Source organism: Cryptomeria japonica, chromosome 7 (genome assembly GCF_030272615.1).
Source record: "Cryptomeria japonica chromosome 7, Sugi_1.0, whole genome shotgun sequence".
Classification (NCBI taxonomy): Eukaryota; Viridiplantae; Streptophyta; class Pinopsida; order Cupressales; family Cupressaceae; genus Cryptomeria; species Cryptomeria japonica.
In genome coordinates this window covers 183,612,430-183,684,518 of record NC_081411.1, presented here as the reverse complement: position 1 = coordinate 183,684,518, position 72,089 = coordinate 183,612,430, and the positions used below count along the sequence as shown (strand labels likewise).

Sequence of the window (72,089 nt, the reverse complement as noted above, 5' to 3'; positions counted from 1 at the left end):
GTTGAATCCTCTCCAAATCTTCAAGCCTAGCCTTCCTTGATCCTTCCTTGCAAGCTTGGAAAAATTTCTTCAATACAAACTTAACTATAATCCAAATGAAAATTATGACTACTAAAAAAACAAACTATTTGAGAAAACTTTCTTCAAAGAATAACCAACCCCCTCTTTTGAAAACTTGTATACAATATATAGAAAAAAACCCTTAACTCCACTATCTAGAGGAACTAATTGAAAATGATATTCTTTTTCCAATATTGGATCCATGAAAAATTGATTACTATCCTAGTGCGGGGGGGGGTGTTACATGCAAGGGGATTAAAGAATGAAGATTCCTCTAGAAGCTTCTAATTTCTCCTACAACATGTGGGTCCATTATCTATCCTTTTATAATATTTATTCAACCATATTCAATAGCTCAACCAAAAAGATATAATAGAAATTGTATCAAACCAAAAGTGATAAAGGAGGGTTGTGACATCCTCCCCCCCTTAAATTGTGCATCATCTCGATGCACTTAATGAATGTATCCAAACAGAGTCTATAGTTCATGATTAGTTTAAAACAAAAAAGGAAACAACTGTTGCATTTCCCTAGTATCTTCCCACATGGCATTCTTTTCATCATACTGATTCCATTGTACTTTGCATTGATCAACATCTCTGTTGCGCAATTGGCACTGGCGCCTCTCCAAGATTCTGAATGGCTCTATCATTATTCCTCCCATTTCCTGGAGCTGTAAAGAATCCCAATTGAAAATATGTTTCTCATCAGGTACATACTTTTTAAGAAGAGATACATGGAAGACATCATGGATTCAGCTCAACTGGGGAGGTAAGGCCAACCGGTATGCAACTGGATTAATCCTCTCTAATATCTCAAAAGGCCCAACATAACGAGGTGCAAGCTTAGTCTTTTTCCCAAACCTTATGGAACTCTTGTGTGGCCTAACCCTTAGGAAGACTTTCTCTCCCACCTCAGACTCCCTTGGTGTCCTATTCTTGTCTGCATAACTTTTTTGCCTATCTGAGGCTTCCTTCAATCTTTGCCTAATTTCCTTAGTTTTCCTTTCCATTTCCTTCCATTTCCTTCAACATATTTGGTCCAACAATTACTCTATCTTCAAGACTATCCCAACTCAAAGGTGTTCGACATGGCCTACCATACAATGCTTTGAAAGGTGCCATTCCCAAAGATGTTTGATATGTATTATTGTAAGCAAACTCTACCAGAGGTAATCTTCCCATTTCTTCTGTTGGTCCATGCAGTACATGCGAAGTAGATCTTCCAAAATCTGATTTGTCCTCTCTGTTTGACTATCAGTTTCAGGATGGTATGCAGTACTAAAATTTAGTTGAGTTCCCAGAGCTAATTGAAGAGTTGTCCAAAACCTTGAAGTGAATCTAGCATCTCTATCTAATATGATTTTCTGTGGCATTCCATGCAACCTAAATATTTCCTTAACAAAGCGCCTTGCCAAGGTAGGTGCATCATCCATCAGATTCCCTGGTATAAAGTGTGCCACCTTGGTGAGTTTATCAATTACCACCACAACCCTTGCACAAAATCCATGCTAATAACTTGCCACTTATGTTGAGGTACATCATGTAATTGTAATAATATAGTTGGATGTCTATGCTCTGCCTTTACTCTTTGACACTCCAGACATTTAGCCACATATTTGACTATGTCATTCTTCATCCCTTGCCAAAAGTATAGCTTCTTTAGATCTGCATAAAGTTTGTTAACCCTCGGGTGCCCTGAGTAAGGGGTATTATGAGCCTCCGACAAGACTACTTTCCTTAAGTCTCCTAAATTAGGAACATAGATTCTATTATTGTATCTGAGCAACCCATCTTCATCTAATGTATACCCTTCAACCTTAGGATTGGTTGGATCGTATTCTAAAGTCAATTTGACTTGCTCATACCATGGGTCATATCCCTGCTCATCCATTACTTGCCTTTTGAAAGAAGTTTTGAATGTTGCTATAGTCATCAAGTGTCTCCTCCTACTTAAAGCATTTGCCACCCTATTTTCCTTCCACTTAATATATTCAATTTCAAAATCATATTCACTTAGAAACTCTAACCACCTTCTTTGTCTATCATTTAAGTGGGATTGGGTAAAGATGTACTTTAGTCCTTGGTTATCTGACTTTAACTCAAAGGGCTTCCCTAGTAGGAAGTGTCTCCATTTCTGTAGGGTATGCACAATCGTTGCTAACTCTAAGTCATGAGGTGCATAATTAACTTCATGAGTCTTCAGCTTCCTGGATTCGTACGCTACTACCCCTTCATCTTGGACAAGTACTCCTCCTAAACCTTCAATAGAAGCGTCAGTTATGACTGTGAAGTATCCATTCGGATCTGGTACCTTTAGAATGGGTGCTGAAGTTAGTTTCCCCTTCAAAATTTGAAATGACTTATCACTTTGCTCCGTCCACACAAACCTTTTACTCTTCCTCTGTAATGAGGTGATGGGGTTTGCTATCTTAGAGAATCCTTCCACAAACCTCCTATAGTACCCTACTAGTCCCATAAAGCTTCTTACCTTTGAAACGTTTTTAGGGATCGACCATTCTACTATTGCCTTTATCTTATTTGGATCAACCGCTATTCCTTCCTTTGATATTATATGCCCAAGGTAGTAAATCCTTTCCTTGAAGAAGGCGCATTTAGATAGTTTCCCATATAACTTATGTTCCCTCAACCTTTGCAAAACCATTTGTAGTTGTACTAAATGTTCCTCCTCATTCCTAGAGTAAATCAATATGTCATCTAGAAATACTAAAATAAATTTATCCAAGTAGTCATGGAGTACATTATTCATTAGGTTCGTAAATGCAGCTGGGGCATTGGTTACACCAAAAGGAACTACTGTGAATTCATAATGCCCATATCTAGTCCCGAAAGTTGTCTTCGGAATGTCCTCCTCCTTAATTCTGAGTTGATGATATCCTGATTGGAGGTCTATCTTCAAGAAAACTACTGCTCCTTTCATTTGGTCAAAAAGATTCTCTATTCAAGGTAAGGGATACCTATTATTTATTGTGACCTTGTTCAACATCCTCTAGTCGATGGATAGTCTTAAGGCTCCATCCTTCTTCTTCACGAATAAGATTGGTGCTCCCCATGGTGATACACTTGGCCTTATTAATCCCTTAGCTAAGATTTCCTCTAATTGCATTTTGATCTCTTGTAATTTAGTTGTATTCATTCAGTAAGGCGCCCTTGATACTGGTTCAGCTCTCGATAGTAAGTTGATAGAAAAGTCAAACTTCCTTTTAGGGGGTAAGTCGGGTAATTCTTCTGGAAATACATCCTTGAATTCTTGTAAGAAAGGGGTATTTTCAAAGGTTGGGGTATTTTCCTCTTCTCCTTCATCAATTTCAACCATATAGATTAGGCCTCATCTTCTTCTTTCCTTCTTTAATTGCATGGCTGATATGGTTTCTATATTAATGGGGTTAAACTTTCCTTGGATTTTGACCCTTTTCCCCCCATCATCCAAACATTCAGCAACTTTGTTATAGCAATCTACATTAGCTTGATGATCCGTTAACCAACTCATTCCAATAATTACATCATATAACCCTAGGGGTGCCACATAGAGATCTACCCTTGTTTCAAACTCAGGAAATTGTACCCTTGTCCTCAGCAAACACTTAGTTACTTCCCTAGTTGCCTTATCCCCATATTGAACTGTCCATGATGACTCCATTTGATTAAATTTTAATGCATATGTGCTTACTAATTCAGGTGAGATGAAACATTCAGATGACCCAGTGTCAATTAGAATTGAAATCAGTTGTTCAAATAGTGTACCTGTAGTTTCCACGGGAACATTCTGGAATCTTGCTCTTCGGTTCCTAACTACTGCATGAATCCTTTGTTGGGGCCCTTGTTGTGGTTGATTGGCCCTAATCTGGCCTTGCATCCTGGGACATTCTCTAGCAAAATGGTTTCCCCCACACATAAAACATCCACCTGGAGGACCCCTCCTGCCTTGATTCCTAAGGGGATCATTCCTTGTTTCATTGGCCCCGGGTGGATAAGTTATCCTATTCTGCTGGTCATTCCTATTATAGTTTCCCCTGTTATTATTATTATTATTTTCATTCCTCTGATATTGATTAGGGGGTGGCCTTCTTTTAGAAGAATTATTCCTTTTTTTGTTGAAGTTAGTGTTCCCGTTGAATTCCTGGTTCCTTTTAAAAGAGTGGTTCCCATTATAGTTATGCCTTGCTGTTGTTAGGGATTGAATCTTTCTCTCCTGCCTTAAGGACTTTTCAAGTACTTCATTCATGTTTTTGGGTCCATGCATGTCAACCTCTGCCCCTATGTTGGTATTTAGTCCCAAAATGAACTTCCTCGCTTGACCTTCTTCATCTTTCTGGTACATAGGTGTTACCGCATCATTTATTCTTCATGGCGAGAGTGGGTCATCTTTTCCTTCTTATGTTGGAGTCCTAGTTCATGCCATATCACCTTGGTTCAAGTCCTTAATGTGGCCTCAAATCCTTTTTCTAGTCATTTAAGTCAAGTTCAGACAATTCATTGTACTCCTTGAACACGTCAAACCATTCTGAACTAGGTTCAAGATGTTCATTTAGGTTCAATAGGTTCCAAGGTGTTCAGAAAAGGTTTTTCATATTAACGTTTTCTCTAAGTTTTTGCAGCAGCTCTTTAATAAAGTTTTTCCTGTTTGGTGATATAACATTTGTGTTGAACTTGTTGAACTGAGTTCAAAGGGTTCAAATATGTTCAACATGTTCAGCATGGCAAAATGGTCAGCAGTTTGATGCGACGTACATCTTGAACTACTTGAACACTCAAGAAGTTGGTTCAAGATGTTCATACGGGTTCAATGTTGGTGGGTCCCGTGGTTTCTAATGTTTTGAGAAGTGCATTTATTGCTAAATATGGAGAGGCAGAACCATATTGTAAAGTGATGTCATTCTTTGGTTTTTTCGAAGTAAGTGAACGTTTTGGGAACTGGACTGGCAGTTTCTTAAAGTATGCCGCCATGCATTTAATGCATGCGTGCGGGGGTCTAATCTATCAATTTGCCACGTTCGGAATGAAATTACGAAATCATTGCATTTAATGTGTCTGCATCATACCTTTCTCAATAAGGTATGAAAATCATTTGTGTTCTGCATTTGCTACTTGCTGCTGGATTTTTGTTTATATTATCCTTGGATAGGAGTCTTTCTCGTTGCTAGCCATCCTCCAATTATACAACTGTGAAGGTGAGTCTTTCCTTATTTTCTCCAGTGTTTTCCCTTGCATTTTCTCTCATACAGAAGGTTTCACTGCAATCAAATTTAGGTTTCTTATTTTTGAAATCATGAAGTCCACCCTGCACTTGTTTGGAAACGTTTTTAGCTTGGCATCCATAGAAGCCATAGTTAGTGATACTAACTTAAAGGGTGAGAACCTTGAAGATTTGAAAGAAAGGGTGTTCAAGGGTGTTGATAAGTCTTTTTGTATAGAGATTTTGAGTAGTGGACTTTTAGAAGCTGCAGCCTTTCCTCCAGCAATTCCTTGTCCGGAGTTGGTTCGGGAGTGTATTGCCAGATATGACCCTGTATATGAAACTATTAAAAGGGATAATGGTGAAACCCTTCTTGCCATTAATCGTGAGGTGATTGCTTCAGTGTTCAAGATATCGGATTACCAGTTTTCTAATTTCTCCCCTACCCAATCAATTAGTGAGTTCAATGTAGATAGAGCCGGACACAGGAATAATGTGGCGAAGTTCTAGTTGAAGGTCCCTCAGAGAGGTGGTTCTAGACTACCTAAAAATCCTAACAAGAACCACATGTTGCCACATATCCATGATGTGATGCTTCTGTTGCATCGAGCCAGAGGTTCTGCCGAAGCTTATAGCTTTGATGATTGGATATATTGCTATGTACAATTAGTTCTGGAAGGAAAATAATATATTTGGATTGGGCGGAGTTAATTATTGATTCGATGACAGAGCAGTTGAGTCTAGCCAAGCAATTTCAACAAAACTTCTTCATGTCCTCGTATCTTTTGTATTGTCTGGCCCGTGTTAAAGAGTTAACGGGTATACCCAAGCAGCCCACTAAGGAAGATGTTCTAGTGTATGAGTTTTATCCGATGCTGCAAAAAGACAATGCCCTAAAAGATTTCAGAAGGGTACACAATGCATTCCTGGGCGATATGTGTCATGAACTGAAGGGTACAAAGGCCAAACGGATTTTAGATGACGCACAGTCCTTGATTAAGAAGTTCGGAAGCTTTTACATAGAGTTCCCACACTTTTGCTATATACGAGTAGGAGGCTTTGAAGAGGAACCCTTCAAGCTTCCGCATTTTTGTTCTAATTGTTTTGTCCTAGCAGAAATATGCAGACAACTGACTTTCGTGGTCAAGAAGGCACAACCTAAGGACAAGTGGGAAGGTCATTTTCCAATACAATTGGGAGTGTTATCCTGTAAATCAATGTCTGATGCACTAAGTATAGGAGCAGACCTTAGAAATTTTAATTTCTCTCTGTATGTTGAAAGAAAAGGGTTTGACAATAAAGGATTTTCTCGGAGCCTTGGCTTAATGCCTTATCTTCCCATGCCACAGTTAGAAGATTTATGGGAGGATTGTTCAGATGAACTTGAAGTCTTCAAAAGAGAAAACATGAGATTGGTGTTGGAATAGGTTATTTCTTTGCAAATAAGGTTAGATATTAAAGGGCTTGAAGAAGATTATCTTGAACTGTTTGAACTAGGGTATTTAGCCCATGCAGAGACTGAAATGCCCCCAATTAATTGGGATGAGGAGGAAAATGATGACATACAATTGAGAACCGAATGAGTTCTGGACAGAACCGTGGCATGGGTGGTTAAAAAGAAAGCAATGAAGCCAGGCGCCAAGTCCCTTTCTACGAGAAGTATGTCTTCACCAAAACGTCCTTCTAACAGTGCTCCTGTTCATGTAGGTAAGGAAATCAAGTTGGCTTAGCCTAGACGCAGATCTAGCCCAACTTTGGATTTCATTACCCCTCGACATACTCGATCACGCAGTGTCGCCCAAAGGAGGATGGAACAGGTCAAGGATATGGGAGTAAAAGATGTCGTGCTTGAAGCTTAGATCTTTGAAATTGAAGATTTGGATGGTAAAGTTGCTTGTGCTCTAGACTCCCAAATGGTGATTGTGGCTATGACGCCACCCCCAAAAATGATTGAAGGAACTTCTCATTCTGCTGTGACTCCTAAATGGTTAACAACCTCAGTGAACAAGAAAAGGAGTTTTCTTCCTGTGACCATTCCAATACAGGAGATGGTTGCCAAGTACTCTGAGAAGAATCCAAAGCCAAAGAGGTTCAAGACCACCGCTCACCTGAACAATGACAAGGAAACTGGTAAATGGACGATGGAAATTGCCTCTTACAAACCGAAAGATGAGAACAAAGAGGTCGGTTCTGATGATTTTGAAATCACAAAATTAGAGTTGGGAAAGATGAGCAAGGATACAGATAACCATTTTTTCCAAGTGTCAGCGAAGAAAATGCTTACCCGGTTAGAGAAGGATGGATGGGAGAAAAGAGAACTTAAAAGACACATAAGTGTTTTGGCTCAGTTCATCGATAGCATCGGTTGCCTTGGAGCAATTCCAAAATCCCATGCCACTAAGAATTTTGACCCAACTTCTCCGAAAAACAAGAAGTTGATGAACCAAGTTCAACGGGCTAAGAGCATCGCTGAAGCGGTTGAAAAGTGGATTGAAAAAGTAATCAAAGATGGTGAAAAATACATTACCGACTCCCGAAAGTTGTGTGATGAAGTACAGAGCCTGATTTCTGAAATCCAAAACTAGCTTGTGCCGTGGGAGAAAGAGGAGCACAAATGGCAAAATGTCCTACCTCTGTTTACCAAAATCGAAGAGTATGGAACTACCAGATTTCTGACAGAACATTCAATTAAGCTGGTAGCTAATGAATGCCAACTTTTTGTGCTAAAGAAAACTATCATGTGGCGGGTGCTCACCTTTCAATCAGCAATTACGGATGCAAAAACCTCCGTCTATGAACTCCAGGATTTGCAGAGCAGTATAGTCAAGGATAATAAAGTGGTTAATCCCGATCATGACTGGGAGCTAGGAATCTGCAAGTCAAGCACACAGGAAGCAGTCAAGTCTTTCCGGTTGAACATGGAGAAGATCAGAGTTAGGAGTAGTTTCATGCCAGAGGATATAACCAAAGTGGCTAGGATTGAATCTATGGTTTTCATTGGGAATGATCAACTACCAAAGCACTCAGAGAAGATGGTGCAACACAAGTGGAATAAAGAAGTGGCAAAAGCGAAACTCAATGCGATGAAAGTCCCAAGCCAATCAATGATCCAGGAACTCACAGCTGCTCATGACGCTCGCGAAGACGGAGAAGAGGATGATGATGAAATATGACATAATGCATCCACTATTGGCTAGTTTTCTTTATTTTTAAAACATTTTTCATAGTTATGCAAAAACTTCGGGACAACCATCCCAAAATACTTTCTGTTGGTTTCGTAATTGTTTTATCGGGGAGTGGTCGAGTTTTCAGGGAGACCTCCCCCATTTAGACTATAAATTAAGTAAATCAGATGGTAGAGGGGTTAGATTTTAGTAATTGATTTTGGAAAATTTCGACTGAGTGTTTGTTTTGATATTTTCTTTTCTTAATCAAAGGAAGAATCAGATGGTTGAGATCTGGGGTGGAAAAAGATTGGCAGTTGTATCATTGTGTCTTTGATTACATAAAGATATATATATGAAATCTGATCATATTGTTTTTGGGGAGAACAAAGATCTGTGTATTTTGAATCTGAATAGATAACATGTCTTTGCATATGTTCATCCGATCAAGTAACAGTATTTGATCATTTCATTGCAGTCTTTCATTTTTCCTCTGATGTTCTTTCCTTTGAATGTATTGTTTACTCTGGAAAAGATTCATGTTTGCGGGTGGATTTATTTCCCTTGAATCTGTTTGTCTTTATTTGGAAGAAGTATATTGAACTTTGTTTCAGTTGCTGTAGTTACATATTTTGAAAATTAAGAAAATAGTTTTCATTATTTATAGATATGAGGAAAGTTATAGCCTTTCATCCAAGAATGAAATAGGCGACCTTATACACTTTCTGGTTAAAAGCTTTTCATTTAGATATAAGTAAAAACAAAAACGCCATTTTGTGAAAAACCTAGATAGGGAGCTGTACCTAGGCAAAAATTCAGAGGGAAGTGATTCAAATAAACACTTACCCAACTGTTCAGTGAATCATTTGTTCTTAGAAGAAGGTAATAGAGTTAAAAATTAATCATTTAAAAACAAAGAGCAAATCTGTTCACTAACAATAGGTATGTACTTAAGCAATTTGGTGAACTTATCCTAATATTGTTGGACTGATAGGGGTCCTTGTCGTAGATTATGGAATTTTGTCACCTTCTCATCAAAGAACAATTGAGGGAGCCACCTTTTACGGAAGTGGTGAACAAATTGATCCCATGTGATCGTATCCCTACTATACCCATTTTTCTCATTGGTGTTGGTCCACCAACTAGCTACCTCCTCTGTGAGTTGATAGGAACCCCATAAGGCCTTGGTTGTTTTGCTAAAATCTCTTAGTTCAAAATACTTTTCCATTTCATTTAACGAATTTTCAGCTCCTTCACCAATTTGCCTCCCATCGAACTTAGGGGGGTGATTTTCTTCAAATCCTTAGAGAGTTCCAATATGTTATTTTCTTTTCTATTGTGCCTCATATTCCCTTGATTGCTATCAGGGTTTCCATTTTTAGTTCCACTTCGATTTTTAATGTCATTCTGTCTTTCCCTAAGGTCCTGCATTGATTGCTCCAAGAAGTTGATTTTATCCCTTTGTTTAGTTAGTAGGTTGATTATAGCCTCGACCCCATCTTCATTATGTTGATTCCCTTCATGGTCTTCCTCATGGTTTTCTTCATCAACCTTCACTTTGACTAGAAAAAAAGAGACCTCACTTTGACTAGAAAAAAACACAGTCAAACAGAAAAATTGGAAAAAATTACCAACATGACGAGGTCCGGCTCGGAACCTGCGTTCCGACGCCTATTCGTTTTCAAAAAAAATGACTCTGTTTGCCCAAGTTATGGCCAAAAAAAAAAACCTCTCTTTTTGGGCATAAAAAGGGTAAAAAAAATAAATAAAATAATATTATTTTTTTTTGACGAAAATTTTCTGACGCATTTGCAGGTACAACCGTACGGATTTTTGTGCCTCGTAAGGGGTGCCAATGAAAAAATCATGGCCCAAATGCACTTGTCACCGCAATAGGTCGAATTATATATCAAAATGAATGGAAACACCCTTCAAAAGCCAACGGTGAGGTTTGTTTTGGCCCAAACTGCTCTGAATTTTTTTTAATGATTTTTGATGAATTTCTCGAAATTCGTGCCAAAAAAGGCAAAACCAAAGAAAAAATTTCAGAACCCAAATTTGTCAAAATTTGACAAATTTTATATGGAAATGGGGGTTTTGGGGTGTTTTGAGCTCAATAGTGAAGTCCATTTGAGCCCAAAAAGATTAGAAACAAAACATCTACCCCAGATCCAATAAAAAAACTCTGAAAAAACTTGAAACCCTCCTCCAAAAAATCTTCTGAAAAATCAGGAACAAGTAGCAGCAGATGTAGGCTCTGATACCATGTTAAATTTTCTGCAAAGCAAAAATACAGATCTAGCTAGGAAAGAGAAAACAAAATTTGTAAGAGAAATCAGAATAAAGAACAAAGAAAAAGAAACTCTTCACTAATTACATTATGCCAAAACATGATTTTATACAAATCATGAACCAATGCATGAACCTTGATCATGCAGAAATCATTGGAATGCACAGAAGAGGCAAAATGAGTTTCTTTAACAACTTCAAATAGGCGTTGGAAAGCTGGTTCCAAGCCGGACCTCGTGATGTTGGATTTTTTTTCCAATTTTTCTGTTTGACTGTGTTTTTTTCAGTCAAAGTGGGGTCTCTTTTTTGTACTCCGAGAGCCATAAAATGAGCATTCGAACTTTGTTTTTCAAAAACTTTATATCGTTGGAAAGCTTGTTCTGTGCAATTTCCAGCCATGTGAGTTTTCTTTCCAGATTCTGCTCCAGGAATATTTCATTCAATTTTTTGCTTTTCAGCACTCTGATGGATATCTTGGTTGTTTCAAGTCCTAGGATCTCTTCTCTGAATAGGATGTCTCAGTTTTGGTTCTTCTTTCTATTTCCAGTCTTCTTATCATTGTAGCTTCATTTATGCAAATGCATTGAGATAAAGTACCATCATGAATTGTTTACTTGGGATCTTGCACATCTTGTGCCTTATTGTACATGCACTACTTATAAAGTGCCATGAGGGGGTTGATGTTTGTATTTTTTTTGCCATCTACCTTTGTCCAGTGAGTGTTCCTTCCATGACATTTGCCTCATGATGTGTGTCAAGTGAGTGTTCCTTCCATGACACTATGTACTTTCTCTCCACCTTCAATGTTCCTGGTTCTTCGTCATGAAGTTCTTGTTGGCCGTTCTTTTCAGTGTACATGTCCCTCTCTCTTTTTAGCATCATGGGGAGGTTTGTCATGTTGGTTCTAATGCTTCCTTGGTTCGATTAATCAACTCTTCAGGCTTTGGTGTCTCATGTCATCTGTATCTTTGAGTTCAGTTGTTTGCCTTTGTTTGTCATCTGATTCGAGTAGTGTCATTTGAGGGCACTCATACAGATTACAATCTTCTCTACCTAGTCATGTTCTATTTCAGTGGAGGTTCTTCATATCAACAGTTACTCTTCAACAGTGTTTGCAGCTATTTCTTGCTTTAGTGGTGTTCTTCTTGCTTTTCCATCTCTTTTTGGAGTAGAGTTTTTTTTCCCACGTGGTTTTCTCTATTTCTCCAGTTCATAGAGATTTGGTTGTGATTGGGTACCTCATCAGGCCTTGTTGCTAGGACCCAAATTTGCCTTCATACTTGGGATCTTTGTCCTCTTCCTCTTCCTCTTCCTCTAGCCATTCTAGGGTTTTACCTGAAAATTAAATTATGTAGTTAGTTCTTGATTTAAGATTTTATAATTTAATCTCTACCATTGCAAGACATTCCCTTAGTTGTGTAAATTGAAGTGAGCACAAGGCCTAGATTTGAACCTTTGCTCTGATACCACATGCAATAACCCACTTTACTTAACCCAACAAAATTTGACCACTTTTTTTTTTGTTTAATTTAATCATTGTATTTGATTCAATCGCATACTCTGGGCATCCATCCATTTGGATTGGGCATTCATCCATCCGGGATGAGCATCTAACCCCATCGGGTTAGGCATCTGTCCATACAGAACAAAAGGTTTCATCTATCCAATACGAGATAGGCATCTACCCATACAGGGTAGGCATATATCCAATTGGGATAGGAGGTGCTTTGGCCAGAGACCTAGACTCATCGGGACCATTCGGGTCCTGAGTCACTGAGTCACTCACTAAGTACTACACTCCTCTAATAGGAGTGCACCGAGGTCGCCGTCTTTAGGAGAAAACAAAATAACATAGTGTAAGCTTGAATTCCGCCTCGAGATTTGGCTTAAAGCCTCGGGAAGTCAAGCGAATCCATACGGGATTCCTTCCGAGTATGCATTGAATTACTTTTTCTTTATTTTACACTTATCTTTCAAATTAGGATTCTTCTCAATCCTTCTTCTTACCAAAACCTAGACCCATCCACGAACACCTGAGTACTAGGGACAACTCCGTCCCTAGACTGCCTACATACCTGTTTCGGCACGAGATCAAGGCGTAAAGTATGTAGTTCTATTTTCTATTCATGGTTTGATGTAAACTGTTTGGTGGGTACGCAACCCTTTCTAGGGTCAATGTCTCAGACAGTTTCTTTGTGGTTGCTACCCACGGTGGTAGCACTTAAGCAAAGGCTCAAGATGACCTATTGCTTATGGCCTAAAATAACTAGATCCTAATACCTATCATAAGCGTTACCCTTGACCCAATTGCCAATTGTGAACAACTCTTCGAGATTAAATCAATTTCATAAAAGCATTTCACTCAATCAACCCTAAAGGGGGTTTACTATGGTTTAACTCAGCGGATGTAAAATCATTTAAGGATTATCTTATTAGATTATCAATCCAAGTGGGATTACCCGCCCCTTGGATTTTAACTTCCAAGTGCCCCTTATTACTCCCCAACGATTTATAGGGACGATGCCACAAATGTCATTGATGCAGCTTTATTAGGCGTTAAGTGCAATAGTTCAACACGATGACATTACCTGTAAGCGTGACCTAGAGGCACCGTAAATACCAAACATTGCTAGGTTTTGGTTTTTCAACTTCCTTTTTTTAGTTTTCTAACTAAGAAGCTATGAAAAACATCATGCTTGAAACAATTATGAAATGAATGTACATAATTAGACATTGCAAAGTTTAATTAATTGAAATAACTACTTCGATGGCATTCATGTACCACTTGATAAAAATACCATCCTTCTACAACTAAACTATTTAATATTGAAATATAACTTGCATGATAATGACAATTATGAACTCACATATTGATAATTAAAACGTGTAACTTGCATGAAGATGATGAAAATGTAACTCGCTCATCAATAAATGCAATTAATGTATAAGTAATTCGCATGAAGCAGGGATAGTGTAAGTTACATGCAAGGTTAAGCAATGTTTTATTTCCACCATGAGAATAATCACTTATAGAGTCACTGGTTCAAAAATAGTAATCAATTTAGACATTAGACAAATTTTGGACTAATCATAATGATATGAATTTAATTGTTTTTAATGAATCTAAAATGCCAACTAAGTGACCCAATAAATCTTAAATAGATTGAAAAATTCTAATAAAAAAAAATAAAATTGGATATAATTTAATTTACAATTAAAATTTTACTAAAGGTAAATTAATTATAAATTTGCTAAGGATGATTTAATTATAAATTTACCTACGTTCAATTTTTATTAAACTAAAATTTAGATAAAAAAAAAGTTAACAAAAATCCAAATTTGCCATGGATTTAAATTTTTTGTAGTGGCTTTTTAAAACCAAGTGGGAGTGGGGGTCATCATCACTACGGACCTGCGGGTATAGGTCCGCAGTGATGAGGGGACAGCTGTGGTCCCCTCCACTCCCTCTGCGGCCATTGTTGTAACAGTGACCGCAGGGGGTAGTGGAGGGTACCACTCCCCGACGGTGTAATAACTTCCCCCCTGCGTTGACCGATGTTTTACGCAAAAATATATTTTTTGAAAAAAAACCACTGTGTATTAATTTATATTTTTTTTTTGCATAAGTTTAATATATATATATATATATATTTTGTAGTGGCTTTTTAAAACCAAGTGGGAGTGGAAGCCATCACCACTACGGACTTGCGGGTACCGGTCTGCAGTGATGAGGGGACAGCCGTGGTCCCCTCCACTCCCTCTGCGGCCATTGTTGTAACAGTGACCGCAGGGGGTAGTGGAGGGTACCACTCCCCGACGGTGTAATAACCTCCCCCCTTGCGTTGACCGGTGTTTTACGCAAAAATATATTTTTTGAAAAAAAACCACTGTGTATTAATTTATATATATATTTTGCATAAGTTTTATATATATATATATATATATATATATATATATATATATATATATATATATATATATATATATATATACAGTTTATTTAATAATCTAAGAGGGGTATATATATAACAATGTTATTATATAAAAAAAAAATAAGAATCTATTCACAGGCATGGAAGATAATAGAGGAAATTTTTTTAGATGATCTCATAGGAGAAATTTTTTGATGAGATTTCCAGGAAATTGATATTCACGTAGAGAGATTTCTGCAAATAAATAAATAACAAGATAATATTTTCCACAAGGATTTTATACAACAATATTGAGAAGAAATCATATTTGATATACTATTTCACATAGCGAGATTTCTAAATACAAATGATTATATGCATAGAGAAAGAAATTATTTACAGAGATAAAAGAATCTAAGTTTTTCAAAAAAAGAAATAGAGATGTTGAAAAGCGTGATTTATTTTCTTCTTTTTTTTATTCAAGATCTTCTCTAGATTTCAAAAAAGGCAGAAAAAGTAGAATCTGATTTTTTTTTTCTTTTAAATAGATTAACAAATAAAAAAAAGAAATTTGCATTTGCATTTTAAAAAGAAAAGAACCCTTTATCAATACATTTCTTTAATGAGAAATAGATTTTCCTTTCAAATTAATCTATCTAACAACTAAGAAATGATTTCCTTCAGAATGTTATATTCAACTAAAAGAATCTAAGAGGAGATATTTCTTTTGAAAATATAAAAATTTACATAAGGAATTAACAAATGCAAAAAGGGAGGAAACCTGGAGAAGCTTTTTGATGCTGAATCCTCTCCAAATCTTCAAGCCTACCCTTCCTTGATCCTTCCTTGCAAGTTTGGAATTATTTCTTCAAAACAAACTTAATTATACTCCAAATGAAAAATATGACTACTAAAAAAGCAAACTATTTGAGAAAACTTTCTTCAAAGAATAACCAACCCCCTCTTTTGAAAACTTGTATATAATATATAGAAAAAAACCCTTAACTGCACTATCTAGATGAATTAATTGAAAATGAAATTCTTTTTCCAATATTGGATCCATGCAAAATTGATTACTATCCTAGTTGAAGGGGGGTGGAGGGGGGAGGTGTTTACATGCAAGGGGATTAAAGAATGAAGATTCCTCTAGAAGCTTCTAATTTCTCCAACAACAAGTGCCATAATGGGAAAAAAATAAAATAGAATTAAATAATACCTTTTACATTATATTCTCCAAGTGTGTATGTGGGTCCATTATCTATCCTTTTATAATATTTATTCAACCATATTCAATAGCTCAACCAAAAAGATATAATAGAAATTGTATCAAACCAAAAGTGATAAAGGAGGGTTGTGACAGATGCATTATCTCACCGGGATGATCAAGCAGACAAAGACAATAATTTTTGATAGTACAAAGTTTTTGCAGAGTCTTAACTTGGTTTTGGCGGATATTTTTCAGATTGTACATAATCGGCTACAAGTATCTAAGTAATTTTTGAATTTTTGATACTTTTGACATCCTTTTTCATTGATGTCAAAGGGGGAGTGGTATAATGAGAAAAATGTACAAAGTAAGGCATGGTGACAAGTGAACAAAAGGATATCATTTGCTCAAGGGGAGCACTTTCAGTTTTGGATTTCACAGTTTTGATTTTTCTCATGAGTGTTTCCATCAATGCCAAAGGGGGAGATTGTTGGCATTATATACTCAGATGAGAATGGTAGATGTTGTCATTGATGGCAACTAGGTTCAACTAAGTGGCAACTAAGTTCAACATGGTTCACAGGTTATACCGGCAAAAGACTTCACATATCGGTACCGACATATACAACAAGTTTTATTCACACCGACATCCAGTTTACATCAGTAACAGATCATACCAGCATCCAAAGACGACTTGGCAACAATATTGTTTATATAATGTAAATTGTAATTGTATAACTGACATGATGTATTGTAAAGACTCGTATATGTATGAGATCTTGTAGGTCATTTTGTGAGTAGTTGTATGTGAAGTAGGTAATGAAATGTATGTATGATACCAGATAATTGTATATGCACTTTGATGTATTTATTTTAAGAGCGAATAAGAAGCAGAGCAGAGCAAAGACTATTTACTGACAAGGTTTTGGCAACAGAGCTTAAACCGATACTAAATCCAGCATTGCATATTCTATTTTGAAGCAATACATTGTTATTGGATGTAACTATCCAATTGTGTACTCAGTGAGACTCCATTTTGTGTTGAGCAGTGAGCTCTAGGCAGTTGGCCTTCCTGTATGTGCAGGCCCCTATTGTACTAGGTAATATTTATTCATATTGACTAGTGAGTAAATATTGTGGGTCACAAATCCCACCGAGGTTTTTCCCTTACCAGGTTTCCTCGCTAAAATATCTGTGTTATGGTGTGCATTGATGCTGATTCTTTTGTTTCTCTTTACTACATTATTATTTGCTTACCTTTTATATTAATTTCAGTTATAAAGTTGCAAATAAGTTTAAATCTTTCATCTATAGGTCAGACACTGATTCACACCCCCCCCCCCCCCCCTCTCAGTGTCTTTGGGGTTAACCAAATGTCTAACAAGGCTAAATGAGAACATAGATTCTTGACTGCGCCAAACTTTTCATAAAATTGCAAGTCGAACGTTTACAAGTATGTTTTCCAATCAAAATATTAATCTTAAATTTTGTTTAAGTTCCTAATTATTTTTCATACATAACTCAATGTCAAAGTTATGATATACACAACTTTACATACTTAACCATTAAAATCTATTTTCAAGAATATCTATCCTTTTGGTTGAAAATCTTAGACAATTACCAATAGTCAATTATAGACCACCATATGAAAGCAAATGAAGAGCTAATCTATGATGGGAAGAATTCAAAATTGTTGTTACTTTAGATCATATTTTGGGCAAGATGGAGAAAATAGTGACCAACAATATTTTTGTCAACTTTTAACAAACATAAGAGATGCAAAACCTGCATTAGATGATTGGATGTTGCTAATGACACGATCTGATACAGTGATAGATACACTAGGCGACCAGTAATTTGATAATGGTGTTCATTTATTTTCAACATATGATAATGTTCACTACCATAACAAAAATTTACACACATTGCAAAATCCAGTAGCATGCACCATTGCATCAAGATTTGGAGCTGTCAATGCCATTTAAGGAGGAACAAATGATGATTCGATAAAGAATTATTATTATGTAACAATGTTAGGGTTATGTTAGCATGTAACCTATGGATAGAAGTATGACTTGTAAATGGAGCTTCAAGAAATATTCAAAAAAATATATATACACTTGGAAGTGCACCACCACAACCATCAACGAATGTATTCATACAATTTGGCAACTACTCATGAATACCATTTGATCTTCACCATCCATTTGTAGTTCCAATTACAACATTTCAATATATACAAAAAATATATATATACACCTGGAAGTGCACCACCACAACCACCAATGTATTTATTGGTACAATTTGGCAACTACTCATGAATACCATTCGATCGTCACCATCAATTTGTGTTTGGCTTGGGCACTAACAATACACAAATCTCAAGGGTTTAACACTTGACAATGTCAATGTTGATATAGGACCAATAGAAAGAACACTACTTACATTTGTAGCAACCTCTCGTGTGAAGTGTCTACAAGGACTATGAATTATGTCACCATTCACATATGATAGATATAAAAAATGAAAAAGGGAAAACATGTTGTAAGCAAAAAGAAGAAAAGAAGAAGACAAGTTGAAAACCTTGAAAAATAATTAATGTCAGAAAAAATATTTATCAATTTAATACATTTTATGATTTGTTTAAATAGTACTAGACTATTGTGAATTCTATTTTATATAATTATCATTACAAACATTACAAATTTTAATGAAAATTTCATAATATGATTACATATTATTTAGGGGTATCTTGAAACGTAGACGTGCTCGGTTAAGATATGCACATGAGAGAAAAAAACAATATCATAAGAACAGTAATCAGAGTCTTAGTTGCAAAGGACACACCAAGAAATCCCCTTGGTTAGGTAGAGGGAATTACATGCCCTTTGGTAGCAGTGACCCTGGCGACTCTGACGTTTATAGCCCTATTTCCACTCCTCTAACTTGGTCATCTGAATTATATGTGCAAGAACTATTAAATGCCAAAAGGAGGTTGGAGGCTTTGGAGGCTAAAGAACAACAAAAAGAGATTAAAATACAGGTGTTGACAGCAGCTTATAAGTCCCTAGCAGACAACAATAAAGCATTAAAAGAACAAATTTCATTTCTGTAGGATGCATTTGCTGTTGGGAAATCTGAGTGGCAAAACATGAAGGATGGATGGCAAAATGTGAAAGATGAATGGCGAATTTTAAAGGTTTCAGTAGTAGCACATAGTGAGGGGCTTAATGCCAAGGCATTCCATGGTGGGATGGAGGAATCTTTGGATCAAACGCACCTAAATAAGAAGGCAGAAAGCATAGAAGGTAAAAGCAGTTTCTCAAAAGTTACCAAAACTTGGGCAACATCAGCAAAGAGACTACAAACATGGGTAAGGAAAAAAAATTTCGGGTAGACAAAACACAAGATAAAGAGCTCAAAGAAAGGCAAAGAAGAGCAACAAATGTAATCATCAAGGGAGTGAGGGACTATGGGAAAAATGAACACACTCTTGACCTTGCAAGAGACTTCTTAAGAGATATGCTACTTTGGCAAGGGCAAATCACTAAATCTTGGAGAGTTGGCAAATTATGTGATGAGAAAAATAGGCCTATAAAGGTTATCTTACCAAGTGTTCGCGACAAGCAAAATTTGTTAAGTAAGAAGCAACCTCTAAAGGGTACTCATTTTTTCTTGGATGAAGATCTAACTATGAGACAACTAGAAGAAAGAAGGGCTGAAATGGCAAAGATTAGGGCAGCTAGAGACGAAGGAAAAAGAGCATGGTTGTTCAATGGCAAAGTAGTAATTGCATATTTTGGTCCCCAAAATAGGACAGAGCAACAAGAGAGTAGCAAAACAACAACAACAAATGGAGCTGGGTACCTTGCAACAAAAACCTTTCAGCCACATAAAGATGAAGACTTAGCACCGAGTCTTGCATCCCAAGGCAAATAGCAATCAAGATCTACCCAGGCCTCTTTGAGTCTAGTTTGTTTGAATTGTAGAGGCTACCCTTGGAGACGTGGGCCTGGGTTAGGGCCTATTGTGGAAGGTAGAGATGTTATTTGTCTTGTTGAGACTCATGAACACGAAGGTTGTAAAACTCCCACGTTTGAAGGTTATTCAAAAATGACAGTGTAGAACAAAGCAGCTAGCAATGGCAAGGGTTATGGTGGGATCTTGGTGTTAGTGAAAGAAAAAGAAGGGCGTCTCATTCAGCTTGAAAAAGAGGACTCTAATAAACAGTTTTTATGGTTTAAGATCTCAGAAAATTACAATTTTATTAGGATTGCAGCATGTTATTTTGCTCCGCAGGTCTCCAAAACTTACAAGAAATGTGGTCTTGACAGCAAAGACCCCTTTGCTGCCCTAAAAAATGATATTGATGTGTTCTCTCAGCTTGGCGAGGTCCTCCTTATGGGGGATTTCAATGCTAGAACTACAAGTGAACAGGCTTGCATCTTTAGCTGTAAAGATGATTGTAATCCTATTTGGTTCCTAGAAGAAGAAAATCATCAATGGGAGAGAGTGTCAGAAGACACCAAAGATTGCAACCAATTTGGGGAAGAGTTTCTTACTCTCTGTGGCATGTTTGACTTAATTATTTGTAATGGTTTAATTAGATGGACAAATTCCAACAATTTCACTTGCAACACTTACAATGAGGCGAGTGTGGTTGACTACGTTGTTTGTTCACATAGCTTATGTGAAAAAATCAAAGATATGGTTATTGGTGAACATTTATGGGACCTCAAATCAGATCACAAACCGATCTATTTAAGTATTGTTTGGGCAGAAAAGAGGTATTATGTGGAAAAAAATCAATCTTCCCTACAACAACATTCAAAGGGCAAAATTCTTTTGACGCAAGAAAATGCTTGTATCTTCCAGGCTGCTTTGGAGAGACTTCTTAAATGGGAGAAAAAGACATTTCATGATCTCAACAGTCATAAGTTAACAAATCTGATCTAGGTGGCCCTCTCAAAATGCAAAAGAACAAAAAACAAAAAATCTAAGACAAATTGTTTCCCGGTGAATGCTTGGTTTGATGAGGAATGCAAAATGGCTAGAAGAGGTTTAAGAAAGTCAAATAATAAAGAGACTCACATCAAAGCTTACAAACAGATTTTAAAGAATAAAAAAGCTGATTTTATGTGTATTAGGAGGGAAGAGTTAATTTTTCTTAGCAAATATAATCCCAAAATTTTTTGGAAAGAGTTGCAATAAAAAAAGAAACAGATTGACAATAGTATCACAGCCACTCAATGGTTTGATTATGCTAGGCAACTTTATGAACATGATTTGGAGGTGGCTCCCCCACCCTTGGTCAACATTTCTACTAATCTTTTGACCTTGTAAGAAATTGAATTGGGTATTAAGAAATTGGGTGTTGGTAAAGCTAAAGACTTAGGTGAACTTCAAGCAGAGTTTCTCAAGTGGGGCATGAAAGTCCTTGCCCCTCATATTGCAAAAATATTCAATAACATCATTCCTCATGGGTTTCCTAAAGATTGGACTACAAGTCTTGCTATACCTCTTTTCAAAAGTGGAGATGTTAATAACCCCTCCAACGATAGGACTATAATGATCAATCCTTTGTTTGCTAAGTTATTTGGCAGCATGATAGAAAATAGAATCAGGAAGTGGGCAGAAGAAAATCATAAATGTGCAAAAGGCCAAGCTGGTTTCAGACCTAAACATTCCACAGTTGATCATGGTATTACTTTGAGACACATCATCGAAAAAACTTGGGAGAAAAAGGAAGATGTCTTCTGTTGCTTTGTTGATTTCAAAAAAGCTTTTGACATAGTCCCACGTGACAAATTGTGGCACAAAATGGAAGAGCTTGGTATCCCGGCTCATCTTAGGGCTGCTGTTCATAGGCTTTATGAGGAGGTTAAAGTGAAAATCAGAACTCCTGATGGCATGATGGCATTTCAACTAGTTTTAGGAGTGATATTGGTGTCAAACAAGGGTGTCCTCTTTCACCTACCTTGTTTGGCTTATACATTGACAAACTTGAAGAATGGTTAAACATGCAAAATGGTGATGGTATTCAATTGGGTGAATTTGTGATAAGGCTGCTCCTTTATGCTGATGACCTCATTTTGCTTGCTAATTCCGCCCTTGGTTTGCAAGAGCACTTATTTGCCCTTGAGCGCTTTTGCAATATTGTGGGAATGCAAGTTAATATCAGCAAGATGAAAATCATGGTTTTCTCAAGTAGAAGGAAACAAGAGCAACATAAGTTTTACTTTGAAGGTAGCATTCTTGAAGAAGTTGCAGATTACAAATTCCTTGGAATTGATTTCAATAAGAGTCTTAGTTGGGAAGGTTGCAGGAAGAAGAGAACTCTAGGCGGCTGGAAGGCACTCTATGCACTTCAAAATAGATGCAGAGAGGCTGAGCTTTGGGATTGGAAAACCATCCAAACACTTTTTAGGATTTTGGTGTTGCCGGTTATTCTACATGGTTGTGAAGTTTGGGCCAGCAGTACCTTAGATTCTCAATGGAAGCAAATTGAGAGAATTAAAAAACGTTTGATCACAAGCAAGTTCAAAATTAAAAGCACGGTCCCATATGATATCATGTTAAGTGAAACGAGTGCTGCCCCTATTGAGGCAGCTACTATGGTGCGTCTCATTAGCTATTTAAAAAGAACTGAGCAAATGGGAGAAGATAGATGGCCTAAGGTTGTTGTCAATGACACTTTGTGCAAAAGGAAGAAGACGTGGATGAAACAAAACATCAAATGGTTGAAAAAATGGGATATTTATTTGAACTCATGCCCCACAAACAACAAGGAGATAAAGGTCTTCGTTATGGAAAAGTTTTACAAGAAAAATTGGAGTATTGGGTTAGGAAGGAAGAAACAATACTATATTAATGAGTTCAACCCCAATTATGATCATCTTCAAAAGGTCTATATAGGGGCTAATATATCATGGAAGGCTAAAATTCTAATCGCACAACTTAGAACCAACTCTCACCAACTTCGGTGTGAGACCGGGCGGTGGAAAAGGCCAAAAGAGATTTGGGAAGAAAAAGTTTGCCCGTTTTGCTTTAGCGGGAGTGTGGAAACTGAAAAACATTTTATCTTGGAGTGTGAAGCACTTAAAGTCAGCCGGGAGAAGTTTGCCAATTTCCTAACTGCCAGCATATGGTATAACCTATTCAGCAAGGAGCATATCGTGAAGATGGGTGCTCTCATCATCAGCCTGAATAAGTAGAGATCAGACCTTAAAAAAAAAAACTGATTCAGCTTGATCAGATTGTCCCATAGACTATTCTTAGCCTCGTGGACGTTAAAATTCTTTCTTTCTTTCTTTTAGTTAAGAATATTATCATAACAAGTTTACAATATATTATTATAATTTATAATAAATAATAATTAAAATTTAATACACATTTTAAAAAGCATATCTTTTTGACATACTTTACACATACATCTCAAACATATAGGTATGGTACCTAATGTTCTTGCATTTACCACTCAACTGAACGGCAAGCCACTTTGGTGACTCGGGAGCATTTTTAAATTAATGCGAGTCATACTTTTGCCGGCCCTCGCTAATCTTCTCTCTACCGTTCCTGCAACAATACACGTCATACAAAAGAACCCGATGATAATTCAATCACATTTTTAAAACATTGCTCTCCATAGAACGAAATACATAAGTAATTAAATTCAATTATATATGTTTTTTAACTCTCAGTTAATCTCATAATGTCCAATGGGTCAAAGATATCCAACATAAAGCCCATCGACTCAGCAATGGATATTATTCAATAGTTGCACTATGAAAAACTATATGGATCAAGATTTTGTGTAATATTTTCAGCTCGAAACAAGGAATTCTGAAGCAAAGATTGGATCCTTCATTTCTGGAGCTTCCCTCCATTGAAAGAAACTAGAGAATATATATACTCGAGAACCGTCAGGTGTGTGGTTTTAGTTTTAATAATTTTTTGCATTGTTTCATAAATATTGAGCAATAATCACTTGGGCAGCTTCCTTTTCTATTGATCGCCAGTTGGGTTTCAAAAATTGACAAATCTCTATGTGGGCAGCATCCGCTTTAGAAATCCCGTGTTGGGTTGCAAAGATATAGTGGCACACATCCATTTAGGCACAATCAATTTTAGTAATACTCAATCGGGTTTCAGATTCTAGTTAGGGTTTGGCATATATTGAAAGAGACCGGCCTAGATTCATGCTCTGATGTAACTGCGACGTGCATATTGTTGGGATGTGAAGCCCAACGGTCACATGATCATTCAACTTGCCCAAACTATTCATTTCACATCTGAATGTGATTGTATAAATGATCGAGTGCAGTTATGTATGTATTGGTATTGAGAGTTGATTAATAGAAGTTATTCCCTGCTTTGAATGTGGATGTAGGCATATAAGCATACTTTATTACTATAAGCACCTGGAGTGATTACATTAAGCTTTGAAAGCCATCTGGATCTGCGGACGGTTTGAACACGACAGAGTTTGCCACCCCTGTTTGTAATCTGAAGTTAGTTTTATTTTATTTTTCCTTTCTTGATTTTAATTTTGGGTTTTCCATCTTTGGAAGAAATGCTGTTATGGCTGTTATGGCTGTTATTCAGCTTAAGGAGTTATGCTGCGGTTGTTACTGTGTGGCAATTGAACTTTGAATGATTTACTTGTACATCCGCACTAAAAATCCAAATTGGGATATTCAGTCAGGCACTTCGTTTCATTTGAGGTTTTTGTAGCCTTGCTTTAATGGTAATTTACGATTTTTTTTTGTAGAACATCCAATGGTAAGGAAATAAACTTGAATCTTTTTACTTGTAAATGTAAATCCATAACTGAAGACAGGTAGTGGATAGTTGTCAAACAGTTAGTTGTTTTGGCCTTTGATGGCCATAACCATATATTCTTACAGCTGCGTATGCGCCAATGCCAATGGTGAATGTGCATTCAGCCTCCAGCAATCAATATGGCCACAATCTAGGGAAGAGTCTGGCTTACAGTTTTGTACACTTTCAGCTACCCTTTGATTGGATCGATTGTATGCTACTGGCCCTAATGTCGGTCTGGAATGCCTGCAATTCTTGCTCATAATTTTTGCAGAAGCCATGCTGTGATTAGGGGTTTGCATATACAACAGCTAATGCCGTCCCCATGCCATGGAGATTCGTCTCTTAATTCATCAAACTTTAACTCTTATATCTTACAATGACCAAATACAAACTAGAATGTGGAGGAACTTTCTAGCATGCGATGAACACTGATCCCTTCAGGCAGGCGATTCTGGTGACCTGGGGATATGACTCAATCACAGGAGAAATTACCCCAGCCTTGTGAACACTAAAATCCTAATTTTTTCACCTCTGCATGCATGGCAGGAGGGTTTGCCATGTCTGATTGAGAAACTATTGTCTAATGAGTGTGCATAGATTGTTGGTTTACCTCTAAAGGATCCTTGCCCATCTTAAACTTCGTTGGTTTTGAATCTTTATTGTGCTCTATCTTTGTTTTGTCAAATTGAGATTTGGATATCCAAAAATTTGATTTGCGTTTGGAGTAAATTTTTATATGGATGGAAGTTGCATAGTGAGAACTTAAAGTTGGGACAGGTTATTGCTGTTCTGCAATTGCATTTGGTAAATCTAATATATCAATGTAGATTTTCTGTTAATAAATGAAAGTCAGAATTGGTATGAAACTTTGTCTTTCCCTTTGCACGTGTGTATGCTTAAAAGTTTGTGATTGCTTAATGTGTGCATGTAATGTTACTCTTTGGATGTGTTTATAGTTCTTTTTATTGGTTACACGCTTTGTGTGTGTGTGAAAGTTAGAATTGGTATGAAACTTTATTCTTCTCTTTGGGTGTGTGTATATTTTGTCTTGTGATTCCTTACCCTTTGTGTATGTAACTTTATCTTTGGGTGTGTATGCATGCTGTTTGTGGTTGCTTGCTCTATGTATGTGTTGGGGCGGCTAAGCATTTGTGTGTGTGGGTCGCACAAACACATGCGTCTAGTTTGTGTGTTTATTTGTTTGTGTCTGTTTCGTTTGTGTGTGCAGTGGGTGTATTTGGGTGTGGATGTGTGCTTGTGTCTCTGTTTCTGTATGTTTCTAACATTCTTATGTTTGCTTCATTTTTAATAATAGATTTGGTTATTTGAAATTTTGAAGGTATTTACATTATTATTGGTGCTTGCAGATGCGAACGGTAATATTCTCTTTTTGAAATAGGATTTAATAATAAAATTAAAATATAAAAAAATAATAAAATATAATATAATTAAAAGTTAATTAAGTTTAATGAAAGGTCAAGAGGCATGTAATGATAGTTGGGACTCCCTCAATTACGAGATATAAAAGGGAGAATAGCTCTTTGAAAGGGGAGAGGGAGGAAGGAAGAAAGAATGGAGCATAGGAATTAAGGAAGGATTAATTGAAGAAGACAGGAATAGGAAGAAAATAAGTGAATTTTCAAGGGCAGAAATGATGAAGGGTTGTACTCCTTCAAAGGGGTGCTAATTGTGAAAGGTTGTGACACTTTCAAAGGGAAGAAATTATGAATGGTTGTAATTGTGAAAGGTTATGACTTTTGTGGTAATTGTGAAAGGTTGTGATCCTTGCAAGGGAAGACATGATGAAGAGGCCTGACTTTCATTTGGGGAGGACATCCAAGAGAAATCAATTTGGAAAATTATTTATCATTCTCAAAAGACAGCAATGGAGGGTGAGACAGCAATGGAGGGTGGTGACTCAATTGTTATGAAAGGTGGTGACCCTTTCACCAATAAATTATAAAGGAGAAATCATTCCAAGCATTCAAGGATCACTTATCAATCAGCACTCATGAATCCACAAAAGCAATCTACAATTATCAAATCAAGCAAACAATCAATCAAAAATTATTCTATCAAATCAGCATTCCTTTAATCAACCATCATTCACCAATATATCAAACCAGCATTCATTACATCATCACCCACCAATCACTTAAATCATTACTCACCAATACCTCAAATCATACAAGCAAAGGAATTCATTTAATCAATTGATTGTTCATACAAATATCAATCATTCAACAACAATCCAGGAAGATTCAAGATCAAATGATCAAGAAGATAAGCAGAAAAAGAATTAAGATCAGAACTGAGTAAGAGCAGAATTTTTTTATGTTATAGTAGCAATCAGATCAAAGATATATCTATGAATATGATAGAATTATAGGCATATTTATGCAACAGAAATGTTGGCAGCACTTAATGATCTTTGCATGGAATCTACATGTTTCCATTTATTATATATGATGAGGGATTCATTATTTGGAATTTAAAGATACAAATTGCAAAACAGGAAGGGCTATCAACCTTTTGAGTTCATGAGAGGTGAAGACCGACCCATCTTTCATCAAGCATGCCACCCCGAGATGGAGCACTCGTGGGCTGGGAGGTGTGTGTGTGCTCCCAAGCTTGGTGGGGGAGGTAGTCTCATGCTCTTATCAAGCATGCCACCCATCAGGGGTTACACCTCATGGCTGGGAGGCTAATTAGTGGAGGAGGATGGAGCGCCCCAAGGTGAACTGAGGGATAGAAGGATGGCCCACCTTCCATGCTCTTGCAGTACAAGGGCAATTAACCTTGAGATTGTGGTTTGCAAATGGTCAACACATTCTTGATGAGGTATCCACATTGGAATGGCTAATGCCTTATTAGATCTTAATATGGGAATGTTGTATGACTTTATGATGTATACTGATGATTAGTATGATATATATGATATTATGGCTTATGATTTAATGTCAATTTCCTTTAACTAATATTGTTTGGAGGATATAGACCAGGTTTTCTCTTATAGGTATTTTCTTATAGGCATTTCAATCAGTATTTGTATTCTTAAATGATCTATATCTTTTACTCTAATTAGAATTGTGTTTTTAGGGAAAAATACAGTAATACTCCCATAAGGGACATTACAATAGGTACCAGAGCTTTGATCCTGCCAGCAATGCAGTGTAGAAAAAAATAAAAAAATACTCTCATGTTAAGCATTTAATGTGATCAGGTTTGACTACAAAGTTATCCATCAATGCTCTCTCTTGCATGTTTGATGGCACGAAACTAACTCATAGCTCTAGCTTCTCTTCACTAAGATTAACCATGATCATCATTATCCTCTTCAAGAGCTTCACCATTTTTTTCACCAAATGGCTGTTACGAGATGAAGAACCACATAACACAGCCGTCTATAACTTATGTAAAGATCAACATTGTCTTCATAAGCATCAAATATGGAAGCATACCAAGTAAGGAGTCACATTCTTGATGTTCAAATCGAACACTCATATGCACATTGTCAGCATCATTATCATCATCACAGATGAACCCATTCGGGTGTATGTAACTGCAGATATGATCATCACTTCTACACAGCTGTCACAAGTTGTAAATCATCCTTCTCATTTTCCTTGGACATTTATCATCAACATGGGCACTAAGAGCAGCACCCATACAAACCATCATGCAGATCCTTTAAAACTGCAGAGCATGGAATTTAAATGAGATCTTAAAAGATGTCAAAGAATCCTATCCAAGGATTATGATATGTTGCTACTGTTGTTGAGAATTCGAGTCATTTCAACATGCTTGTTCAAAGATTCACAAACCCTAGACTTTGTTATCAAGAAGAGACAATAAGTGCACAAAGAGGTGACTAGCAGTCCTAGAAGGTTTTAAACAAACCCTGGGATAGTCAGTGACAAACAGTGTTCCACGGGGACGCGTCCCCCCCCTTTTTGGCCACATCTCCCTGTTGTCGGGTAATTAAGCAATAAGACATTTAATGTAATTAGAGTTAATGACGGCAGTTAACCCGTCGGTTGTCGACAGTTGACACCGGGTAACTGACCGGTCACCTTTATATATTAGCGAGTCCTTGGTCATGGGGAGAGGGTTGGTATGGTCATTGTCATTGTACTGACATTATTATGAATCAATGAAGATCTGAGTTTCTTTATATTCTATCATGTTGTATTCTGTCATGTCTATTATTTCTGCAATGCATTGAATTACACTTATTTGGCAAAACATTTGGCGTCGTTGCCTAGACAAACTCGGGAAAAGGAGCGGATGGTGTACGGACACGATGGGCCTACCCGCGAGCGAGATTAACCCTGAGGTAGACGACGCACGAACAGAGCTCTACGACGGAGAAGATACTACAACGAGGGAATTTTCAATCCTGCTTTAGGTGGCCATCAAAACCTATGTCCGAAGAGAGGCCACGGAGGCGGAAGTTCCAACAAGTGCCGTGTGGACCGCATTGGAAGTTAGCCCTGTGGTGAATCAGTTGATGAACCACCTCCCCCGATTGCTCGCACAGGCTTCACTCGCACAGCGAGCTCGCCTGGAGGAAATTGCTTGCGAAGAACGATGCCAATAGATCCTCCTACAGTATGAAGAAAACAACCGTTGTTGGGAAGCGCAACAGGATGGCATGCGATGGGACACTTGAACCTTGAGCCGTATGGGGCGGAATAAAGAACACTCATTGTAATAATTATGTCATATTGTTGACATAGACTTGTATCCCACAGGGTGAATGAATAAAAGTGCTCTACTTTTTATATGTCGTTGTTATATATAAAGCCGTACGGGAATTAATGCACAATACATTGAATAAAGACAAAAATAAGCAAGAGTATATAGATGAATGTGCAGTAGCCCAACGTGCCTTGATCCTTGAACAGCAAGCAGAAAGGCGACGAAGGTATAAGCGAAGGGAGGAGGAACGCTCTGAAGGGGACGGTGAGGCCGACGGCCACCCACGGAGTCGGGAGGAGTTACTTGCGGAAACCCGCCACAGGATAGAGTGTACTAAAACTTAGTTGAGGGACTTGAGGGACTTGTCATGCACACCAGAGGCTAGGAAAACTCCACGGAGTGGGGAGGAGGCAAGGGAGGGAGAAGACACCGGGGCTGCCAGGAGTGTCGGAGGGACACCGGTGCACGACGGTCAAGCACCTCTTACAGGATCTAACCCATCCGGAGTAGGACAACAACCACTAGTAGTAAAAAGACAAGGCATGGCGCAAAAACAAAAACTTCCAAAGTTCCATGGGGACGGGAAAGAAGACCCTGTTCGCCACTGTCGCACTTGTGAAACAATTTGGGGAGCGAATGGTGTTACCGATCAGGACGAGTGGGTAACACAGTTTCCCTCAACCCTAAGGGGCGTGGCCATCGAATGGTTCTTCGATACGGAGAAGGCTAAAATTAGCACATGGCTTGACTTAAAGAAGGAATTTCAAGCGGAGTTTCGTCTCCTAAGAGACGATAATGAGATCGTAGCCAAAATTTACAGCACGAAACAGAGGAAGAATGAGACGGTTCGAACCTACAGCCGGCGGCTCAAAGAGCTGCTAGGAAAAATGGAGAACCAGCCCGCAGACGGATTGAAAAAACGGTGGTTCGTGGAAGGTTTGAAGACATCTCTTAGACGGAAAATGAAGATCGTACCTCCCTCTTCATATATCGATGCCTATAATAGGGCAATGGATTTAGAAAGCGAGTAGACGACGTCCAAGAAAAAGAAAAAGAAATCCTCGTCAGACGACGATTCCTCTTCTGACAAAAGCAGTAGCAGTGATGACGAGTCTAATCGGAAGGTACGGGCTCTCCAGAAAGATATGGAGTGAATGATGAGAGAGATGAAGGCGACCAAAGGAAGCACAAGCAGAGCCGACGAAGGGGATTTATGGTGCACGGACTGCCGCAGCGATGGACACACCAAGGGGTCTTGTTCGAAGAAAGCATTTTGTGATATTTGTCAGATTGCCAGACACCTTACCAAGGAGTGTCTGTACAATATGAGGACCCATAACCAACAGGTTCTCTTTACGGAACCGTCTCCGACACGTCCCAGCCTGCGATCAACAACGCGTCGTTTGGCGGCTATCGGAACAACAGGTGAGGAGGAAGAGGCAATAATAATAATACTAATAATAGAAGCCGAATCCAATACGACGCTAAAGGGCGGCCGATGATACAATGCCGGGCTTGCAACCAATTGGGGGCATTTTGCCAGGGACTGTACGGCGGAGGAAGTGCCACAAAAACTTTGCAAGTGGTGTGGTCCGAGGGACCATGACGATGGCAACTGTCCGAAATCTGGAGTGAATTTGTTGAATGTAGAAACGGAGGATGTGCTCGCCACAACAAGATCCAAGACAAAAGCGGTCACTTACCTAGATCCTCGTACGGAAAAACGAAAGGCATTGGAGGCACGAGCGGAACTGGAGAAGGAGATGTCGACGAACAAGGACGCACACGGGCTTGCAGGTACTTCTCGCTCTGAAGCAGAAACAAATATTATAAACCAACTGCTACAGGTCGAGATACCTGTCAAAATGAAGGATCTCCTGGAAAGTATGCCACACTTGTGGACGACACTTCTGCAATCCGTACTGATAACCCCAGTCGGCCGACCAATACATGGAAGGGACAACCTTGGCGAGACGGCGACAGACCCATTAGCCCTGACGATCAACAATGGTAGACACCCAGCAGTGGTGGAAATGGGTATACTGGGCACCATCTTGATCGACACCATTGTCGACGGCGGGTCGGGAGTAAATGTCTTGCCAGAGGAAACATGGAAAAAATTGGGCAAAAAATTGGGCAAACCTACTCTCTGGCTATCCACCTTTAATTTATTGGGAGCAGACCAACACGGCATCAAGCTGCTTGGCACACTCATGGCACAGCCAGTGACGATCGGAACACAGCCGTTCGTCTTGAACTTTGTGGTCATCCCATTGAAGAAGAAGGGATATGATGCCATCCTTGGCAGAGGCTGGCTGGTGGCGGCAAAAGCAAACCACAATTGGAAAAAGAACACCTTGTCCATGGAAAAGGCCGGCAAAAGATATACCATTGACCTCAAAACCCAACTGGTCAGTGAAGAGTTGGCATCAGAGTCAAGAGTCCGATGGGGACGACGGTACGGACGAAGGGAAGGATGGCAAGGAACCAGATGATGAAGGCATCTTAGGAATTCAAGCCTGTTCTGAGGACGAGATGGATTCTTTGAGAGGGCTCTTCCATTGGCAAATGGAAGACTATGAATTATTGTATGGGTGCAATGTGCTGGAGATCGAAGAAGAACCTGACGAGAACGAGTTCCCGCCAGAGTATGGACAATACAAGGAAGGGGATGCCCCTGTGGATGATGCACCAGCGCACCAGTTCGACAAGAGTAAGCCCATAAGGTACGAGGAATCCACACTTAAAATTACAAACCTCGGAAAAACTTCAGAACAGAAAAATATTTTGGTCGGCGACGACTGGAATCTGGTCTTGAAGACGGCGGTGTTCAAAATTTTCACAGAGTACAAGGATGTGTTCGCCTGGACGTATAAAGACCTCAAAGGGGTACCACAAGAACTTTGTGTACATCGGATCCCTCTGGTTCCTGGAGCCGTGCCTGTACGGAAGCGGCCATACAAGATGAACAAAAATTATGCCGCTAGGTTAAATGACGAAATTGATCGCATGCTCGAAGCAGGAATCATCTTCAAGGTCCAGACCAGCAAATGGGTATCACCCATTGTGATATCCTTGAAAAAGGAGGCCGATCAGATAAGAATCTGTGTAGACTTCAGGGGTTTGAATGCTGTCACAATTAAAGATCCATTCCCCATACCATTCATAGACACCATCCTCGAGGAAGTAGCGGGCCATGAAATTTATTCATTTATGGATGGATTCTCCGGATATAATCAAATTTCCATTGCAAAGGACAAATTGAAGACCACCTTTGTCGTAGAAGATGGCGTCTATGCATACAACGGGATGCCATTCGGGTTGTGCAATGCACCAACTACCTCCCAACGGATAATCCTCCATATTTTCGACAAAATGTCCGTAGGAAACTTCAAAGCATTCTTGGACGACTGGTCCATTTATAGCACGGAAGAGGCACATCTCGCCGCACTTGGCGAATGCATGGAAAGATGCCGACGAGCCGGCCTCGCCCTAAATCCCAAGAAATGCAGATTTATGGTGCCTCGAGGCAAGTTACTAGGGCACATCATCTGCAAGGCCGGACTGAAGACTGACCCTGACAAGGTACGGGTCATTGTGGAGATGGAGGCGCCCGACGATGTCACTGGCGTCAAGTCATTTCTTGGACACATTGGGTATTATAGGCGGTTTATTAAGAACTTTGCCCAAGTATCATACCCACTTGATATGCTGACACGAAGGGGGGAGCCGTACATCTGGGGGACGGCCCAAGAAGAGGCTTTCCAGGAGTTAAAGTCACGGTTGGTAGGTGCGCCAATCCTGACATATCTAGACTGGGACAAAGAGTTCCATGTACATGTCGACGCATCCAACTTTGCCATAGGGGCCACACTGGCGCAGGTTGGCAGCCACGGGTTGGACCACCCAGTGTATCTTGCAAGCCGACTCTTGTCAAAAGCAGAGAAGAATTACAGCACGACGGAGAGAGAAGCCCTCAGGATGGTATACTCTGTCTAGAAATTCCGACATTACCTATTGGTGACACCATTCACATTTTATGTGGATCACCAGGCGTTGATGTACCTGGTGAAAAAGCCAATCATCTAGGGGCGGATTAGCCGATGGTTGTTGCTGTTACAAGAATTTACATTCAACATCATTGTCAGACCTGGCAAGAGCCATGTCATCGCGACCAGCTATCACGGATCAAGTCTGGAGAGTCGACCGAAGGTGAAGGATTTTCTGGACGCCCATCTCTTCCGCATTGCCATCCTTCCTGCCTGGTACACGTGTGGGCGAATACTTGTCAACTTCAAAATTTCCTAAGGAAATGTTGTCAAGCGAAAGACGAAAACTTATACTAAGAAGCAGAACGTTCCAACTTATAAATGGCCTTCTCTACAAGATGGGACCTAACCAGATCCTACAACAACGCGTCTTGGAAGAGGAAATCCTAGGAGTCCTGAGAGAAGCACATGAAGGGGTCGCAGGAGGACACATGGGACCGGACACGACGGCAAGGAAAGTCTTACTAGCAGGCTTATGGTGGCCGACAGTGCATAATGACGCTAGAGAATGGGTGACAAGTTGTGATACATGTCAATGCGCTGGACGATCGTTAAAGAGGGATTTTATGCCACTCAACCCTTCGAATGCTCAAGAGCTGTTTGAAAGATGGGGGTTAGACTTCATTGGTCCGTTGAAACCAAGCTTGGCTCGACGATGTAGATACATTGTCGTGGCGACTGAATACTTGACCAAATGGGTCGAAGCGAGGGCCTTGGCAGACAACTCCGCTGTTAGTACGGCGAGATTCATTTATGAATAGATTATCACCCAGTACGGAATACCTATATAGTTGACAAGTGATAGAGGAGGGCACTTCGTAAACCACATTATCCGGCTGTTGACAACCGAATTCAAAATTTTCCATTCTCTATCAAGTCCGTACTATCCGTGGGCAAACGGCTAGGCTGAGGCGACCAACAAAATCATGGTGTCAGTAATTTATAAGTCCTGCGGGTTTGAGAAGGAAGACTAGGAAGAGCGTCTACCGTCGGTACTTTGGGCGTACCGAACAACTTACAAGGTAACCACTGGGCAGACACCATTCCAATTAATGTACGGCCAGGAGGCTGTGGTGCCAGTGGAATTCATGGTGCCAAGTCTCAGAATTGCCATTGACAATAGGTTAGGCGACATGGAAAGCCTCCGGGAGAGACTATATGCCCTGAATAAGTTGGATGAAAGACGGACAATGGCACAGTGGGCAAAGGATACAACTCAGCAACGATGGAAAGCCTAGCACGACAAACATTTAAGAAGGATGCAGTTCACCTCGGGGCAATTGGTATTGAAGTTTAATGGTCGAAATGAAATTAAGCCAGGCAAGTTCAGGGTAAAATGGCTAGGTCCCTTTAAGATTCGCGAAGTTGGCGCGAACGGAGCCATCAAGCTGTGGACGATGGATGGGATGGAGGTGCCTGATGCTGTAAATGGCTCCAAGTTGAAAATCTATCACCAACGGAGGCAAGAGACGAGGTCCGCCCAGGTGGACAGGTAAGTGCTGTCGTATGGAAATGATCGTATGGTAGGTCCGTACGACCCCGTACGGTGCCGTAGGAAAAAAAAAACGGAAAATTAAAAAATTAAAAAAATAAAATAAAATAACATAAAAAATATATATAAATGCAGTCGTATGGAAATAACAGCACAGTGGGTTCGTACGACCGTACGACACGATTTTTTTAAAATAAAAAAAATCCGTACGGTCGTATGGAAAAGGCAGTACGGCCATACAGAATTGAGTAAAAAAAGAAAAAAAAGAAAAAGAAAAAAGGGACGTACAGAAAAAAGTTAAAGTTTTTTTTTTTGTCATTAAGTGTTTTATATGGCATGAATACTCAGGAAATTGCCAAGTTAGAAAATTGTCGGGTTATAAAGATGTCTGTATGGGCAAATCAGCTACTTGCTAGTTAGAAAATTGTCGTGTGATAGCCGTACAATTAAATCAGCCATACCACATTAGCAAGGCAAATCCGTACAAAACGAAAGACAGTTAAGGCTCGAAACAGTTACAAATCGAACCCCAGACAAGGAATTTTTATTTTATTTTGATTAATGGCGATTGAACCTAGGGGATTGAAAAAGCTAGACTGGAGGAAGAAATTGCAAGAAAGAGAAGAGCAAACCAAGAAGGAAGCCAGAAAGAAACCTGCTGTAGCAATGGGCGACCAAGACAAGGGCAAAGCAATTGCACAGGATGCAGGAAAGGGAAGAGTTACGCAGGTCACCGCAAATACAATTCTATTCGAGGGTTTGGCTAGAACGGTGTGCAGGCAATGGTGGGAAAATGCCACGAGCCTGTCAGATATTGAGGTAAAAATTGAATTAACAAAAGCTAGGGTCCATGATGCTATTCAGATGCCCATTTTTAATATTAAGGAATTCGAACCCTGCCTACGACAAATGATTAAAACATATGATCCTGAACTTCACACATCATCATATAATTTCCAGCACACTGACACCATTGTTTCATTTAACTCTGATGATTTTGAGGGAGTATTTGGCATTCCTGACAAGGGTAAAAAGATTGACAAAAAGGTAACAAAGTTGTCCGAGGAAAGAAGAACCCAGCTATTAAAAGAAATGTGTAGGGACAACTTGACTACAGAAGAATGGAGTCGCATCCTGGATCCGAAGGGAAGAGGTCTGAAGAAGACATTTTTAAAATCTGGCATCTGGCAATGTTTACTTGACGTAGTATAGAGCAGGTTGACTGGCGCCAGCAGAGCGTCGGACGCGGCAGTACTTATGATCGCATTGATGGCAGGACTCAGAAAGGGCACGATGTATGATTGGGCCAGTCTACTGTCAGATAGAGCTCATGACTATATGATGCTGAAACATAAAGTATTTTATATGTCACATCACGCTATCAGATTATTTTTAGATTCCGTGCGGGTACAGGTGCCACCACACCGTAGAGGATGGCAACCGCGGGATAGCATCGACTCCCTTAAGCCAGCGATATTTTATTGGTCAGAGCTGGATATTTTGACTACCGCTGAGGGACAGACTAGCAGGAAGAGGAGGAGATAGGTCCACGTAGTGGTGTTGGCCAGTGACACGGATTCAGGACGACATGGCACTAGTGAGGAGGAAAGTGAGGGGTTGGATGATTCAGAGTAAGATAGCACCTTCAGGCTTTCATAGACCGAGCAACCAGTACTGCCGCAGGAGACCCCCGCCACTCAGACAGTATCGTTGGCAAGTGTATCGAGGGGGCATCGTGGAATGCCTGGAGGGGGAGCTGGCAGGACCGGCCAGGTGGTATTTACTCCAGCATTCCTGACCGTCGGAGGAGAGGGAGGACCATTGGCATCATTTGGAGTCATTGTGGGTACCATCTCTACCATCCCCATACCTGGGTTTGGTCAGATGCATCCTCGGCCTCCACCAGTCTAGCCATCGCCAGTCATAGCCAAGATGACGACACCGGTGAGTGCACCAGTACGCATGCCCGTCATCCTGACGGAACCTAGGACAGAGGAGGCCTAGAGGACGGTCGAGGAGAGGCCGGCGGGGGACGATGTTGATTCATGGCTAGACAGATGCGGCTCTACCTTCATCCCCATGCAAACAAGCACCACCCACACCTTCCTACCCTTGTATTCCTTCACCTCCAGGGGTTATCGACTGGGACAGTGGCACTAGAAAGCAGGGCGAAAGAAAGACACCGCTGGTGGAGGAGAGGGCGGTATCACCGCAGCAGCAGCATCAGGTTGGACGGATTGGAGAGGGGAGACCTACTGCCATGGTGCAGTTCTTAGCCAGGATGGAGGAGGTGGTTTAGTTACTGGTTGCCTCGATAGTAGAGGAGTCTGTCGGACAGCTCACTTTGCGGAGACTCCTTGCGTTTGCTACATCTGGAGTAGCAGTGGCATTTCAGCAGTGTTTTGAGAAGCATGGATGGCCGATGCTTGATCTTCCAGAGATGCGAGCAGAGTGGCAGAGCCAGGAGGTGGCCGGAGGGAGTCAGACACAGTCTGTGGTCAGACGGATTGAGCAGGCTGTACGAGATAGGTATCTCGAGCTTCGAGAGACTCAGCTTAGGGCGGATAGGGCTCAGGAGGAGTTGGCCACTCGCATCCTTGCATTGGAGACAGAGTTAGAGCAGTAGCGCACCCATGCTAGGAGTACAGATGAGATCCTTGCCACCGTGAGAGGAGAATTGAGTGCCGTGAAGGCAGAGTTGGCAGTGCAGTCAAATGAGAGAGCCTCGACAGAATTGAGAGTTGCTACCCTGGTAGCCGAGTTGGAGGTGAAGCATCAGGAATTGATGGAGGCAGTGTTTCGAGTGAGGAGTTCCCGAGAGCAACAGTTGCAGGCTGAGCAGGACCTCCGATACCGGACCGACCAGGTGGTACAGCTTCGGGATTAGTTGGCAGTAGTAGCCCCAGCCCCTCCACCATCAGGGACGCCTCCCTTACCCCCTCAGTAGTCTGTGTGTAGTTGTTATTTTGTGGGGTTCGTAGTTGTTATCTGTTGTAGGCATATCATTCCCATTTTGTTGTCTGTCGTCCGGAGACGACATTTCTTTTTGGGGGGGATGATGTTGTCGGGTAATTAAGCAATAAGACATTTAATGTAATTAGAGTTAATGACGACAGTTAACCCATCGGTTGTCGACAGTTGACATCGGGTAACTGATCGGTCACCTTTATATATTAGTGAGTCCTTGGTCATGGGGAGAGGGTTAGTATGGTCATTGTCATTGTACTGACATTATTATGAATCAATGAAGATTTGAGTTTCTTTATATTCTGTCATGTCTATTATTTCTGCAATGCATTGAATTACACTTATTTGGCAAAACACTCCCCATAAGAAATGTCTCGGGGACGGGGGGACGGGGACGCGACGTCCCCCGCCATCCCGCCACTGCCACCCAAGCGTTGCCGGGACGTCTCCGCATCGCCCAGGGAGATGTCTCCCAAGAGACGTCTGGGCGTCTCCTTGGGAGACGTCTAGGCGTCTCCCCGTCCCTCGATAGACGTGCAGACGTCTCTTGAGGGATGGGGAGACGCCCAGACGTCTCCCAATAGAAGTAGGGAAAATTTAACCTCCGAGTTTGACTAGGCTCGACGTCTATCGAGGGACGGGGAGACGCCCAGACGTCTCCCAATAGAAGTAGGGAAAATTTAACCTCCGAGTCTGATTAGGCTCCATATAACAACACAATTAGCATTGAAGAAATCTTGGTATTGACGTCTCTCGAGGGACGGGGAGACGCCCAGACGTCTCCCGATAGAAGTAGGGAAAATTTAACCTCCGCGTCTAATTAGGCTCCATATAACAACACAATTAGCATTGAAGAAATCTTGGTATTTAGATTTAGTATTTCAAATTCCCTATAGTCTCATTTGAAATGTAATTCTTATACTGTAATACTGTCATACATCTTTTCAAAACTAGTTTTTCAAGTACTATATGTATATGTATAACCATATCAGCACCACCCCCCCGCCGCCGTCCCCCTGCCGTCCTTAAACTTAGGCCCTTGGTCCTCCGTCCTGGAAACGTGTCCCCCCGTCCCCAATGCCCATGGAACACTGCTGACAAATAAAAGAGAGGATACAGACATATGAATGTTGAAAGGGGAAGAAATGAAAATTAAAGGTCCCCATGCAGAAGACAAGCTTAAAGAGAAATGATAATTAGAGGCAATAATGGACAATGGAGTGATCCATGAGATTTATGGAGAGAAAGAAAGACCAAAAATCTACCCAAAGGGAATGACGGTGAACAAGGATAAATAACAGAGGTTGCTGACTATCAGCGCAAGTGGTGGATGACAAGAATTAAAGTAGTCATAAGGATGTTCTACGTAGTCACAAAAGTGTTGTAAGTGCTCTAGAGACCTAAAGTAATAGTGGATGAGTGAAACACTAAACAATCTTGAAGACAAAAGACTGTGACAGGTATAGGAAACGTTGAAAAATCAAATGTACAATAAACAGAAGTTAAATAAACAAGAGGACAGCGGACAGAGATCCTTGACATACCCAATTTTGAAGGACGAGTTCATTTTTGTGTGTTACTGTGATGTGAATGAAAGATAGCAGCCTGTTATGAGTATTAAGATAGTCATCTCCTAAATTATGAAAAGTCAAGGCCATATTGATATAATCTATGGGAGAAACAAGTGTTGTGGAGTCCGAGTATAAAAAAAACTGCTGTTGCATCTGCACTTTCAGGGTATCAAGAAGCTATTCAATGCAGAAATCTAAAATATTTGTCTAAGGTTGTTGAAGAAGCATATAATGGAGTGGATTGTGGCCATAGTAGGCTTTTGGTGCTGTTTTAGTCTGTAATGATGAAATTGTTGCAAGCTGAAATGTAAGGATCCAATTGTACTTGCCGAAGTTACAGTTATAAGAAGACCATACATTCAAGGTAAATTCTTGGTCACAGAGGACAGGACCCTGCATGCTGAGGTACAATGCACAGTTATTTGAAAACAAATCAGAATCGAGAATGAGTTTTGTTATATCTAGTTCCGGATAATTAAGTTGAAGACAACTTTGTATCAAGTAGAGAACAAGAAACTGTTAGACACTTCCCAACTTATGTCTACAGTGAAAAGCCATGCATATAGGAAGATTGTCCACTAAGGCAAAGACAATCCAGAAAGTACATCACATTTAAGGTCATAGACTGTGTGTCATGCTTCCAATTTTCATCTTAAAATGTCAAAATCTCTCCCTTTGCTTTGACTTCAAGAGATATCCGTAACAACAGCAAATAATTGGGACAGCCAAATCGGTTCTTTGCGAATACAAGTGATGCCAAAAGAGATATTGATTTTCAGATTGATGACATTTTGTTCTTCCTCTCTAAGGATGAGAGAAAACTTATGGACCTCGCCAGTTTCCAACTCTTGGTTTTACTATTAAGAGCTATTGGGAAGTATACTTTCACAAACCCAAAGCATACTAAACAATAAATTGTACTCCCACTTTAGATGATGGTGTCAAACTTATGACAAAAAGACTCTATTGACTGTGTGGAAAATATTTTAGCAATTCTGCAAGTCATCGTAGTATAGAGTTGAATATAACCAAGATATTGAAAGAAACATCATTAGTGCAGAACCTTTAATTCACAAGTTATATCAGAGTAACGCAGTAGAAGCTAATTACAAGGAGGAAGTAAGGATTGCAAATCTCTAAAGGTTTATTTAAGATCCTTCATATTGACAAAGAATTCAGTTCAGAAGATTAAAACTGACATTGCTTGAGGACAAGCAATCTTGGATGGGGTGGACTGTAATGTCCCCTTTCTGAAATAGGATTTAATAATAAATAATAATAATAAAATTAAAATATAAAAAAAATATAAAAATATAATATAATATAATTAAAAGCTAATTATATTTAATGAAAGGTCAAATGGCATGCAATGAAGAGTTGTGACTCCCTCAAACGTGAGATATAAAATGGAGAAGAGTTCATTTGAAAGGGGAGAGTGAGGAAGGAAGAAAGAATGGAGCATAGAAATTAAAGAAGGATTAATGGAAAAAGAAAGGAGTGGGAAGAAAATAAGTGACTTTTCAAGGGCAGAAATGATGAAGGGTTGTACTCTTTCAAAGAGGTGGTAATTGTGAAAGGTTGTGACTCTTTCAATGGGAAGAAATTATGAATGTTTGTAATCTTTCAAAGGGTGGTAATTGTGAAAGGTTGTGACCATTGCAAGGAAAGACATGATGAAGAGGTGCAACTCTCCCTCACATTGGAAGATATAAAGAGGAGAAGGTTTCATTTGAGGAGGACATCCAAGAGAAATCTGTTGATGATTTATAGCTATGGTCGGAATCATCTGACAAACCTAGCTAATCCAAATGTCTAATTGGCCTATTGGCCTTAGACATTTGGTGATTCGACTTACTTGCTTCAGTTAAGTATGATTTGTATTTTAACTTACTATCAGAGATTAGCTGTGGTTACCATTTACCATGCTTTACAATTATCGGTTAAACTATCGTTTAGATTAGTCTATGTTCACACCGATTATATCGGGTGTAAAAGATAATGCCAACATTACCATGCGCCACCGATAATTTCGGGTGTTAATATAAACCATGCTCCACCAATAATTATATTGAGTGGTAAGATAACTATACACCACCAATAATTATCGGGTGTCTTAATATATGCACCGGTTGGTACGTAATATGCCTGGCATTATTATCGTGAGGGGGCACGATCAAGTGATGTCTTGATCGGCCATGTCCAAAAGACATGGCCAGTCAAGGCATCGCTTGACTATACCTAGCCCACTACATATACCAAATGAAATGTGTGAGAATGGACATTGAAATTAATAAATGCTCCTCCTCTCCTGCAACATAAAAGAATACAATCAAATTTATACAACAATTCAGTGATAGATAATACATAGAACAAGATAAATTTTAATTCTGATCCATAAATTTAACATGGTATCAGAGCCAGGTTTCCTTCTATAAAGCCTAACCGCCTGAAGGAAGATCCGATTAAGATCAGATTGATATCTCCTTGAAAGTCTGTTTTAAAATGACGAATGGAATCAGATTCGAAGACAGACTTGAAGGTGCCTCAAACTATGATTCATGGAAACTACGAATGATGTTGGTACTAAGGAAGAATGAGTTAAAAACAATAATAGAGAATCCTTCTAAACCTGATGGAGAAGACAAACAGAGTCAGTGGGAAAAGAACAATATTAAAGCAATGGAGTTATTAGTAGATGGAGTAAAGAGTCATCTACTACCCATCATTACAAAGTTAGATTCTGCATATGACATGTTCAAAGCCTTGAAAGACATGTTTGAGATTAACAACATGAGCAGAATCCTCACACTTAAAAATCAACTTTCTAATTTTAAAATGAGTAAAGAAGAGACTATCACTTCATATTTTATGAGGATAACAGAATTAAGGAACCAGCTCTCATCAATTGGTCACATTTATGATAATAAGGAGCTAACTATGATAACTCTAAATGGGCTCCCTATCTCATGGGAAAACTTTAGACAAGGAGTTAGTGCTCGATCCAAAGTTCCCAAATTTGATAGACTAAAAGCTGACTGCATTCAAGAAGAGTGTAACCTAATATCAAGAGGAATCATGAAACCCGTTGATGAAGATGTTCAAGTTCTAGTCTCTAGTTTAAAAAGGAAAAAGGACAAAAAGACATATGGTAATCGATCATTCAAGAAGCCTAGAGACTCCTCTAAAGTACAATGTTTCATATATGATGAATATGGCCACATTGCAAGAACTTGTCCTCTCAAACTTAAACTACAAGCGTCCCTTGCTGAAGTCAGAAATTCAGACGTATGTTCAGAAAAATATGTTCTCTAGAAGAAACTCAAGATACCTTGTGATTGAGAGGGAGCTTACTAATAAAGATTGAGCACTTTTGGGGTAAAATTGTAAATATTGATTAATACTAATAATTATTTTATGGGCCCTATGTAAATCATAAGAAAGTGACGACTTCCAAATGATTTCCACTTGTATTTTTGAGGTTATTGGAAGGTGACGATCTTACAATAACTCAAGATTGTGGATAGAATCGCCGACTGAGGCAATCCACACAAGAGCTTGTGATAGAATCGCCGACATAGGCAATCCACACAAGAGCTCGTGGATAGAATCGCCGACTAAGGCAATCCACACAAGAGCTCATGGATAGAATCGCCGATTGAGGCAATCCACGTGAGAGCTCATGGATAGAATCGCCGACTGAGGCAATCCACACAAGAGCTCATGGATAGAATCTCCGACTAAGGCAATCCACTTGAGAGCTCATGGATAGAATCGCCGACTAAGGCAATCCACACAAGAGCTTATGGATAGAATCGCCGACAGAGGCAATCCACTCAAGAGTTTGTGAATAGAATTGTCGACAGAGGCAATTCACATCTTGAAACTATGGTCCCAAGATAAGCATCATACGATTTATGAATATTGCTCCCAATATCTTTTATCCTCCCTAGCTAAGAGGGAGTGTTGATGATTTATAGCTATGGTCGGAATCATCTAACAAACCTAGCTAATCCAAATGTCTAATTGGCCTATTGGCCTTAGACATTTGGTGATTCAACTTGCTTCAGTTAAGTATGATTTGTATTTTAACTTACTATCGGAGATTAGCTGTGGTTACCATTTACCATGCTTTACAATTATCGGTTAAACTATCGTTTAGATTAGTCTATGTTCACACCGATTATATCGGGTGTAAAAGATAATGCCAACATTACCATGCGCCACCGATAATTTTGGGTGTTAATATAAATCATGCTCCACCGATAATTATATCGGGTGGTAAGATAACTATACACCATCGATAATTATTGGGTGTCTTAATATATGCACCGGTTGGTACGTAATATGCCTTGCATTATTATCGTGAGGGGGCACGATCAAGTGATGTCTTGATCGGCCATGTACAAAAGACATGGCCGGTCAAGGCATCGCTTGACCGTACCCAGCCCACTACATATACCAAATGAAATGTTTGAGAATGGACATTGAAATTAATAAATGTTCCTCCTCTCCTGCAACATAAAAGAAGACAATCAGATTTATACAACAATTCAGTGATAGATAATACATAGAACAAGATAAATTTTAATTCTGATCCATAAATTTAACAAAATCAATTTGAAAAATTATTTATTATTCTCAAAAGGCAGCAATGGAGGGTGGTGACTCAATTCCTATGAAAGCTGGCGACCCTTTCACCAATAAAGGTGAAATCATTCCAAGCATTCAAGGATCACTTATCAATCAGCACTCATAAATCCACAAAAGCAATCATCAATTATCAAATCAAGCAAACAATCAATCAGAAAATCATTATAACAAATCAACATTCCTTCAATAATCATTCATCAATATATCAAACCAGCATTCATTACATCATCACCCACCAATCAACTAATCAACAGTGACTTAAATCATCACTCACCAATACCTCAAATCACACAAGCAAAGGAATCATTCAATCAATTGATCATTCATACAAATATCAATCATTCGACAACAATCCAAGAATGATCAAGAAGATAAGCAGAAAAAGAATTAAGATCAGAACTGAGTAAGAGCAGAATTTTTTTAATGTTATAGCAGCAATCAGATCAAAGATATATCTATGAATATGATAGAATTATAGGCATATTTATGCTACAGAAATGTTGGCAGCACTTACTGATCTTTGCATGGAATCTACATGTTTCCATTTATTATATATGATAAGGGATTCATTTAATAATCTATTTGGAATTTAAAGATACGGATTGCAAAACATGAAGGCTGATCAAGCTTTCGAGTTCACTAGAGGTGAAGACCCAACCCATCTTTCATCAATCATGCCACCCCAAGATGGAGTGCTTGTGGGCCAAGAGGCGTATGTGTGTTCCTTGGCTTGGTGGAGGAGGCAATCTCATACTCTTATAAGCATGCCACCCATCGGGGGTTAAGCCTCATGGGTTGGGAGGCTAATTAGTGCTCCTAGGCTTGATTGACGATGGAGCACCTCCAAGGTGAATTGAGGGATGGAAGGACGGCCCACCTTCCATGCTCTCACAGTACGAGGGCAACCATCTTTGAGACTGGGTTTGTAAATGTTCAACACATTCTTAATGAGGTTATTATGGGAATCCACATTGGAATGGCTAATGCCTTAATTAGATCTTAATATGGGAATGTTTTATGACTTTATGATGTATACTGATGATTAGTAACGAATTTTGTGTGCAGGACGTACACCAGGTTTTTCCTTATAGAAGGCATTTCAATTGGTAAATTTGTATTTTTAAATGATCTATATTTCTCTTTCTAATCGGAATTGTGGTTTTAGGGCAAAATATAGTAATATCCCCATAAGGGACATTACAATAGAAAATACCTGGTTTAGTATCTGTTGTCTTGGAAATTGATAAGGCTTTGGGTATTATGTAGATTTCTTGCTGTGGGATTCTGTGAGGCCATTAGAAGCTTCACTATTATTCAAACTGTTATTTGAATATTTAGAATATAATAATATGCTTCTTTTCAGCAGCCCTGAAAATCTTGTGCACTCTTCACCTAATGTTCATGAAGTTAATTTTCCTCTTTATTGTAGATCTTGGACCAAAGGAGAGGATTGGAGCAAGATGGATATAATGCAGATGGATCGGAGAACCTTGACACTTCTTGGGGCTGCAGGCTGCACAATGTTGAGCATGCATTTCACAGTGCAGTTGCTATCCCAGCACTTGTTCTACTGGAAGAATCCTAAGGAACAGAAGGCCATTGTTATAATTATATTGATGGCCCCTCTGTATGCTATTGATGCATTTGTTGGCCTGGTGGATATTCAAGGAAGTGAAACCTTTTTCATGTTCCTGGATTCGATTAAAGAGTGTTATGAGGGCCTGGTAAGCGGTCATGTCATCTGAGCTTTGGCATTGTACACAAACAAAACGTTTGTGGAAATTTTGTTAACTTATTTCCAAAGTAGACCCCATCTTTCATTTGCCATAAATCTCTTAATTTTTAGTTACAGTCTGTATCTCATTTCCGAGACAGTAATGGACATCTTGTGATGTCTTAGTGAGACTACTATATCTTAGTTACATCGTTGACATTTTTTTCTGTTAAGTCAAAAATACCAGATCAATTTGTAGTCATTAACAAAGAATATTTTAACTGGTTTTCAGGTTATTGCAAAATTCTTGGCCTTGATGTATAGCTATTTGAATATATCAATCAGCCAGAACAGGGTACCTGATGAAATTAAGGGTCGAGAGATTCATCATTCATTTCCCATGACACTATTCCAGGTACAGCCAACTTAAAGCTATGGAATTAATAAATTTAGTTTTTCAATATAGGGATTCTTTTCTAATTTTTGCATGATTCTCTATCAATGAAGCTTTATGATTTTCCGCTTGTGTAACCAAAGATTCATAAGTTTGCCTTGTTGATTGGGGCTGATAATTAATAATACTCTTTAAGAGTAGCATATTTATATTTAAGGTTTGTTATTTCAACAATCTACTCATAAATTTTGTGTTTTATCAGCCTCGTACTGTGCATCTGGACCACAACACGCTAAAACTTCTGAAGTATTGGACATGGCAATTTGCTGTCATAAGGCCAGTTTTATCAATTTTGATGATGGTCTTGCAATTGCTTGGTCTATACGCACAATGGATCAGTTGGACTTTTTCAATTATATTGAACATTTCTGTATCTTTGGCCCTTTACTCTTTGGTGGTGTTCTATCATGTCTTTGCCAAGGAGCTGGCACCCCACAAGCCCTTGTCAAAGTTTTTGTGTGTGAAAGGAATTGTCTTTTTCTGTTTCTGGCAGGTATGCATTTCATGCCAATCCGATTTTATTATTTTGGATTTTCTATATTAGATCTGCTTTGCTAAAAAGAATTAAAAACATTTATGCTGCTTTAGAATCGTAAAGCAGGTAACTGTAACTGTTACTTTTACTTTGTTTCATTTATCTTCTGCTAATAATCGTCTTTCCAGGTTTAGTAATTATATGAGTTCATCATTTTCTCTGATGACTGCAGGGTGTTATCCTTGACATATTAGCATCAGCTGGCATTATACGCTCTCACCATTTCTGGCTAGATGTGGAACACATTCAGGCAGCTTTGCAAAATGTACTTATATGTTTAGAGATGGTTGTTTTCGCTGTTATTCAACAGTATGCATACCATGTTTACCCATATGCTGGAGACGTTCAAAACCGATTGAGAAAAGAAAAGAAGGAAGATTGATAAGGTTCTTCACTACTGAAGTTATAAATATGGGAAAGAAGACGTGCTTGCGGCTGGAGACTAGTTTTATCTTTGTTAAGGATAATGGTCTTTAGACTCTTTATAGCCAATCTTCTCATTTTGAAGTTCTGTCCCAATTGATGCAGTGGTTGTCTGAAGTAATGTCATATTTACAAGATTTGTATTTGAATTTTCAAAATTTGCTGTACTTTTTCTTGATGTACACAAAATCCAGGAAACAGAATTTTTTTTGCCGTGTTTGTATTTTCCGATGTTAATTGAACAGTGACTTTAACACAGCAGTTTTCTTCCTTTCGAAGATTTTTTCAGTGAACCAGTAGCTGTCGGAAAATGCACATGATAGCTTATGAAACTAAAGCTGAACTGGAAATTACTTTAAAAAATGCAAAAAAACACCAATCAAGTCTTGTTAATGGACATTGTTATTCTAGCTTGCGATTCTTGCTTTCAGTGTTCCTGATGGATTTTTCTGAGGTTGTTAAAAACCATGCCATTTTGTCTAATTGTAGACGTGACTGATTGACTCAAAAATTGGTTGTTATTTCTAGTGATTGCGGAGAACTGGGTTATAAATTCTTGAAAGCAAATGATTCATCTATTTCCTTCAGTGTTTTAGAATATCTATCATGGTTCGCTAGTAATTTGATGGTTTTTCACACACCTACCGGGGTTCCATTGAAGCTGCATTCTGTTTTCTGGACATATCCAATCTAATAAGCAAAGGATGTCCACAGTGGATCATTCTTTCTAAGCTATAGACTGTTCTTTAGAAAATCATATTTGAAGTGTTTTTTAATACAACTCCAAGATGCTGTTCCATCTTTTGCAAATATGCTCTGCCATGCTTATTTAAATGAACATGATATTAAGATTATATTAGTGGTACGTGGTAGCGATTTCCCACACTTGGTAAGCACATTTGAATTTCCAAGTTGCTTGTTCTAATATGGTTAATTTGTGTATATATTTTTACTAGCCCTGCAAATAATATTAGGAATTCATGTTGCATGTTGCTTTTTCAGTTTTAAATTTCTTGCAATGTCAGTAGTAATTCATCTAGATTTATCTACTGAGTGCTGTACGTATCAATTTGTTTTGATACATACATGGGGTATATTGTAGAGTTTTTGAAGCTGTACGCAAGCTTAGGCATCTTATGAATTTTGACCATTGATGTCAGTTGATGGCCTTTCAAGTTAAATTATTTGCAGTAATTAACGAAGCTACAGAAACCAATTATACAAGTGTTTGTGTTCTGTCAAAAGCTAAGGAGAAAGCAGTCGCCATTGTCAATCGAGGGATCAGAATGCACTGTTGACTGTACGCTTTCTGTATTTAGTAATTAATTGAAAATGAACAACTGTATTCTGATTTTCATTTAATTAGACAATACAATCAACGATGCGATCTCTGTATAGACGTTGTGGATAGCTGGTTAAAAGTTTTAAGGCAGGAATCAAGGGAAAATTTTAAAAAAAATACATTCAATGAAGAAAACAGAATATGAGAGAGATTCACGTGGTTAAGCAAGGAAAAACTAAAATCAACGAAGATTTAATGAGAAAAATAGAAAGATTTTTACATAATTATTTGTGTTCTCTCAAAAGCAACTAGGTAAAAAGGTCTTGCAAGGAAGAAGGAAAAACAAAAATGAATGACATTTACATGACTATCTATAGGTCAAAAGAGAAACAAAATGAGTGACATTTACATGACTATCTATAGGTCAAAAGAGAAACAAAAAACTATTAGGTTAAAATATTATGAATGGAAGCAAAAGAAAATAAAAAATAAGGATAGGGAGGGAGAGAGGTTTACAATGAGTACTTGTGTCACATAAAAGATCAAATAAAAGCTATTAGTTTAAAAGGTCATACTAGAAAGCATTGAAAATAAAAACATGGATAGGTTTAATAAGAAAATTAGGTGAAGAAAAAAAGTCAAGTTAGTGTATTAGGAACTACTTCAATATATATTTTCATAGTAATTAATAAGGGAATCTTATTGCCTCCTGGTCATGAAAATTGAAAGTATGTTTATAAGGTCTACATCTCATACAATGCCCGTTGAGTTTTTGTTTAATTAATTGTATACCATTGCAAATGCAATTCATTTGTGATTTCCACCAACATGAATACTTTGGGGAGTAGTTAAATAGCACACCTCTAGCTAGAATGTTGCATCTTGAATGATCTAGGGGCCTTATTCCTTGGTGGTTATTCTTTTGAGCTCCTCTTCCTTGAACATCCACCTCTAGCAAAACTTTTTATATATTGTTCCATCATTGAGTCCTCCTATGCCACATGTGGGCTTGCTACATACACGGGACTACCACTACAATGTGTTATTGTTTTGGCATGCTATAATGTTGTCAAAGAGAATTGGACTTTGGTCTCCATCACGAGAAAAACATGGTCTTAGCATTTGATCACAATCCCATTAATGTTCAATATAAAGTGAATTATTTTTATATTTTGTTTTTGAAGGAAATTGAAAAAATGGAACAAAACCATTTTTAAAAGAAAACATCTTTTAAATTAGAAAGTTGTGTAATGTGTTTGAACTTAGTATTATAATCGTAATATTAATTAATTATTTATATTTATTCATTAGTTTTTCTTCATGGAAAATTGAGCATCCTTTTTTGTGTTGGCATTATTTGTCATGTGTTAAATGCTTTGAGAAGTGTGTAAGAGGTTGTAATAACATCTAATGCCATTAAGAACTGTAAGAGCATTTGGTACCATTCTAAGACGAGAGCCACTTAATGATAAGAGTTTTATGATGCATAAAAACATGATTATAGAGGAGTTGCATTGGGATTTTGACCAACAATATGACAAGTCAAAAGAACACCTTTAAATGAAGATCGTGCAGTAAAAAATGAAAAAATGGAATGCCCTCTTTGAGGAGTCAATAATAAGTTATAACAATTTATGGTGAATGTAAGAAATCTAATACTTATAGCATAGCAGACTCTTCATGGGCATGTGTTTGAGTTTGACTAATTTTGGGCAACACATTTGTGAGTGGCATTTGTTCATGGTATTCTATTTGTATTTGATAGTTTCTTGTGTTGTCTCTTCTATAAAATGTGTACTTGGTTGGTGTTATGTATGGTTGAAATGCAAGCATTGTTAAGCTATTGAAATTGCTCTAGTTTTACATGTTGGCTATATTCTATAAGAGTGTCTCTAAATATCATATTGTAATTGTATTGTTGCTAACAATACACCTAGTTAATTTTTGAGTATAGGATTTTTCTGCTAAAAGAGTTTTCCTATGTGAATTTGTATGTTATAGTATAATTATCTTGTGTATATATAATTTTGTATATATAAAGCTATTGTTTTTTAACATACATTCCCTCAAATTCTAGAGTAGGAAATATTTCCACACCCTTCTCTTCCATTCAATTCATGGTTAATAAAGGTTTATTAAATATTTTTCATAAAATTTATGTATAGTTGTATAGACAATTATTTTGTTGAAAGTATGTAGAACTTGATGTTTTATATTGTTTTAGATATTTAAAAAATACAATTAAGAGATTAGTGTCCATTAATGGTTGTTGGTGTAAATATGATGTTTTGATTTAAATATAATTTTTTAAAATAGTACAAATAGTCAAAAGATGAATCAAAAGAATATCCACTTGCTTATATTTTTCATATATATCATACACCTAAAATTGTCCTAGCCTTTAAAAAAATATTTTATTTATTTAATTATTTTATCCTAAGCCTTCTATTAATTAAAAATATTTTTATTTATTTAATTAATTGAATTATCCTTTTCTAGCCTTTCCCTATTTAAATAAATATTTTTTAATTATTTTAATTATCCTTTCCCTAAATTAAATAAATATTTTATTTATTTAATTGGTCCCACTTCTTCTATTAATTAAATAAATCCCTATTTATTTAATTAATTCATTATCTTTTTCCTTCCATAACATTTGTCATTCATCTTTTAAACCCTTAACCACCCCCCTAATATTTTACCATTTCCTCTACCTACCCTCTAATTTGATTTGACCATTTCTCCCTCCACCTCTGAATCTTATCCCTCCATTTTCTAAGGTTTTTTCTATATAAGAGGATCCTTTCATCCTTGCTAAACCCTAACTAATCAATCAATCAATCAATCAATTTATGCTTGTGCGACCTTTCATAGTGATCAATCACTGAAGCGTCTACACAACTACAATTCGTTCTTTGTTGAGTTCTTATGCACAATACAAAATCTGAGAGCAACCATATCAAGCAAGATCAATGAAGATAGAAAACAATGGACATCAAACTCACTAAACATGTGAATGGTATAATCTTCCTATTTTGATTTTTTGCATGTTTTAGGTTTTTTATTGGTGTATGGTGGATTTTAATTGCAGAACTGGGGTTTTTATGTGGTTGGATCTTTGTTTGGTTTTACAATAGTTTGGTGTGTATATATATAACCTAAGCAAATTAGATTTTGAAGGGGCCCTAGAACTCTTCACAATAAATGCCATCCAATAGTGAAACTATAGCTAAGCCGCCCTACAACAATAGACTCACAAAATTATTCAAATCTCAAATGTCCAAAGGAACAATGGCTAAATAACACTTGGCCCAACCTAGCAACATGTTTACCCAAAACGTGTGTATTAAAAATAGAAATAACTTCATGAACATCTCTCTTTGTCCTTTAGGCAATTGTCCAAGACATCGTTTTCTAAATCCTTATACAGAGGGGGAAGAAGAAGATAATCTTATACTATCATGTCGACTTGCTCCATCATCAATTGAGAAGAAGAGTCTATTATTGAAGAAGGCACACATTTCATATGATTTAAGGGTATTGAAGGAGCAACTTTAACACACTCCCCAAAAGAACCAGGAATAGCAAAAAGAGTGACCGAAATACAACTTGGAAAATATGCTTCATCGGGGGAAAACGAAGTTGTTGACTCAACATCAACTAGACAAAGAACCATCATTATACCAAGCTCATCACAATATAGAGGGGTAATGAGTCCTACAATTCATAGTAGAAAAATTACCAACAATTAAGTGTTTGGGATGGGTATTTCGCAACAAAGTATTTGAACCCACCAACCTACAATATCACCAGTGATCACAAAAACATGTCTAGTAGAAAAACATCTTTTACAATGAAAATGAAGACCCTCATAATCAATTATCTAAGTCCAGAGCCTATCCTCCACCATAAGCACAATTTTCCCAAGAAAAGCATTGAAAATGATGTTTTATAAAATGCAAGCATATATGGTGTGTGGCCAAAATGAAATGTTGACCCCACATTCACAACCTACCATCCAACACCACATTCATATCCATAAACTATTGAAAGGTCATAATGAAAAAAATATCCAACACAAGGATAAAGCTCAGTTTTGTCCTTAGTGAGGGGCCTCGTAGAATAAAAAACCCACTAATTCAAGTTAGGAAGAGAGGGCCATAATTAATTGAGTTTGTTAATTAAGCCAATATGAGAAAAATGATTTCCATCCTCACTCACATCTTGTCCATAGATGAGCGATTTTAAGCAAGGCAAAGGCTTCTTACCATGCACAAGGCTAGACACAAATGGGGCTCTCACCCCAACCACAACAACAAATGACACTTGAAATGTAAGAACCTTCTCATGGGTGCCAAAGAAAGACATTGCAACAAAAGGAACTGAGCCACGAGGAAGCATAACAACAAAAAGGGCAAGAACCATATCAAGCGTAGCATCCAAGACCACAACAACAAGTGAACTTTCACAAAGAGTGTGGGCACGTGAACCCACATCATTGCCCACACTTACTAGAGCTATGTAGACATGTGTAGTAAGAGGTGGAAAATCTTTGTCTGAGTTTAGTGCTAGGGTTCTCAACACGAGCAAAAAAAATGACATTCATATGATTGTTTCAGCTCATACATCTTCTCTACATCACTCTTGTAGCCCTTCTGGGAATGCTAAGGATGGTGATGGAGCTCTTAAAAAGTGTCAAGTGGTTCCGCACTCAAGTTTCCAATCAAATTTTTTTTTGCAAAACAATTTCTCCTGTCTTGAGGTTGAGGATAACATGCATGATTTTCAATCATGAATTTCATGTCTTGGGATGTTCGAGGTCTTTCCGACCTTTCCTAGAAGTTTTGTGCGGGATAGTTATTTGAAATATCTTGGTATTGATGTTTTTTGTCTTCAAGAGATTAAAATTATTGCTTTCATGCTTACTATTGCATGTGGTGTTATTTGGCCAGATGGCCTATTATTTTCTTCAGATCACGAAGCTGGACAAGGAGGTGTCGTCACCCTTCTCTCGCCACGTTAGTCAACAATCATTCCTTTGGGATCATTAATGTTTATGCTCCCAATGATGTTGTGGAAAGATCTCACCTTTGGTAGTAGATTGTGGATTCATTGCCACCTGCTACTTGGGTTTTGTGTGGTGACATTAATATGGTTGAGGTGGCCTTTGATAAGGAAGGAATTTTCTTTTCGATGGACAACTGGAGAGAGAGAAGTCTGGTTTTACATGTGTGATAAATTGGGTCTTTTAGATCCCAATACCAACCGTTGTCGTCCCTAGGGTGTCTGGCACACTTAGAGTAATTTCCAGATAGGTACCAAAATAATTCATAAAAGGCTCATTCGTGTTATGATCACAACTCAATCTTTTTTCTCTTTTGGAGATAACCAAGAGCTTCCAATTTTACCTCTCCCCGAGGTAACGCTAGCATACCACTTCCCCATAGAGTTTTCAATTAATTGGCAAGTGGATCAGGTCTGACCTTTCAAATCCCAATTTTTTCTAAATACTTCTCTTTTGAATCATCCTATCACAGTGGCCCACATTCAGTGGGTTTGGAACTTGGAAAGTCATCCCACTTAGCTGTCTATTTGTATTACATGGTGGAATGATGCTATCCAATGCATGGCTCACTTTCTTCACATCTATGGAAGACAGATAGCAATGTACCACCGATGGTCCTATGATGCCAATACTTTGAATTTGTGTCATGCTATGGAAGCTCTCACCACCAACCCCTTCTGTCTTGCCTTGCAGGTTTGGATTTCTTAGCTCAAGAATCATAAACAAATTTCTAATAGTTATGTCGCTCATGGTGCCCAGATCAAGGCTAGGCTTCACTAGCTTAAAGTGGGAGATCTTACATCTAAAGAATTTTCCTTAGCTCTTAGAGCTCATCACTCCTCACCCGGTATTAAGCGCATTAAAGATGGCCAAACGATGCTTTCTAAGCTATTGGATATCCTTCAAGCCTTTGTTAGATATTATGGGTAGGTGTTTTCTACTCAGGGAAATTCCCCTGAATGTGATAGGGCCTTGAGGGGATGTCTCTCTATTGTTCCCTCTTGACTCTTTGAGTCTCAAAAGACTCTTTGTGATCAAACCCTAACCCTTGAAGATCTTAAGGAGGTTGTTTTCTCCACAACCAATTGTAGCATCGTAAGTTGTACACCTTTATTAGCGTGTCCAATTTCACTCTCCTAGCACCCATTTTAGTAATTCCCTTTTCTCTATGCATTATAGGACCTTTATTGTAATTAATTAATAATTAATTCAATATTATGGGTCTTATTCCATTTTATTACATCATCACACTCTTATTTGGACCCTTAATTCTAGGTGCGCCCTTTATCATTTTACCTTGATTTATTCTTAATCCTGCCCTAATTTCAACTCTCAAAGTATATTTTGCATATCTACACATCTTGAGTTGAACCACCACATTGGCTTTAGCATTAGAATCATGGTAGCTTGCATCCCTCTATAAATTTGGAAAAAAAGGGTAGGACCAGGGCGCCCACCACACCGATCTCATGATTTTTTCCCCAAAGTTTGGGGGGATGATTGGGCAGTCTTATCCTATTCAAATTTATCTCTGTGCAAAAATATATTAACTCTAAGTCAACCTAAAGGTGATTTCAATAATGAAATCCCTATATATGGCATTCTTCTCAACTCATTTTAAAGATAAGACTCCAAGCATCTATCCATTCAAGTATTCAACCAAAAATCATTGAGGCATTCATCATCAAGCATTTTCAAAGGTCTTCAAGGTCACATACTCTTTATTCATTCATTGTGGAGAAAAATTACATCACTCATATGCAAGCATGTGTGTGTGATTAGGGTTTTTCCATATTCATGACATTTCATACAACATATGTGATTACATTCAAGAAGGAAAGAATCATCATCAACAATTGCAGATATGAGGTATATCTTTCCATTATTTATTTCAATATTTGCAACATTTCATTCAAGGTTAATTCCTAAATCGAGGTTTGACTTAGGAAAACCCATATTCCATCCCCTTCTTTCTATGTGTAGGAAGTAGGTACGAAGTTGTGATCTTTAGGATCATCTTTATTTATAGAGGCAAACAACTTTCCCTTTGGATGATAAAAAGTGTGGAGGGTTGGTGTGACAGGCATACTGGTCCCAACATTTCAACAACTCCTTTTGGGAATAAGTTTGAATACTCTTACATTCTTTAGATCAAGGTTTGTGGCTTGATTCGATGACTGTAGCTCACTGTTTGCGTATAATTACTTCATTTCCAACATATTTACCCTAATTTAAGAATCTTTACAATTCAACTTAAAAGAGGACAATAAGTTCAAATCACGTAAACCTAATAATAATTCTTAGCCCTACCCTTTCTTATTTGTGGCTAGATTTGTTAGGTTCACCCCTCTTTCAATGTAAAGGTTAATTTGGTTCATTAGTGGTCTTATCATATTTGGTGAAACCCTAGTTCCAAATTACATCTCTACACCGATGACAAGGCCCTCGGTTGTGATGACTTCCCCTGCGAATTTTACAAACCCTTTAGCCTTGTGTTGGCTCAAGCCTTCATAAAGTTTATCTTGAAGCCCTGCATTCTCAATCTCTTACTCAACTTATTAACAAAGGGAATATCAAGTTCATCCCTAAGGAAAGGGACCTTGAGGATATCTGCAATTGGTGTCCCATCATTTTACCCAATGTCTCTTACAAGGTCATTTCTAAAGAGTTGGCTCTCAAGATTCACCATCTCCTCCCTCAGATTGTCAGAACTGAGCAGATAGGTTTTATCAAGTCTAGATTCATTTTGAAAAATGTCATTGTAGTTTGGGAAGGTATGGAATGCGCTTGCTGCTCCAAACAAAATGCCATTTTTGTCAAGATAGACTTTGCTAAAGCCTATGACCATATTGAATGGCCTTTTAGGGTTTGGACCTTGGTTCATTCAAATAGTGCAAATTCTCTTTGGAGATGCCTCAGCTTGTATCACCTTCAATCGTCGACAATATTCAACTTTTGGTTTGTTTTGCTCCATTTGCTAATCATTATATGTGTTGGTTGCTGAAGGTTTTGGTTACCTTCTCACAACTTCCATTTATGTTGGGGGCCTCAGAGGATTTCTCTACTTGAGTCACCTTCTTAGCTTGTCAATGGCCATTTTGCAGATGATTCCTTCCTCACCCTTATTGAAGATGAAGATAATGTTCATGAATCTTTGCAATGCCTTGATACTTTTTGTTTGGCTTCTAGCTTGATGATTCAATGGCACAAACCTAATGTTACTAGAAATCCTTTCTCCTAACTCCCAATTGATTTCTCTAATATGCTTGGAAATGGATTCAACATGGGGAAATATTTTGATTTATGGGCATTCCCTTTGCGTTCTAGGGTTCTCCTGTGGACCTCTGCAATGTAGTTCTCAAGAAAAAAATAAATTTTTGTTCTATTAATCTAATTTTGTTGGTTGGTAAATTCTAGATTTGTTCTAAAGTTTTGGTTGCAACCCATGTTCACTATTCTTCTTGTTCCCCCCCTCTCAAAAGTTTCTTATAGTAAGCTTGAGAAGATTCTTTGGGATTTTTTGTGGGCTTTGGCAATAGACTATCTTGGATTTAATAGAGTCACCTAGGAGTATTGTTGTCTCCCCAAGGAGTTTGGAGGGCTTGGCCTTATTTCTACCTAGAAGAAGGGTCTTGCATTATGCACCAAATGGGTTACTATTCGAGTCATTACTAGTGATGAAGCTTGGAAATTTCTTCTCAGATATTGCATTTATGCCATATATCTAACTAATAGGCCCTCATAGAAGAGGATTGACTTTCAAATCATTCTTGTCATGAAAGACAAAGTGCATATTCAAGGAAATTTTGTTACCAAAAGAATTTGGTGTGCCTGGGAAGCTGTCAAACCTTGGATTCATTAGGATGGAACTGGATTTATGGACGGTCTTTCTTTCAATCGGCATAATATTTGGTGGTCATTTCTCTTTCAAATTCAAGGGCTTCCTTTAGCCTACATTCCCGGGGTTAGTGCTCGCGTTTACATAAACATGACATTCACACCCCTAGGGAATTTTTTTCTAGAGATACCATGCACCTTCATTCTTGGGAGGACATGCAAATCTAGTTTTGACTTGCCTAACTAGATCAATAGACATTTGACCTTGTCTTTTCAGCTCTGCCTCTAAATATGCTACACAAACTAGGCATTCAATCTATCAAACCCTGGTGGATAGATTGGCATTGGTTTCCCAACATGCCCTTTTGCAATTTTAAGTCTAAATTGGGTTACCACTAGCTCATGCCTCATTTGCCTATGATCCCATGGATTTGAACCTTCGATGGCATTTGTAGTCATCGCAACACATATGGCATCACAGATTTCAAACTATTTGGTCCGCCATTGTTTAACCTAACCTAGCTCACTTTGCTTGGTGTATTCTTTTACAAGGCTTGTCATTGGGATCTCAACTACTACACTTGGGTGTATCTGACCATTGCTCCCCATTTTGTAGTCAACCAAAATCTTTCACTCACCTTTTCTAGTTTTGTCGCTAAGCTCAACATTTGTGGAATTGGATTCATGATTTTTTAAAGCCTTTTCAACCTAATCCTTTCACTTGGCGTATGGCTCTTCTAGGGGGCTCCCTTTAGATTCCCTTTAAATTCACACAGATTTGGCATGCTTTCAAGGTGGAAATCCTCTTCACATTATGGAAGGATAGAAATGTTGTTTTATTTTCTCACAACTCTATTGATATTCATGTTTCGCTTTTTACTAAAGCATGTATTTGTAATAATGTGATGCTTCAAATTCAAGTGCAAGCCAAAAAGGTTGTATTCAAGGTGGCCTACTTGCAAGTGCTCTTGTATCATTGGGGAAATGTCCCTTATATGGTGGCATGAGCGCCTTCAAACCCTTCTTCCTCTTGTGATCTCTCTCCGCCTTGGGGTTCGCGACATTGCCACAACTCCTTTGCTCGTTGTTCACAACCCTCATAGGCCTAGTTTCCTCATCGCCAGTCTGACAATGGTAGCAACTTCGATTGGCGCTGCTCAATCTCTTTTCCATGGGTGGTGCATGAGTGGTGCTAAATTTTCTATTGTTGGTGGTTCTAGCTGGTTGGACCAAAGGGTTCTTGCGGCTTGCTCTGGCTATTTCCTTGGTCAAGAAGGAGAAGGATAATTAAGAGATGACTACTGAAGAAGGGTGGTTCCTTCCAAACAACAACCCTGCCCTTACTGATGGATGGGGTCTCAAGGATGATTGTGATCCACTGTCGTCTCCTGCTGCCATTGCTTTAGCTACTTAACAGTTTGTTTGTAGCTATTTTTGTTTTAGGGCACTGCTTATGTTTTTTTAATGTTTTAGTGCTATTTCTGGGTGTTTCCTGTATGACTCCTGAGGAGTGATCTCGCATACCCCTACCTTTGTGGATAGTGTACTTTTATTTAATTTTAATGGAAATGCATATTAATAAAAAAAACTAGAAGAAATTATTATTAATGTTCATTAGAAGTTTTTGAAATATAATCTTGGGATTTATTTATATTCATCAATGATCAATCATTTTTTGGATGTACAAGTTAAACTTATTAGTTTGCCTCTTTAAAATTACATTTAAGAGATTAATGTCTATTAATGACTATTTGTATAAACATAATATTTTACTTTATATATAATATTTTAAAATGATATAATTACTCATGAGATCAATTGATAGAGTAGTCACTTAGTTAGATTTCTCATAGGTTTAAATTTTGAACAATTTCAACAAGCCTTATTTGATTGCCACACTTTAGGCTTTTATGAGCCATGTTGTGATTCCACAAGTATGAATAATTGTGTAGAGTATCTTAATAAAATTGAAAATATAATTCTCTTCTATTCATGTGGGTGATATATCATATACACATTCCTTGTTTCTTGAAGGTGTTTTTCAGAGGGTCCATCAACTAAATATATTGAATGTTTCATATAAATTGGTTCTTAAGAGCTTTGGAATTAGATCATCTAATTCTTTGGAAAAGTTGTTTTGTGCGAAAAATGTGCAATATTAGAACTTAATTTTTTATCATTTTATATTTTTTTTTTTGTGTTTTGAGATTTTAGTTTGATTTTTTCAGATATAAAATAGAGCATACATCCTACATTAAACCAACTTTCACTTAACTAAAGGAACTCACAATGCCATAGAAACACTAGAATTTTTAAAGTAATTACAAATTTTCAAACTATAAAAATTCACTGAGATTTGGTGCAACTTAATGAAATCTTCACAATTAAACTGGATTTCAAAATAAGTATAAACTAACAATGCAAAGCAACTTACACAAAACAAACCACAAATGGTATGAACTGGAGATCTATCAAATATGCAAGCATTTCATCATTATTGTGATTGAACTTTATCTAACATTTGAGAGGGAACCATGAGAGCCATTACACTAATCAACAATGCTTTTTCTTGTATAAATTTCAAAAGAGTTGAGCTCAACAATTCATGATCTCTCCAAACTACTTCCAAACTAAACTTTACAAGGGAAAATGATTTCCTTTTACAAATAAGGCAAGGAAACTTAGTATACAATAGATGGGGATGATTATTCTGACACCAAGGGCTAAGATTTAGTGATCATATAATTCTTGGAACAATATTTAATAATGCATCATCCATCTCTAATAGATTTTGGCTCCATATTTGTTTTTATAGAAAAAGATGATAACTTCTTTGACATTGACTTTCCAAAAAGATAGGGCATTCTCTTGTGCAACAACACATAGACCTAGCACAATTTTCAAAGAATGACACATAGGATAAACCATCTACTTGGTGCTAATATATTGATGAAAATGAAAATGATACATTTTCCAAGGCAAAAACTCCAATTGCAAATCTCCAAAGCATATTTGCTTCATACACATTCATACATGCATGAGAACCATGATAAATAACCTTATAAAACACAAATCATGCATAAAAAATAACCTTGTGATTAACTAGCGTACATCCGAATATTAATATTCAAAACCCATCATAATTTCATAATATTTTGCATTCTAAAATTCATTCATTTATTCAATTTTAAATGAAACTTCATGAATCCAAAAATTATTCATGAAACTTTATCTTCCTACTTCTTAAACATTCTCTCATTCTAATGATGGATCATAGAGTATGATATGAAATGTTGATACAAAAAACTGTAGTCACATAAATCTGTCCAATTTAATTAAATGAATATTTGCTATTTATTTGATTAAAAATCCAGTAGCCATCAGTTAATTAAATTAACATTTAATTAATTCATCTTCAAGCATTCTCCTATTAATTAAATAAATTATTCAATTTATTCTAATTAATTCATTAAACCAAATTCACAATCAATTAAATGAATAAATCCTATTTATATAATTTAATCCCTTTTCTTCTTTTAAATAAATTAAATAAAACATTTATTTAAATCATCAAATCCCCCCCCACTTGCATTCTCCTAAAAATGCAACTTGCACCTATTTGTTGAAATAAATGAATTTTATTTTAATAAAAATCCTATTTTCCCTCACCCACCAAACCCCCTTGCAAATCCCAACCCCCTTCTAGATTCTTCTAACCCCTTCCTAATTAGCCTAATCCATCCCCTAATTGTTGTCACATTCCTAAGCAACTTGGAGTCACTTCTCAAAGACTTCAAAGTCTTTGAAAAGCATTAAATGCTTTGTGTGTTCAACAATTTAACCTCTAAAGTCTTCCAAATCACTTATGGCTCTTACATGACCATTAATGGTTAAATCCACTTGCACCCCATGGTTAGGGACTTTGACCCCTAAACTCAACCCTCATGTAACCCATGTGTCTCCTCAAGCATTTATTGCTTTGACCATGGTATCCCTTTAACCTTTGCACAAGAGTTTATCCATTGGATAAAATCATTATTCTTTGAATAATGAATTTATTTAGTCAACCCAACCTTAACCTTAACTCCCAAGTTAACCCTCAGGTCATGTTAAGCATTTAATGCTTCTTCCCTCTCCTCTCAACTCATCTCATGTTAACACTTGTCATCTTGGGATTGGGTTGAAAGCCCTCACATGGATTGAATATCATTCAATCCCGACCCTTGTTGAGATCACTCAATCTCAACCATCCATTGCTCCATTTTTCCTATAAATAGAGCTCATTTCTTCATAATCCAGATCCTAAAAACTCGTATGCATTTACATTATAGTGAATTTTAGAGAAAGAGCATTTAGCATAAATAACATATATTGTCATTTTGGACTAAAATAAATCTTAGTTCGTTTCATAGCATCTAATTAGTTTTGTTCACATTTCCATATCATTTTGAGAACAATCATTTGTCAATCTTGAACCTCCATAAGGCATCCATAGTGCAAAAAGTTGCTGAGAGCTACACTAATTTGGAACTTGGAGAGGAGAGGAACAAGGGAGAAGGAGTTACGAGCATGGTAGAAGGCATTTGGAGATGCCTTGTTGTGTTTGCTTTCATAGTTAAATACTTCATCATGTTTTTAGTGTCTCTCTTGATATGTCTGCTTAGACTAGTTTTTGGTTGATTAACACTAACATTTATCTTTGTTTCTTGTGTTCTTATGTGTTATATGACCACAGGTTTTAGTCTAACATTGTCCATTTTGAAGAGCATCAAAAACCACACACAATCAAAACCAGAAACAACAACAAGAACTATCATTAATTGTATAAAACTAATACATTTAAAAAACACATTCCAAATTAACATTAATGCAAAGTATCTACGTATAACAAGGCACCCTGAAAACAAATAAGAACAATGATGTGCATGCACTCATGACCATTGTGGGTTTTTCAAGTACAATAGGATGCATTCATGAAGTTATTAGTGGTTTTCATTTGGATGATGATGGAAAAAAGAGGGTGATAACAAAGGTTTTTCTCATGCTTCTAGGGGATATATCCAAAGGTTTTTCTCATGCTTCTCAAGGGATATCTCCTTGGGATCCAAACATAGGTTGTTGGACAACATTTGAAGACAAAATATCCAAATCCCCTACCTTCAACTTCCTCCAAAGCATTGACTTCAAGTCTGGGAGTGAGGAAGCTATGTGATTCAAATCTATGATCTAAGAAAGTCATGCGAATGATAAAATGATGGTGGGTTCTATCAAGATCAACCTGATGATCTCTATTCGATGGCTCAAGGGAAAAGACTCTATGCTCTTGTATTTACACTTACAAAGAGAATCACAGGTACTATTAGACCATGCTAGAGGAGGATGGGACTCATTGCTTGCTGAGAGCCACCTATATATTACCTTCAAGGTCCTCAAAAATAGAGGAGGATGGGACATCTTAAAGGAAAGAACAATCATGTATTACGTGTCTTTGATGATAGGCGAGTATGCTCTCACCTTTATTAGGTGATCAGAAAGCTAGACTCATCATCTTTCATTTTATTAGTGCATATCTTTAGCAGGCATGCCCTTACGAGGAGCCTATAGGGCCAAATCCCATAAGGTGAGTGAGAGGGGAATGACCCAAGTGGGAACGGCTAACGCCATGCAATGCAACCCACTATAAAATAAACGCGATTTGATGAAAATCAAGTCAACGTCAGTGCTTGGGAATAGCTCTCTTACGTACCTTCAAGTATATCAAACCTTGGTTTTCAAGGCTGGGAGACCTCTTAGTTAGTTTTATACCCCGACGCGTCAAACAAATCCCTTACTAGTACTAATTAAAAGTAGAAGCTACCTAGTTTACTTCCAAACATTATTATTCTCTCAGTGTAGGGAGGGGGAAGATTCTCTCCTGAAGACATTCACCATATGTCCCTCTTGAGCGTATGTGTGATATCCCCTTTTGAGTGCTTATTGCTAGGCTCACAACGAGACTCCACAAGCTCTCGCAAAGGAAACAACACAGGTGCCCTTTAGGGGGTGACTAGGTTGTGTGAGTTGACAGGGTACCAAGATGTGGGATGAGAAATAATAATGAAGCAAATTTCCTTAGGATAGATTGATTGGTGTGTTTTCAATTGTTCAAAACCTATGAAAACTTGGGCTTTCTTTAAGGCCTCGAACATACACTCTATGTCATCATTTGAAACAAAGACAAGCGGTCTCTTTACAATCTGTCTTCTACGTTTTAAAATCACGTCAAGATATCATCTATTGAAACTCAACAAAAATTTCAAACTCAAATTTCAAACTGTTGGATTTACACATTTCACAGCAGAAAAATGCTTTTGGTCCAAACAATATCTCTCTTAGTCCAAATAGTAGCTTTTTCTATCCAAACAGTAGCTCTTTCCGTCCAAATAGTAGCTCTTTTGGTCCAAACAACAACTCGTTCAAACAATAGATCTTTCAGTCCAAACTTTAGCTCTCTAGGTCAATTTCATAACGTTTTGGGTCAGTTTCATAGTGTTTTGGGTCCCTTTAACAATGTTTTTGGTCATTTTCATAGCATTTTCAGTCGGCAGAGTACAGTTCTTGGTCATTTTGACAGTGTTTTTGATTAGTATAACAACATTTTTGGTCATTCTGTTAGCATTTCTAGTAAACTTCATAAAAAACAAAGAATAAAAACAACCCCTTTTTCCAGGCAATTAAACATAGTGTTAGGTCATCTTCTCAAAACACTCAGTTAGGTTATCTTCTGTCAAAGAAAATTCAAAACTAGACAAACTAAGTTTTTCAAGTATTCATCTCCAATAAGTTTAAGATCCAACATCTCAAAGTGCATAATCACATTTTCTTTGATAAATTGATCTCTCAAACATAGTTTCTCATTAGGATGTATCATCCTTTATCATGAAACTACAACGCTTGATCATACTAACCTTGTTCTCTACATAGGATATATCATTCCTATTGAACTTGGTCATATCAAAATCACAAAAAAATTCACTCCAACTAGGATAAAAAACTTGCAAATTCTCAAACACTTGTATGACCATTTCATGTCGTCTAAACAAAAGGAATCTTAGTCAGAAAGCAATCTTGAGAAAGAGAAGATTTCTTTACATAAATCACAAACTCCTATTGAAACATTGCACATTCCTACACCACTACCACACTTATCTACATGGTCGTGGAAATGAGTTTGAGGAAGAACCTTTGAAAACGTATGGTATGCAACTGAGAGCAACACTATCATAACATTTCAATTAAAGTGGTTGGATCAATTTGTCCTATTTATCTCAGCATCCAATTACCTATTGAGTCATCATTTTTGAAATCAAAACCCTTGCAGAACATTCACATCACTTGTATGCCCATTTTAAACAGGGCTCAAAGACGAAAAAATCAAAGAAAAGGAAATAGAAACACTTGAAATGGCAGAAGATGATCCTTCCTTTGAGAGATTTGAACATGAAGATGAAGTGGAGGAAGAGATAACTGAAGAACACATTAGAGAAATCCAACAAGATCCTAAATTTGATAAATTTATGGAGAAAATATTGGAGCATGAAAAGAAGAAATACTTCCTAATGTTAGCAAAATCTGGTGCTAAACTTTCCCAAGATTTTGACATAAACAACTCGAGACAAAGGGAATGATCAAATGGTACTCACAATAACAATGATCAAAAAGTTGAAACTCTCAATCGCATGAATGGTGACACCAGGAGGAATCATGATGACACAAGAACTCATGATTATATGAGAAGTAATCATGTTAATGATCACCTTTTAAATCTCACCCAACAAATACAAACTCTACAACAACAAAATCAAGATATGCAGAATGGAACAAGTACCAAAAGATATTCATTAGAAGATATTTGTCCATATCCTTTTGACAAGAGTTTGAACATGGTGTCATTTCCACAATATTGTGAGATCTGAAAATATGATAAATATGATGGAAAAATTGACCCACAAGATCACATCAGAGAGTTTTGGACAATGAGCATGGAATTTGCTCATAATGAAACATATCTCATGTGATTATTCCCCAAAAGTTTGAGTGGAAAATCAATGGAGTGGATCTCTAAATTACCACCTAGGATTAGATCATTTGAAGAGCTCGTGAACAAATTCATTTAACAATACTCTTACAACATACACCATGAGATAACTATGTTGGATTTGTGCAACATTAAACAAAAGAATGGGGAGTCTTTTATGATCTTCTTATAGAGATGGAGACGTTTATTCAACAAATATCCTATACCAGTGCTAGATCATGAAAACATAGGTCATATTCATTGATAATCTCACAAGTGAAATGAGTTATAGGCTCAAATTATAATGTACTCCTAGTTTTCAAAAGATGATTGAAAATTGTCTCAAAATAGAGGATGGTATGGTTAACAAAGGAGAATTGAAACTCTATAAAGAAGGAAATAATTCCTCCAACTCCAACAATAACAACAACAACAATCACAATAATGATAAACCCAAATTTTGGACAAGAAATAGAAATGTTGTGAATGATGGAGTAGTTTATGCCAACAATGTTAAACCACAACAACCTATTTTCAATCTATCAAGTCGGGCACCAGTGAGTAATCAAGAAAACAATAATAAACCAAAAATATTCCTTCCCACTACTCGTAGAAAATTTACCAACATTGGTGAACCATTGCAATTAGCTTTAAAAACTCTTCTTGCGAACAAATTAATCACACTACCAGAAGCAAGAGACTTTGAGCCCAAAGTTAAACCAAGTTGGTGGAATGACAATCATTTATGTGATTTTCATCAAAACAAAGGGTATCAGACTAATGATTGTCAAAGACTTAAACATCTTATTTAGGATTTAATTGACAATGAGGTTATCATAGTGGATGGGTACAAAACAAATGAATCGCATGTGGCCTTCAAAACTCCACTACCCAACTATGAAAAAGGTGAACCATCAAATAATCAAGATGACAAAGCGAAAGCAAAAGTTAACTATGTTCATGCCTACGACAATGTGGTAAATGTCATTATCGTCAAAGAGAAAACACCAGCAGAACATTACATGCCATTACTTGAAGTAAGGATAAGGTAACATTCCCAGGTATAACAAATAATGCAGCATCTACCTCGAGGTAGTATAACATAGTGGATCAGTTACAAAAAAACCTCGCACATATATTGATCCTAGAGCTCCTAAAACTCTCACCAACACATAAGGAAATATAAGAAAAATCTGTAGTTGAAAACACAATCTCTAAAGACTTGGATGTTGATCAGTTCCAAACTATGGTGGGATGCCTTATAGCCCCTCATTGCTTATCATTCACAGAGCATGACGACATGTCATTGCAACATCCCCACAATGCTCCACTGCACATTGAAGTGCTTATTCACAAAACACACATCAAACATGTTCTCATAGATGGAGGAGTGGGCTTAAATATTTGTGCATTGAGTTTAGTGTGTGCCTTAGGTTTTTCATAAGAAGCAGTGGATCCCAAAAAGAAAATAATAGAAGAGCAATCCTTTAAAGGAACAGTAGTATTACCACTCAGAATAGGACCAGTTTAAAGAGATATAGTCTGTCAAGTCCTGGACTTGAATATATCCTATAAAATTATTCTGGGCATACCATGGATCCATGATATGTAGGTAGTCCCTTCGACATATCAACAATGTGTTAACCCCCATTAAGGACAAGAGGTAATAATTTTAGCAGATTCAACTCAGTATTGTAGTAATATGAGGCCAGCTCAGGATGCCATGGTTCCTTACAACAGAGAACCATTCTCTCCTATCACATCATCCCAACATAAATTGTTGACATCAACCTTAGCAAGTTTTGATAAGAAGATGGAACTGAATGACAAGGGAATGGGAGAGTATTCTCTATAGGATTTGCCACTTTCCCCAAGATATTATGAAAAACCAACAAGTTCACAATCGCAACTCCCACAAAAATCTCTTCAAATATTTGATGGAGCATTTGTTAGATATGTGACATTATCTAAAGAAATTGAGGACAAAGATGTACTACAATGGATATATAAGGATGAAGAAGTTCAACAAAAAATCAATAATGTCAGTATACCCACAGAAAAATATGGAAAATGATTTAGCATCCTACAGAAAATGGGATACACACGAACGGGTCCTATGGGAAAAAGAAAAGGAGTTCCAGAACCTATACAACCTAAATCTATATTTGCTAAAGACAAATCAGGCTTAGGGTATGGACAAGTTGCTCCAAAAGAAGAAACATCTTCTAGACAACAAAAAGAGGAACATGACTGAAGATAAGAGGAAATTGAAATCCAAAGAGAGGAAGCATCAACTAGAAAACTAGAAAAGGAGAACAAGAGAAAATAAGAAGAGTTGGTAATCCAAAGGGCGGAAGCAACCGCTAATCAACAACAAGAACAAGAGGACATAAGACGACAAGAAGAGAGAATCTCTAGTTAGAAAGAAGGACAAAATGATAGAAAATATCAAGAAGAGTCAACTTCCAATCAACAAAGACAAGAAACTGGTGTAAGGTAAGAATATCTAATAGCAAGACTAGCAAAAGTAACCATCAGTCTAGAAAAAGTAGAATATGAGAGAAGAAAAGCAATAGAAAAGAACATAGAAGAAGCAACCCACAATCTATATGATCAAGTCTTTAGATTATAAGATAGCAATGAAACTGACTCTCGTGAGTGGGAATTTGATGCATGTTCTGAAAAATCTTCTAAAGAATCTCATGATGTAAAAGATGTATATATTGATATAGTCCATTTGTATGGGGGACACACGTCAGAATACAGGTCACTTGAATGAGAATCACAAACTATTGATTCTAACTTCACTAAGACCAATTGGAGGGTGATCAGGAGAACGCATCTTGAAGAGAGTGACATCCTTAACTCGGACGAAATAACTAAAAACCTTGGCATCTTTGTTATGACCATTGAAGTCTTTGAAACTAACCAATAAGGTGACCCTTTACCCTTAATACACCCAAAACTTATTGACTGGGAAACCATTGGAATCGTAAAAATCGATACCTTCCCAAACGACCATGCTATCGTTGTATATCTTAATGTTGTTGAGCCCGTAACACCCAAAAGAGCTTCCACTAGTGAATCTAATAAAGCGTCTTCTAGTCAGGGGGTGTCAAATCTTCCAGTCGCAAAAGTGAAATTAAAGAATACAAAAGAAGGTCTAATGATAAAATCCATTCTATGGAAACATTAGATCAATCAAAAGATAAAAGAAAGGGCGTATTTGAGGGTGAAAACCTCCTTGAGGCACCCGAAGATGGAATATTTGACACCCTCCTGGAACACTTTCAAGAGAGATCGACTATCTTGATTGAACCTACAAAAGCAGTCAATATCAGTACTCCAGAGAATCCTAAGATTCTCTACCCTACAACATCTTTATTAGAACAAGAGAGAAAAGACTACAATTACTTCTTCAAGAGAAGGCAAATCAACTTTGCCTGGTCATACATAGATATGCTAGGACTATATCCAAAACTCATCATGCATCACCTCAATGTTGCTCTAGGAGCCAAGCCGGTCAAACAAAAACTCAGGAAGATGCATCCTCACATTTCTCTTCTTGTCAAAGCAGAGTTGAAGAAACTATTAGATGTAGGATTCATCGGTCCAATCACATATCCAAACTCAGTGTCAAATATTGTACCTGTGTCAAAATCGGATAAAATTATCAGAGTGTGCATGGACTTTAGGGACGTGAACAAGGCATGCCCAAAAGATGATTTTCCACTACCAAGCATTGATATCATTGCAGATCTCATAACATGACATGAAATGTTCTCTTTAATAGATGGTTTCTTAGGTTACAACCAAATCAAGATAGCCCCTGAAGATCAAGAGAAAACAACATTCATGTGCCCTTGGGGTACTTTCTGTTGGAATGTCATTCCGTTTGGGCTCAAGAATGCCAAGGCTACTTATCAGAGAGATATAACCACTATTTTCCATGATATGATGCACACCTACATGGAAGATGTTGGCATTGTATTGTCATTGATTTCAACCAGTAAGTATGTCAACCGACACTAGCATTGGAGATTGTTGGCATGTTGATGTCAACTGGTAAGCAAGCAAACCCGGTAAGTACGGTCCAAGATAGCATGTTCTAACCGAAAGAATAGATAAGTGCACGATATGAAGGTTAACCGATAAGTGTATGTTGGTAGCATGTTTGGTCGGTGATTGAGTTTGAACCAACACAATCAAGTTAGATGGATGCTGACAGAGATGTCACATGGACTCCAAGTGGCGAACATGCAGTGGTAGGTGAATGGTGCATCAGCGAAGTAGTTGCTGACTAGGTCGATATTAAATGTTGATTGCGAAAAACCCAGATTGTTTATAGAGGATTGTGGCTCAAATCAGATTGAAGGGCAGAGATTTTATTCTTTGACATTATGATCGAAGTAGGATATCTGATTGTCTTGCTGATCTAGAGAAGGAAACTGCCAGAGCATTCATTTTGATTGACAAATTTTAGACTAATGAACAAAGTCTAGTTTGCTAAATATAGTAAATCTTTATAGGAAGAATAAAAAGAGGACAGAGCTTTTTACTGAAATTTTGTAGGTTGTCGATTCAAGAAGATGAGGTCCGATTTGATACGGATCATGGTCGGTGAAGAAAACCCTAAACATGTGAAGTTTGAGTTTTGTTTTGGTAGGAAAGCAAGAGTATAAATATACGGATCATAGATCTAAGAGAAGAAGTTGGATGAGATATTTCTGATAAAGTGAATCTCTGCCAGGTGAGAGCTGATCAGTTTGAGTGTGGTAGAAAAATACTAAAGCGATCAAGTGTTGGAGAACAACCGGTAAGATAGGTGTAACTAGAAAGGTTTAAGGTAACCGGTAAATTGTTACATAGTATAACAGTCTGTTAAACTGACAATGTCTAAATCAGTAAGATAGTAGCAGAGAGTGAAGGAGAGTAGAGTGAGTTTCAGAGAAGATCCGACAAGGCAAAAACTGAGTTGTAGAGGATTCAAACAGTAAGAACAAAGGACTAATAGATAAGAAGTAGTGTGACAGAAAGGAGTTTAATCTATAGAGAGAATTGTTTCTAGGTGTTATAAAACTCATTTGTAACCAAGTGTTTATCATTGTATTGATTTTATTTCTCATTGTATTTCACTAAGTGGGTGCTCGGTATAGGGGTTGGTGCTCCTTTGGGTAGGTGCTCATAAATTGCTAGGGGTTGGTGCTCCTTGGGTTGGTGCCCTAAACATTATAAAATTGTTATTTAATTGTGAGGCTAGATTGGAGCAGTAGATCTCCAACAACATTTCTCACCGAGGTTTCTCGCACATTGGGTTTTTCTCGTATATTTGATGTTATGTGTGCTCTTGTGTGTGGTTGCTTGTTAGTGCTTTCATTATCCTACCGGTTGCACACATTGTTTGAAATTGTTTATAATTACTGATGCATCCTCCCTCTCAACGTTATCTTGTGTTCTACAATTGGTATTAGAGCATTAGTTTCCCGATTGGTTAAATATTTCTCTAGGTAGATTCTGGTTTAAGAACACAATGGCAAGGAATAAATCCTCCTCCTCCAAAGCTCCCATTTTTTATGGTATCAACTATGCCTTCTGGAGAAGAAGAATGGAAACCTATCTATCCTCCCTAGGTTTTGATGTTTGGATGTCTGTAAACAATGGGTATAATGTCCCTAATGCTTCTCCTATAGATCTAGATGCTAAGAAGGAGAATGAAAACAATGTGAAGGTAGGGCATGCTGTTCCCAGTGGATTGTCTAATAATGAGTTTGTTAAGGTTATGCACTGCTCATCCGCAAAAGAAACTTGGGATAAGTTGAAGAGATTGTTTGAAGGAGATGTCAAGGTCAAGGAGTCTAAACTGCAAACACTAAGAGGTCATCTTGAAGGCTTGAAGATGAAAGATGAAGAGGAGATTGTTGATTATCTTCATAGAATTGACGAAACGGTGAACACTATTAGAGGACTTTTAGAGGATATAGTTGATGAATTCATTGTCAAAAAGGTGCTTAGATCTCTCACATCTAAATACAATACAAAGGTCTCTGCAATAGAAGAAGCCAATGACCTAAAAACCTTTTCAATGGACGAGTTATCCAGGTCCCTAATTGCTTATGAGATGAGATCAATCGATGAAGGAACTTCAAAGAAAGAAGTTGCTTTCAACTCCATCAAAAAGGGTAAGGAAGAAATTACTCATGGAGACTCTAGTGAAGACTTGGACATAGTGGTAGCAAAATTTGTAAGGAAGCTTAAAAGATGATTCGGTAAGTACAAAGGAAAATTACCTCTCAAATGTTTTAACTGTGGTAAAATATGACACTTTTCTTTAAAATGTCCCTATGGTGAGAATGTTGGAGAGGAGAAACAAAGCACCAACAGATCTTCGGGTAAGGATAAAAAGAAGAAAGCCTACCGACAAGATATAAGAAGTTACTAGAAGTGGGAAACAACCTATATACTTTTGAAGATGATGCCACAGATGAAGAAAGTGCCTTAGAAAATGATTGTTGTGAGGATGAAAGAGAAACCAATCTCTTTATGGAACTAGATGAACTAGTTGATGAAGCTAATGAAGATGAAGACATGGAAGCTGAAGTGGAATTGGAAGGTGAGCTCATAAGTGCTCTTGAGGAGTTGAGTA

At 37.8% G+C, this 72,089-nt stretch overlaps 2 protein-coding genes across 3 annotated transcripts in view; both read left to right on the top strand.

Moving 5' to 3' along the window:
- The window catches only part of LOC131056339 (uncharacterized), a 38,118-nt gene extending 16,273 nt beyond the window's left edge, over window positions 1-21,845 (top strand). The window contains exons 2-3 of the mRNA XM_057990690.2: window positions 18,943-19,135; window positions 21,211-21,845. Of these exons, the coding sequence (XP_057846673.2) occupies window positions 18,943-19,135; window positions 21,211-21,845 (828 nt within the window). The remainder of the gene's footprint in view (window positions 1-18,942; window positions 19,136-21,210) is intronic.
- A 1,611-nt stretch (window positions 21,846-23,456) lies between these two features.
- On the top strand, window positions 23,457-47,603 carry LOC131056343 (uncharacterized). Of its 2 annotated transcripts, XM_057990695.2 has the most exons (6): window positions 23,457-23,753; window positions 45,146-45,186; window positions 45,510-45,804; window positions 46,087-46,209; window positions 46,451-46,741; window positions 46,956-47,603. In XM_057990695.2, exons 3-6 carry the CDS (start codon window positions 45,541-45,543, stop codon window positions 47,163-47,165), a joined length of 888 nt encoding a protein of 295 aa, XP_057846678.1. In that variant the 5' UTR covers window positions 23,457-23,753; window positions 45,146-45,186; window positions 45,510-45,540; the 3' UTR covers window positions 47,166-47,603. The 2 variants fall into 2 exon arrangements, with proteins under 2 accessions (XP_057846678.1, XP_057846677.1); XM_057990694.2 differs by lacking the exon at window positions 45,146-45,186 and having other exon boundaries at window positions 23,462-23,753.
- Window positions 47,604-72,089: the final 24,486 nt, after the last annotated feature.

Bases quoted from the DNA above. Each gene is read 5' to 3' on its own strand.
- LOC131056343 (XM_057990695.2), top strand. From the start codon at position 45,541: ATGGATATAATGCAGATGGATCGGAGAACCTTGACACTTCTTGGGGCT. The intron at 46,210-46,450 runs GTACAGCCAACT...GTGTTTTATCAG, and splicing joins TTCCCATGACACTATTCCAG to CCTCGTACTGTGCATCTGGA. The intron at 46,742-46,955 runs GTATGCATTTCA...TGATGACTGCAG, and splicing joins TCTTTTTCTGTTTCTGGCAG to GGTGTTATCCTTGACATATT.